The sequence below is a fragment of the Podarcis erhardii genome (genome assembly GCF_964252035.2).
Source record: "Podarcis erhardii genome assembly, chromosome: 2".
In the NCBI taxonomy this organism is placed as follows: domain Eukaryota; kingdom Metazoa; phylum Chordata; class Lepidosauria; order Squamata; family Lacertidae; genus Podarcis; species Podarcis erhardii.
Genome location: NC_138498.1, coordinates 113,948,891 through 114,019,847, shown reverse-complemented (window position 1 = coordinate 114,019,847; position 70,957 = coordinate 113,948,891). Strand labels below are relative to the sequence as shown.

The window sequence follows — 70,957 nt, the reverse complement described above, 5'->3', positions numbered from 1 at the left end:
TCCATGATGCCCAAGACCTGGTCGAGTTCGCCTTTGGTGGTCATCACATAGAAGCCTCCAGAATAAGCAGCTAGTTCTTCATAGATGTTAGCATAACTTCTCCCAGAAGCTTCTTCGGCAGCACCTGTGGAGAGAAAGGATGGGTTTTTGTCTCAAAACCTGGCCTCCTTCTCTTCTGTGTTCACAGGAGGAAAGGCAAACCACAGTGGGTATTTTGGCAGCAGTTGCTTATAAGGTTCGCCTGTCTAATGCCAGTGTACTGGAAGAAGCAAAGATCACCAGTGTAGAAGCAATGATTCTTCAACATCAACTTCGCTGGACTGGTCATGTTGTGCAGATGCTTGATGATCGTGTTCCAAAGCAACTAATCTATTCCGAACTTAAAAATGCAAATCGTAATGCTGGTGGTCAAGAAAAGAGGTTTAAAGATTCTCTTGAGGCAAATCTTAAAAATTGTAGTATAAACACCGAAAACTGGGAAACACTGGCCTGTGAGCGCTCCAATTGGAGAACAGTCTTTACCAAAGGTGTCATGGGCTTCGAAGACACTCAAACTCAGGACGAGAAATGCGCTAAGAGGAAAGCACGTTTGGCAAACCCTCACTGTGATCAACTCCCACCCAGAAACCAATGTCCCCACTGTGGAAGGACGTGTGGATCCAGAATTGGCCTCCACAGTCACTTATGGACTCCTTGTTAAAACTGTGTTTATGGAAGACCATCATACTTGGCTACGAATGATCACCAGAGAAGAATTATATTGGCATAAGTCGGGAGGTGGGCCTGCTGATTTCTCAAGGATCCCACCCTTCTATTTGTGGAACACTCTCCCACCAATGAAAATGCCCTCTTTCTCATTGCTTGCCAAGAGCTATACATACTTCTGCGTTTCCGGCTAGAGCAATACCCTGTGAGAAGATAATTCACTTCAGACCCGGATGAATCAATTAGGACCTGGACTTCATCTTTCAGGTGCTCATCTTTGGCTCCAGCATCAGTAAAGACGTAGATCTTGGACCTTTGTGCAAGGAAGAGAACAAATCAGGAAGCTAACTAGAGTTTTCCATTTTGACCGAACCGATGGTTAATGCCTTCTGAAGAAGTCAGGATATCAAACCCTAGTTCAAAGTAGGTGTAATACCAAGGCATGTTCCAAAGCGAATAGAGAGAGCGGTTTTTCTACCCGTCGGAGGGGTCCCACCCTGATACCAGAACAAGAGGCCATCAAACAAAGCTGAACGTTGGGGCATGAAGGACTTCTTCATGCTGTGCATAGCTAAACCATGGAATTCTCTACAACAAAGAGGTAGTGTTCAAAGGAGATTAGAGAAATTCCTGAGGCTATTGGAGGCTGATAGCCGTGATTCAGGATCAGAGGGAGGGTTAATGCGCCCATGTCTTGCGCTTGGACTTCCTATAGTCCAGCAGTGAGATGCTGGACTAGATCGGCCTCTGGTCTGATCCAGTAGACCTCTTCTTATGTTCTAGAGGTTAATGGGAAATTAACTGGTTCATTTTCTGGTTCACATAAAGGGGTTGTGCACATGTTCATGAGGCTCCTTCCTATCGCAGCTTATTTAACGGAGGTATGATTGTTGGAACATGGCCACTCAATACATACTTGGGCACCATTGATGTTGGGGGCAGGTGGGGGAGGACTGGAGTTTTGAAGGCTTAACTGGTGGTGGTGGGGATTTGAAAGAATAGAGGTGACCACAAGAAGATGACCTGGGAAGAAGTTCCAGGTCGCAAGGGAGAATGAGTGGAGTGACTTCTAGGTACTCAAGCAAAGGTACTAGGAATGGAGGAATGAAGGTAACGGGAATATTTATGTTAGGAATAAGCGGGAAAGGCCAGGTCTATTACCTTTGCAAGCTGTGTTCCAAAGCCAACTTCAGGCCACTCAAAGACATCTCTGGGCAGTCACCACCACCCGTAGGTCTGAGGTTAGAGATCAAGGTCTTAAGCTCATCCACATCCTGAGACACCTGGACTGGGCCAACACCTGCAGGGATAGATATGAGAGGGACTGAGGATCTGCAACGGAGAGCTGGCAGACAGAGACGTACCTTAAGCTGGGTCACGTAGGGTATGTTATTTTGGGGGGTGAAACTTACTTTCGGCAGTTTCTTCAGCGAGGGGTCTTAAAATACGGGTTTTTTGGGTGTGTGTGTGTGTGTGTGAGAAGAATTCAAACCTGATATTATTTTTGTGATTAGTCAATGTTTAGCTTGGTCAATTTACCGTATTTTTCGCTCTATAGGACGCACTTTCTGCCCTCCAAAAATTAAGGGTCCTATGGAGCAAATGCAGGCTCCTTGGCTTCAGCGATAGCAACGCGAAGCCTCCGAAGCGCAGAGGGAGCCTGAAGCCTGGAGAGCGCACCGACCCCTCTTGCTCTCCAGGCTTCAGGGATAGCTGCCTGAAGCCTCCGGAGTGCAGCGGAGACCCTCCTGGCTTCAGCAGAGAGGGAGAGCTGCGCAGCACCCCTTCAGCCAAACAGGAGGAGAAATGGAAGGGGCTCCGTTTCTCCTGCCGCTTCGCTGAAGGGGTGCTGAGCAGAGAGGGGGAGAATCTTTTTTTCTTGTTCTCCCCCTCTAAAACAAGGTGCGTCCTATAGAGCGAAAAATATGGTACGTCTAGTGAAGAAGGACATAAAATGCTTCGGAGAAACCACAGAATTCTAATGTTACCTTCTGAAAATGTCAGGTAATGCTACATAACAACAACAACAAACAACAAACAATATAAATACACAATATAACAGTTATATATAATATATATAACTGCAAGTACTTGGCAGTCATTTTTAACTATTCCTATGCAATTTTACACTTATTTTACATACCGGTAAGCGGAACGGAATTATGGGAATGACCATTTTGTGTGCAACCAAGGCATGCGCGACCATTTATGGTCCTGGAATGGGGCAGGGAGGGGGCAGAATGGGGTGGGCTGGGCTTACGCTGCACCGACATGCATGATGACCCAGAACATAACCCCCACACAAATGGGGGAGTTGCCTGTATATTAATTTAACCAAAATATCATTTGAAGTCACTTAACAAAAGAACAGGTGAGCAGCAATGTTATTTGGATTCTCCGAAAAAAAGCAGAGCGAAGGAAGGCAGGCAATTTCAGACTAAGCAGACTTAGCGTGGGAAGAACCAGCTCTGCCTTTTTGCCCTCTCACCTGGATCGTTGAAAGGCACAAGAATGTAGTTAAAGGGTTTATCCGGGGAGCTGGAAAAATTCCGGAGGAGGTTGATGCAGGTGGTTATGACATGGTGGATATCCTCCGACATGCTGCCAGTTGTGTCTATTACAAAGGTGAGCGAATAGCCTTCCAAGTTGAAAAACCTCTTAAAGGTATCACTGCCCACCTGGTCCAGCAGGCCGTACCCTGAAAAAAACAAAAACCCACAACGGAGGAAAAACAGGTTATGCCTATACACTTTTCCTTAAAAGATAAAGGTAAAGGGACCCCTGACCATTAGGTCCAGTCGTGGCCGACTCTGGGTTGCGGCACTCATCTTGCTTTATTGGCTGAGGGAGCCGGCGTACAGCTTCATGTCATGTGGCCAGCATGACTAAGCCGCTTCTGGCGAACCAGAGCAGCGCATGGATACGCTGTTTACCTTCCCTCCGGAATGGTACCTATTTATCTACTTGCACTTTGACATGCTTTCGAACTGCTAGGTTGGCAGGAGCAGGGACGGAGCAACGGGAGCTCACCCCGTCACGGGGATTGTGATTTAACCCATAGTGCCACCCACGTCCCTTGCACTTTTCCATAGGACCTCCCTATTTTCATTGGACAATACCTTGTCTCAGACTGGTATGGTGGATGGTGACAAGGCCTTTATGGGCAAAAGAACAAAAGCGATAGGTACAGGGTGAGGAATCGGTCCGTGGGCCTATTTGTTTGTTTATCTATTTCCCACCCTTCACCATAAGGTCTCAGGGCAAGTCACAACAGTTTAAAACGCTACACGAAGAAACAGTTTAAAACAATTACAGGAACAAGGTGGTGTCTAATGATCCATGTCTATATCATGTGTCACAGGTGTGCCTTCAGCGCACAACAAACACCATATGATGAAGGTGTGTGAGGTACCTCTGTCGGGAGGGAGTCCCATAATTTAGTGACAGCCACAGTCAAAACAAATCACAAGAGCTAAAACCACCACAAGGGTTACAACTATATCAAAGTCATAAAAGGCCTGGAAGAAGAAAAAGGTATTATTATGTGCTGAAAGGTCAATGAACCATACCATCGCCTACAAAGAAGTCCCTTGTGGCTTGTATGGCCAGTTCAGCTGCTTGTTGGTGCAACTGATAGTGCGGGGAAAGCCGGGGGTCAGTTGTCTCCTTGTTGATCCCCCCTGTGGTAGGGAACACTTCGGCCGGGTCATTTCTTCCGCCATGTCCACATTTGCCTACAGAGAGAATATAGGAAAGAGAATGGAGGAAGCATAAGTGAGAGCCAGTGTGGTGTAGTGGTTAAGAGCAGTAGATTCGTAATCTGGTGAACCGGGTTCGCTTCCCCGCTCCTCCACACGCAGCTGCTGGGTGACCTTGGGCCAGTCACACTTCTCTGAAGTCTCTCAGCCCCACTCGCCTCACAGAGTGTTTGTTGTGGGGGAGGAAGGGAAAGGAGAATGTTAGCCGCTTTGAGACTCCTTCGAGTAGTGATAAAGCGGAATATCAAATCCAAACTCTTCTTCTTCATAAGAGCCAGTGCAGCGTAATAGTTAGAGTGTTGGACTGGGACCTGGGAGAGCAGGGTTCAGATCCTTACTCAGTCATGAAGCTCACTGGGTGACCTTGGACCAGCCACTGTCTCTCAGCCTGGTCTACCTCACAGGGTTGCTGTGAGAAGGAAATGGGGAGGAGGAGAACCAGCTACACTGTCTTGAGATCCTTGGAAAATAAAGGTGATATATAAATGTGAAGGAGGAGGAGGAGGAGGAGGAGGAGGAGGAGGAGGAGAATAAGAATTCATAGAATCATAGAGTTGGAAGAGACCACAAGGGCCATCGAGTCCAACCCCCTGCCAAGCAGGAATTGCTAGGCTGGATCATTTAAATTAACAGATTGAGGTTGAATCCTGACAAGACAGAAGTACTGTTTTTGGGGGACAGGAGGCGGGCGGGTGTGGAGGACTCCCTGGTCCTGAATGTGGTAAATGTGACACTGAAGGACCAGGTGCGCAGCCTGGGAGTCATTCTGGACTCACAGCTGTCCATGGAGACGCAGGTCAATTCTGTGTCCAGGGCAGCTGTCTACCAGCTCCATCTGGTACGCAGGCTGAGATCCTACCTGCCCGTGGACTTTCTTGCCAGAGTGGTGCATGCTCTGGTTATCTCTTGCTTGGACTACTGCAATGTGCTCTATGTGGGGCTACCTTCGAAGGTGACCTGGAAACTACAACTAATCCAGAATGCGGCAGTCAGATTGGTGACTGGGAACGGCCCCCAAGACCATATAACACCGGTCTTGAAAGACCTACACTGGCTCCCAGTACATTTCAGAGCACAATTCAAAGTGTTGGTGCTGACCTAAACGGCCTGAGTCTGGTATACCTGAAGGAGCGTCTCCACCTCCATCGTTCTGCCCGGACACTGAGGTCCAGCGCCAAGGGCCTTCTGGCGGTTCCCTCACTGCGAGAAGCCAAGTTATAGGGAACCAGGCAGAGGGCCTTCTCGGTAGTGGCACCTGCACTGTGGAACGCCCTCCCATCAGACTTAAAAGAGAAAAATAACTACCAAACTTTTAGAAGACATCTGAAGGCAGCCCTGTTTAGGGAAGCTTTTGATGTTTAATAGGTTATTGTATTTTAGTGTCTTGTTGGAAGCCACCGAGGGTGGCTGGGGAAACCCAGCCAGATGGGCGGGGTATAAATAAATTATTATTATTATTATTATTATTATTATTATTATTATTAGTTAGGGAAACACAGTAGTGAGGGTCATCAGCTTCAGTTATGGGAACGAGGTGGACATTTTAGTCTTCACATCAGTGGTGGGGAATCCGTGGCTCTCCAGAAGTTCTTGCTGGACACAAGCCTTGACCACTGGCCATGCTGACTGGGCGGCAAGCAAACTCCTTTAGCCAGGGAGTCACCACCAAGAAGTCCTTGTCTCTTAGTCAGCATGTAGAAGGTAGGTACAGACATGCAATGAACTCAGAAGTCGCCTTTCTTGTGTCCACCTGTCCTCCATACATTTTTCAATGGCATGAAAAGAAAATCGCTGGTCTTACCTTTTGGTTTACGCCTGCATGATGCTGACAACTTGTACCCGCTTGTGAGCAGGTCGTTCACTAGGATGTTTCCATCGCACACAAACTGGTTGCTGTTAAACAGAGAACGTGGAAGTTGGTAAATGCACTGCTTAGAAATAAATTTACCATTTGAAGGTGCTCCCTACTTACACAGTTTTCACTTATGCGCCAAGGGCACTCTGAGGTGCTACGGAGCAAAACAAATCAGTGGCACTCCTCTGTTGTTTTCTGCCTGCACAGCCACAATAGAACAACAGCCGTTTCTCCCTCTCAACCATCACCTATGGGTGCCCATGGGTTCTTACCTTGCATCTTTGCTGCAGTCGCGACAGGTTTCTTTAGAAGCGGGAGCAACAGGGAAAGCAGGACTGGCAGGGTTTACTGTAGGGCAAACATAATGGGAGAAAAAAAAACCTATTTTAGTCTGTGTACATACCATATGGGGACGCGGGTGGCGCTGTGGGTTAAACCACAGAGCCTAGGACTTGCCGATCAGAAGGTCGGCGGTTCGAATCCCCGCGACGGGGTGAGCTCCCGTTGCTCGGTCCCTGCTCCTGCCAACCTAGCAGTTCGAAAGCACGTCAAAGTGCAAGTAGATAAATAGGTACAGCTCCGGCAGGAAGGTAAACGGCATTTCCATGCGCTGTTCTGGTTTGCCAGAAGCGGCTTAGTTCTGCTGGCCACATGACCCGGAAGCTGTACGCCGGCTCCCTCGGCCAATAAAGCGAGATGAGCGCCGCAACCCCAGAGTCAGTCACGACTGGACCTAATGGTCAGGGGTCCCTTTACCTTTACCTTTACCTTTACATACCATACATTCAAAGCACATGTGTGTCCCCCCCAAAAAAAAGAATACTGGGAACTGTAGTTTGCCAAGGGTGCTGGGAGTTGTAGCTCTGTGGTGAGTAAATTACAGTTCTCAGGATTCTTTGGAGAGGGGGAATGTGCTTTAAATATATGGCGGGTACACAGCTTTAGACTCAGTTGAATTCCATGTAAACCTGACAATCGGCAGCTAAGGCAGGTTTATGATGATTCTGTATGGTGATCTGAGAGCATGAGTGGAAAGAAGGGATGTCCATTTTAAAAACCAGGTAGATAAAAAAAATGCAAAAGGTGATTTGGATCAGTCTTGCAGATCCCCGCCGACTCTCTTGAATGTATTTGCCTAGTTTTGCATATGATCAAGCTCACTCATCCGGTCAGGGACAAATAAAGTCATGAAAGAATGCAAAAAATGAGGAATTCTACCATAATTGCAAGAAACTCTTTATTTTTAAACAAATGATCTATATAACAAAAAATATGCAATTGACGATATTTATATTAGGATGCAATGAAACCTTTCAAACAGGTTGCTATTGGATTTCTTATACTGATTATGCATAACATTGCTTGAGGACCTGGGATGCAAATGGATGAACCATGGCATGCTTCTATATTTCTTTGAAGTAATACAGTCGTACCTTGGTTGTCGAACGCCTTGGTATGCGTACATTTTGCCTCCCGAAAGATCAAAACCCGGAAGTGAGTGTTTTGGTTTTTGAACGCTTTGTTGGAAGCCAAATGTCTGACGGTGCTTCAGCAGCTTCTGATTGGCTGCAGGAGCTTCCTCCAGCCAATCGGAAGCTGTGCTTTGGTTTCCAAACATTATGGAAGTGGAACAGAGTTCCAAGGTACCGCTGTACTTCTTATGTTTAACTTTGAAAACAAGAGAGAGTTTTGCAGATCCATTTTGACTTACAGAGGTGATCGTAAGTTCCACCTTTCCCCAGCTCAGGCCAGTTGGTGTTACTGTAGAATTGTTGAAGGATGTGCAGAGCTTGTCCAGCACTTTGTCGAGCCGATTCCAAATCCGATGAACTCACAGGTTCCTTTAAGCTACTTAGCATGGAGTCCCTCAGGTTTCGCATCTGCGTTATACCTGGGAATAGATAACACAGGGGAACTTTTTATATCCCTGTTCCTCCTCTGAATTCCTCCTCCTCCTCCTCTGAACTTCTAAACTGGAGAAATGTCAAATCTCAAGCCTAACTGGAAGCCAGGGATTTTCCAGGTATGGTTAGATTCCAGCTCCCATGGCACTGTGGTCTAAACCACTGCGCCTCTTGGGCTTGCTGATGAGAAGGTCGGCGGTTCGAATCCCCGCAACGGGGTGAGCTCCCGTTGCTCTTTCCCGGCTCCTGCCAACCTAGCAGTTCGAAAGTGCACTAGTGCAAGTAGATAAATAGATACTGCTCCAGCGGGAAGGTAAACGGCGTTTCCGTGCGCTCTGGCTTCCATCACGGTGTCCCTTTGCACCAGAAGCGCTTTAGTCATACTGGCCACATGACCCAGAAAGCTGTCTGCGGACAAACCTTGGCTCCCTTGGCCTGAAAGTTAGATGAGCGCCGCAACCCCATAGTTGCATTTGACTGGATTTAAGTGTGCAAGGGTCACCCAGAGTGGCTGGTGAAACCCGGCAGATGGGCGGGGAATAATAATAATAATAATAATATACAGATAAATGAAGCATGAGCTCTAAAAATATGGACTGTTGTAGATAACGTGGCTAATTTAGAATGTTTTATCATTTTACTGTTGTTAGCCGCTCTGATCCCAGCTTCGGCTGGGGAGGGCGGGATATAAATAAAATTTATTATTATTATTATTATTATTATTATTATTATTATTATTAATTAATTAAGTACCTTTCACCTGTGCTAGCAAGTAGTTCAGTGTTTCTCTTAAAGCAACAACAATTCCCCACATCACCCCAAACGCAGCTCCACCCCCCTCTCCCCCAAGGCACTTACTTGGGGCAATATTTTCACAGTGGAAGAAGTAGTTACTGTTTTCAGCGTAGTTGACCTCCACTTGATTATTTGCAGAGATGAGTTCCTGTATGGCTTTGACTAATCGATTGGGAGAGATGTCAGCTGTGCGAGAAAAAAAGGGGACAGGTGTCAAAAAAGCTTATTTACGATATGTATGCTACTACTGCCCACCTAGCAGTTCGAAAGCACGTCAAAGTGCAAGTAGATCAATAGGTACCGCTCCGGCGGGAAGGTAAACGGCGTTTCCGTGCGCTGCTCTGGTTCGCCAGAAGTGGCTTAGTCCTGCTGGCCACATGACCCGGAAGCTGTACGCCGGCTCCTTCGGCCAATAAAGCAAGATGAGCGCCGCAACCCCAGAGTCGGCCACGACTGGACCTAATGATCAGGGGTCCCTTTACCCTTTTTATGCTACAACTGCAGCCCGTGTTTTGTTAGCCCCCAAATGGAAAACGAGCGAGGTCCCAACTGAAGAAGAATGGCTTCCTAAGTTGATGGAATATGCACAACTCGCAGACTTAACATAGAGAATAAGAGAACAAGAAGAACATATGTTTAATGAATATTGGAAAACGTTTACTGAATATATGGGAAATAGTTGTGTACACAGCTGAAAATGCTGGCAGCATGAAGATAAATTCAACAGTGTAAACACGTTTTGACGGATGCAATAACGGAATATCGAATGGTGTAGTTTTTGTAAAATATGCAGGGATTTATGATATGCAAAACGAACCATGGGACGAAAAGAAGGGAAGCCACTGATATCTTAAGGATGTAAAACGAGTATTTTAGATTGCAAAATGGAAAATTAATAAACAATTATATATAAAGAAAAAGAAAACGGGGACAGATGGCATGACTACTTTTTGAACCCTGAAATCCATACGTAAAAATGGAAGTTCTTTTAAAAAGTAGCCCCAGCACCGACTTATGCAAAAGTTGGGGTGGGCAAGCTGCGTGCCCTCCAGGCACTCGTGAACCTCAGCCTAATTTCATTTGGGTGGTAAGGAGCTGGGGGGGGGGGCAAGTGAAAAGAGGCAAGAAGAGTGACTGATGATTGAAGAATGGAGGATGAAGTTAATGGACTATGTAGAATTAGATAAACTAACAGGTAGGATTCGAAACCGGCGAGAGCAGAAATTAACGGAAGACTGGAGTACATTTGAAAAGTAATTGTGAAGAACAGACGACGTTTGTAGGGTTGCAAGAAGTTTTGTGAGGAGTATTATTAGACGTGTTGTAAAAATGGACACGGGGGAGGATGATTTGTTAAGAGATGTAAAGGCAATATAAAGTGAAGAAATGCCTAAGAAGTGGTTAAAACGGTGGATCATCAGAGGTGCTGATGGAAGTCTAAAAAGGTTGTATAAGTGGTAAGTTTTGTGGTACATTTTATACTTTATATGTTAAAATTAATTAAAAATATTCTAAAAAAAGAAAAGGAAAGAGGCAGTGGAGATATAGAAAAGGAATAGGCTTCGCAGAAGCAATCCTCTGTGAGGGCCATGAGATCTGGTCTTCACACTCCTGTTTTCCAAGCCTACCTTTGAAAAAGGCCCTGAACAGTTCGGTCGCCGTCAGCGATTTCATGTTTTCCAGCTCTCCCGGGGCCATGGGAGATCTTCCGGTCAGTGGGTTCGTCTCCATGTAATGGGCAACAGCCCGCAGGACCCCTTCTTCTGTGATGTCTGCATCTGTGAAGACTGTCGAATCGATGCCCCCCGATTCGTGGTTGGGGAGGAACCCGCTCACGGTGCCCAGGCAGAGGAGCACAGTGATGCCCACGGGAAGGAGCATGCTTTGCAGCAGGGGCAGAAAAGAGATGCTGTGCCTTCCTCTGCTCTGCCAGTTAAATAACTTGAGCCTGAAGAGGGGAAATCCCTCACCTGTTCAATCATTTCCTCCTACGCATACAGCAGCCAGGTAAAGGATTCCAGGAAAAACCTCTCTCCCAACCATTACTGCTTGGCCACAAAGCACCACAACCTCCCAGCTGAAAGGGGGATACTTTACAAATAGTGATGGGTGAGTCTGACGGTTTGGGTATCTCTCAGTTTTTCCTTTTCCCCCAGTCTTCAGTTCAGATCTCTGCCTTTCCACATCACTTTGCAAATACGTGTTGTTGTTGTTTAAAAAAAGTCCTAATAATAATACAGTCATACCTCGGGTTACAGACCCTTTAGGTTGCGTTTTTTTCGGGTTACAGACCCGCTGAAACCCGGAAGTACCAGAAGCATAGCTGTCAACGTTTCCCTTTTTAAAAGGGAAATTCCCTTATTCTGAATAGGATTCCTCGCAAGAAAAGGGAAACGTTGACAGCTATGACTGGAACAGGTTACTTCTGGGTTTCGGCGGTCACAAATGCTCAGAAACACTAAACTGCACTTTGTGCATGCGCAGACGCACCACTGCGGGTTGTGAACGCTGCGGAATGCGAACATGCATCCCGCACGGATCACATTCGCAACTCGAGCGTCCACTGTAATAATGATAATAATGATAATAATGATAATAATGATAATAATGATAATAATGATAATAATGATAATAATTAATTTATTATTTATACCCCGCCCATCTGGCTGGGTTTCCCCAGCAGCTCTCGAAGGCTCCCAACAGAATATTAAAAACACGATAAAACATCAAACATTAAAAACGTCCCTAAACAGGGCTGCTTTCAGATGTCTTCTAAAAGTCAGATAGTTGTTTATTTCCTTGACATCTGGTGGGAGGGCCTTCCACAGGGCAGGCAGCACTACCAAGAAGGCCCTCTGCCTGGTTCCCTGTAACTTCACTTCTTGCAGTGAGTGAACTGCCAGAAGGCCCTCGGCGCTGGACCTCAGTGTCCGGGCAGAACGATGGGGGTGGAGGCGCTCCTTCATGTATACTGGACCGAGGCCATTTAGGGCTTTAAAGGTCAGCACCAACACTTTGAATTGTGCTTGAAAACGTACTGGGAGCCAATGTACCGGAGGCCCTTTCAGGAAATTCATGAATATTCCCCTGCGTGTTAGGGAAGCCTGGCTAGATGGGCAGGGTATAAGTAATAAACTATTATTATACATTATTATTATTCTCTGTATTTCCCCGTATCCCACTGCTTTCCCCTGGAGGAAATTGCTCTTTCGGAGCAAAAGCAGTTTAGGTTTTCTTCAGATGAACATTTTCTTCAAGTTTGCCTTCAGGGACAGGTTTCCCCTTTGAAAGGGATGGGTCAAGTGGAAAACTGCTTGGACCCCTGCTTTCTAGGCACGGGGCAAGCAGAGGTGTGGATGGGCATAAGTGCACATTTTGAAGGAGGTGGAGGCATGAAGAGGGTGGAGCAATGGCAGTTGAGACAGCATAGTCTCCAATTGCTCGGGAAGGACCTGGGAGAGGAGGTGGCGGCTTAGGCAGCAGTAGGAAGGTGGGGGGGGGGGCGCCCGACTTTTAGTCTCCACAACTGCCTCCCAGGGGCAAGAACTACTGAAAAGAGTTTCTGTACTCACTAAACCTGCCACTCCTTGCTACTTCTAAGAAAGACTTATTTATTGCTGACCCGCTCCTGCCCCTTACATAATGCCCCCAAGGAGAAAACACGTCATCATGGTATAATAATTTTAAGGTCTCGTACATAGAATAAATATTCATAAATGCACACATATCTAAATATATCAACCATGTGTCTGAAATAGTATGGGAGAGCAATCCTGAAGCCATTTTGACTCTCCCAATGACTTGAGATATTCCTCTATAGTAAGGGAGGCATTTCTAATTTCTAAGGGAGGCTAATAGTGAGTATAGACCATAGCTGTCAACTTACAGATTTGAAAATAAGGGACCAGCAGCCAAAATAAGGGACCTGCAGCCTCACCTGTTCCAGGCACTCCAGTCTTCCTGTTCTCCTGCAGTCTGGTCAAACTCATGCTGCTAGCTTCGAGAACACTGTCCAACCAACTTTGTAGCCAGAGGTTCAACTGAATAGAATCTGAATCACATGCACCACAAGGCCTATGCAGCCTCAACTTAAGATGGCTCCCCGGCCTGGCTTTGCACTGCAAAGTTTGCAACAGCACATGCAACAAAATGGCGTCCAGCATTCAAAACCCCCCTCAGCTTGCATTAGCTAGCCACACACAAAGCATGCAAGCTCCCCCCCCCCAGTCATTCTTAGGCTTCTTATTGGGTGAGCAACACAGCCAAGCAACACAGTTGGAGCCTCCCTCCTCCCTGGCCGGCAGGGAGGGAGGGAGAGGAGCTGCTTCCTTTGAAATCTGAGGGACATCATTTAAGGGACATTTAAGGTACATCCATCAATAAGGGACAGCAGCGGGACATGGCGCTGGAATAAGGGACTGTCCCTTCAAATAAGGGACACTTGACAGCTATGGTATAGACATATCAACACCCAAGGGCAACACTGCGAGAATAAAGGAGCCCTGTTTGATAGTTCAGACTTCTGGTTCTTTGCCTACAAAGATTTACTGGTTCTCCCAGTTTGCCTGTGAAGCATTCCCAGGTGTGGGTTGTAAGGAATCAAAGGACCTTGCCAACTTTGTCTCAAACCCATTATTTTGCAAAATACTTCCTTTTCACTGAAGAGTTCCATTAATTGGCATTTTTGGCCAAAGTACCTTTTTTCGTACGTAGAAGCCAAGCTACGCATTATGCTTAACGCACGTTGGTGTGCAATTTGTGAGGAAGGGTTGAGCCAGCCTCACTGCTTTTGGCAGCTGGCATCAGGCCCAATCCAGACCTTTGCACAGGTGAACGTTGGTGCAAACATTACAACACCCCTTTTAAAATCTAGCTCAGTATTGTATACACACTGATTGGCATGGCATCCTATAAAATGACATTGGAGAGCTATTCTACTTTTTTTAAAAAACAACAACAACACAACAACCATAGAGCCTAGGACTTGCCAATCAGAAGGTCGGCGGTTCGAATCCCCCATGATGGGATAAGCTCCCGTTGCTCGGTCCCAGCTCTTGCCAACCTAGCAGTTCAAAAACACATCAAAGTGCAAGTAAAGAAATAGGTACCACTCTGGTGGGAAGGTAAACAGCGTTTCTGTGTGCTGCTCTGGTTCACCAGAAGCGGCTTAGTCATGCTGGCCACATGACCTGGAAAAACTGTCTGCGGACAAAGGTCGGCTTCCTCGGCCAGTAAAGCGAGATGAGCGCCATGACCCCAGAGTCATTCGCGACTGGACTTAACTGTCAGGGGTCCTTTACTTTTACCTTAGAGAGATTTGGCAAACTGCTTTAAGACTGTTTACTCCATTTGAGCAAACCAGAGTGGAGGTGCTGCCGTAAAGCCTCTGCAACAGTCTCTTTGAAGTAGCTCAGCAGATTTAATTCTGCTGCCTTGGCTGTGGGGGCCGGTCCTCTGCTGGGAACAGGAACCTGCAGCCAGTTCAGGATTCCTATCAGTAGGAGAAAATAATAATAATAATAATAATAATAATAATAATAATAATAATAATATATTATTTGTACCCCGCCCATCTGGCTGGGCTTCTCCAGCCACTCTGGGCGGCTTCCATAAAAACCAGAAATACACTAAAATATCACAGATTAAAAACTTCCCTGAACAGGGCTGCCTTAAGATGTCTTCTGAATGTCAGGTAGTTATTTATCGCTTTGACATCTGATGGGAGGGCATTCCACAGGGTGGGTGCCACTACCGAGAAGGCCCTCTGCCTGGTTCCCTGTAGCTTTGCTTCTCGTAATGAGGGAACCGCCAGAAGGCCCTCGGCGCTGGACCTCAGCGTCCGGGCAGAACGATGGGGGTGGAGATGCTCCTTCAGGTATACTGGGCCGAGGCCGTTTAGGGCTTTAAAGGTCAACACCAACACTTTGAATTGTGCTCGGAAACGTACTTGGAGCCAATGTAGGTCTTTCAAGACCGGTGTTATGTGGTCTCGGCGGCCGCCCCCATTCACCAGTCTAGCTGCCGCATTCTGGATTAGTTGTAGTTTCCGAGTCACCTTCAAAGATAGCCCCACGTAGAGCGCATTGCAGTAGTCCAAACGGGAGATAACTAGAGCACGCACCACTCTGGCGAGACAGTCCGCGGGCAGGTAGGGTCTCAGCCTGCGTACCAGGTGGAGTTGGTAGACAGCTGCCCTGGATACAGAATTGACCTGTGCCTCCATGGACAGCTGTGAGTCCAAAATGACTCCCAGGCTGCTCACCTGGTCCTTCAGGGGCACAGTTACCCTATTCAGGACCAGGGAGTCCTCCACACCAGCCCGCCCCCTGTCCCCCCAAAACAGTACTTCTGTCTTGTCAGGATTCAACCTCAATCCATTAGCCGCCATCCATCCTCCAACTGCCTCCAGGCACTCACACAGGACCTTCACCGCCTTCACTGGTTCTGATTTGAAAGAGAGGCAGAGCTGGGTATCATCTGCATATTGATGGACACCCAGTCCAAACCCCCTGATGATCTCTCCCAGCGGCTTCATATAGATGTTAAAAAGCATGGGGGAGAGGACGGAACCCTGAGGCACCCCACAAGTGAGGGCCCAGGGGTCTGAACACTCATCCCCCCCCCACTTTCTGAACACGGCCCAGGAGGAAGGAGCGGAACCACTGTATAACAGTGCCCCCAGCTCCCAGCCCCTCAAGACGGTCCAGAAGGATGTTATGGTCGATGGTATCAAAGGCCGCTGAGAGATCCAGCAGAACTAGGAAACAACTCTCACCTTTGTCCCTAGCTCGCCGGAGATCATCAACCAGCGCGACCAAGGCAGTTTCAGTCCCATGATGAAGCCTGAATCCCGATTGGAAGGGATCCAAATGGTCCGCATCCTCCAGGCGTGCCTGGAGTTGTTCAGCAACCACGCGCTCAATCACCCTGCCCAAGAATAGAAGATTTGAGACTGGGCGATAGTTGGCCATACTGGCCGGGTCTAAAGATGGTTTTTTAAGAAGCGGTTTAATGACCGCCTCTTTCAGCGGATCTGGGAATGTTCCCTCACAGAGGGAAGCATTCACCACCCCGCAGAGCCCATCGCCCAGCCCTTCCTGGCTTGCTTTTATTAGCCAGGATGGGCAAGGATCCAGGAGACAGGTGGTTGGTTTCACGCATCCAAGCAGCCTGTCCACATCCTCGGGGGTAAAATAACAGAGGCCAGCCAGAGTATATTGAGAAGCAAAGTGTCTAGTAAACTTGATCTTTATTAAAACAACTCACCCCACTCACCATACGCAGGAGGGAGGAGAACCCCAAACAATGGTGCACAAGTCATGTCAGACTAACCTGATCTCGTTTTTTGACAGAATTACAAGCCTGCTAGATGAAGGGAACGCAGTGGATGTAGCCTACCTTGATTTCAGCAAGGCATTTGACAAGGTGCCCCATGATATTCTTGTAAAGAAGCTGGTAAAATGCGGTCTTGACTATGCTACCACTCAGTGGATTTGTAACTGGCTGAGTGACCGAACCCAAAGGGTGCTCATTAATGGTTCCTCTTCATCCTGGAGAAGAGTGACTACTGGGGTGCCACAGGGTTCTCTCTTGGGCCCGGTCTTATTCAACATCTTTATCAACGACTTGGATGATGGACTCAAGGGCATCCTGATCAAATTTGCAGATGACACCAAACTGGGAGGGGTGGCTAACACCCCAGAGGACAGGATTGTAGCACCCTGCTTGTGGTTAACGCTTAGCTGGAATGAAATATTCAACGCAGCAATAGAGAAATTAAAATAGTAATTTATTTGTCAGACAAATAAATGAGAGGCACAGTGGTATATGGTTACCAAGCTCTGGCCTGGTCTCCTGCCATTATGGTCAGCACTTATATTTCCTTAATCCAGCCCCCTTGCTCCTCCTGTGGCTGCCTCTGTCCAATCAGCCTGGTTGAAATTCCTATTGGCTGTTTGCTAGAACCAATCACAAAAGATACACCCATTTCCTTTTGCCTTTTATGGAAAATAAAAAGCTATATATTCTTCTATTTATAAATGACAAATAAGTAGTCATACATCTTACATTTGTCTCAACAAGGAACCTTAATTACCAGCTCACCTCTTGCCCTCCTTGCCCTATTGCCCTCCAAAACAGATGGTTAATCTTAAATTTTTATCTTAAACAGATGTCAAGGATCTTGAGTTCACATCATCATTGAAAGATCTCCTTCTTTTGGAGGTCTTTAAACAAAGGCCTGACAACCATATGTGTGCTCTAATGATGTTTCCTGCTTGGCAGGGGGGCTGGGCTGATGGCCCCTGTGATCTCTTCCAACTATATGAAATAAGAATCTAGCATAAGGATTTAACATTTCTTAGTTTCTAAATCCTTTGCATAATTACATTTAAGCCAATATATTTAATACATAACATAAATAACCTTTTAAAAGGAAAAGAAATCTTAAAAGGATCTCAGTTTAAGAAAGAAACAACTTTAGAAAAGACTTCCCAAAATACTCCCTTCCTTTCTGCCAGCCAGATGTTTTTCCATTGCTCTTGACCTTTTAACCTTAGGAAAATATGGCTCAAGTTTAATGGGAGGCACATGGTTTTATTTTACTATTTATCAACTCTTAATTATGTTTTCTCAGCCTTTTTTATATTCTGTAATATGTAGGGTCAGTGTAACCTTGGCTCTCAGCCTGTAATTCCCTTTTTACGACTTTGAGAATTGTTTTCTGCTATAAATCAGGGGGCCCCCTTGTCCAGGAGGATAAACATCTTGCCAAGGTTCTTAGGCAGCTGGTCTTCTGCCTGGCATGAAACATTTGAAAATCTTTAAGCTCATTTAAAAATACAGGCCCTAATCAAAAATATAAGCTTTGATAAAAATGCAGGCTATGATTAGATGCCTCAGGATCACACTTCAAAACGACCTTGACAAATTAGAGAACTGGGCCCAAACAAACAAGATGAATTTTAACAGGGAGAAATGTAAAGTACTGCACTTGGGCAAAAAAAATGAGAGGCACAAATACAAGATGGGGGACACCTGGCTTGAGAGCAGTACATGTGAAAAGGATCTAGGAGTCTTGGTTGACCACAAACTTGACATGAGCCAACAGTGTGACGCGGCAGCTAAAAAAGCCAATGCAATTCTGGGCTGCATCAATAGGAGTATAGCATCTAGATCAAGGGAAGTAATAGTGCCACTGTATTCTGCTCTGGTCAGACCTCACCTGGAGTACTGTGTCCAGTTCTGGGCACCACAGTTCAAGAAGGACACTGACAAACTGGAACGTGACCAGAGGAGGGCAACCAAAATGGTCAAAGGCCTGGAAACGATGCCTTATGAGGAACGGCTAAGGGAGCTGGGCATGTTTAGCCTGGAGAAGAGGAGGTTAAGGGGTGATATGATAGCCATGCTCAAATACAGTATATAAAAGGATGTCACATAGAGGAGGGAGAAAGGTTGTTTTCTGCTGCTCCAGAGAAGCGGACACGGAGCAATGGTTCCAAACTACAAGAAAGAAGATTCCACCTAAACATTAGGAAGAACTTCCTGACAGTAAGAGCTGTTCGACAGTGGAATTTTCTGCCAAGGAGTGTGGTGGAGTCTCCTTCTTTGGAGGTCTTTAAGCAGAGGCTTGACAACCATATGTCAGGAGTGCTCTGATGGTGTTTCCTGCTTGGCAGGGGGTTGGACTCGATGGCCCTTGTTGTCTCTTCCAACTCTATGATTCTATGATTCTAAGCCCTTATATAGACTTCTGAAATTGCCCACGCCGTATCCCAAGTCTACCCCCCCCCAAAATCATACATATATCACAGAAGGATGCGGTCTCCAGCAGAAATCTTGCCTGCCAGGATACCTGATAATGGTCACTGGTTGCATTACCTGGGCAATCTGGCCATTCTTTTATGATGGTTAATACTTTAATTCCTGAGTCTAGGTCACAGGCTCACCCTATTCATACACAAATATGCCCTTAAGACAGGCTGTCCCCATTTTCTTCCCTTACTGCAGCAGAATATTCGAGGCCATTGGGAGAGTCAAAATGGCTTCAGGATTGCTCTCCCATACTGGTTCAGGCTCTCGTGTGGGTGACCTGGGCTCTGGCGCGATGGTGGAGGGGTGATTGCCCTAAAAAAGCTCAACAACTTTTTGTGTCCGGATTTTTCCCTCTTGGAATATGGCAGCCCTACTCCAAGGAAGCTGCAAGGACAATGGATTAGGGTGGATGTTATGTACTGAGTTGAATAGGATCCAAACTGCAGCAGTCTGATTGGTCCTAGAACAATAGGCTCCAAAAGGCAGCAGTCTGATTGGTCCTAGAACAATAGGATTCAGAATGCAGCAGTCTGATTGGTCCTAGAACAATGCAGCAGTATGATTGGTTAGCAGGAACCACCCAATCATGCTCCAGATAGAAGTGAATCCACAACCTGATTGGCCTACAGTAGAATCCTGGAATTAGCCAATCATGTGCAGCCCATTGTGTAAATAATGTATATAAAGCAGATACCTTGAGGGGACATTCATTCATTCCTCCTCACCACTATGAGCTGAATAAAGAGCATGAAATCACTTTGCGACTCTGAGTATATTTCACTGGCGACGAGGATGGGATCCCGCTGAGCTGACTGCCACACACAGCACCGCAGCACCGCCACCTGCCGCACCGCTGCCTCGCACCGTGTATCCAGGCTTCAGCTCCGGGACACAAGGAACTCAGAATGGCAACTGACAGCAGCTTCTCGCCATTCAACCCAGCATCTGGAGACTGGGAAGCGTACGCCTCCCGTTTCACCTTCCTCCTAGAAGCCAAAGGGGTCACCGATGAAGAAGACGCCAAGAAGAGGGCAATATTCTTCAGCGTCTGCGGAGAGGAGACATTTGAAATCGCCCGGGCTCTCCTTGCGCCTGAAGACGTCGCTACTGTTCCATACAAAACAATAATGGAACAGCTGAAGGGGCACTTTTCGCCACAGCCCTCAGTGGTGGCTCGTCGAAATGCCTTCTACGCAAAGCGGCAAGCCCCTGGGGAAACCATAACTGGGTTTGTGACCTCTCTCCGCCAAGCTGCCCGGTTCTGCAACTTCTCAGAGCTGGAGAACATGCTTCGTGACCGCCTCGTCGGTGGCCTGAAGGATGAGAAGCTGCAACGACGCCTCTACGCTAAGAAGAACCTAACGTTCCAGGTCGCTCTGGAGGAGGCCCTGGCAACGGAAGCTGCTGAGAGGTCGACGCAAGAGGCACGGCTGAGCCAGCCGTCCCAACCGAGGGTCCACCACGAAGACCTCACCAACGACTCGGGATCCGACAGGGAGGGGGTGCACCGAGTACAGCAGCGCACTCAAGCAGCCCACATACCACAGCTGCCTCGACGAGAAGGAGGGAACTGCGCAAGCTGTGGAGAAAGTCACGAGAGGAGGACCTGCCGTTTCCGCAACGCAGAGTGCAGGCAGTGCAGAAAATTGGGACACATCGCCCGGGTGTGTCGGGCTCGGCCCACCCGAAGCCAGGCATCAGATGACCAATCCAAGAGCCCCAGGTCCCGGGGCCCAACGCACCAAGGCAACTCGACGGAGCTCACAGACTTCCAGGTATACCAGTTGCCCCACCCCAACGTAGAGAAAATTTATGTAGAGGTACAGATAGAGGGGGCCCCATGCCGCATGGAGCTTGACACGGGTTCAACTCTATCCATAATCTCGGCAAGGACCTTAAGGAAACTGTGTCCTACTGGGGGTCCCAAACTCAGGCCGGCCCCATTCACCCTCCGGGACTTCCGGAAACGTAAGGTCCCCACAATGGGGGTGGGGACCTTCAGGGTGCAATACCGAGGGCGGACGCGGCAACTGGACTTGCTTGTGGTCAAGGGCCCCTACATTAGCTTACTGGGGTTGGCATGGTTTGGACCACTGGGACTAGCCATCACCGGGGTGAACCACATGAGCTTACAAGTGGACGTGGACGCCATATGCAAGGAGTTTCCGGGGGTTTTCGATGGGAAATTGGGACAGTATACGGGCCCCCCCATTGCTCTACAGCTTGACCCCGCAGTACGACCAGTCAGGCTCAAGGCCCGCCGGGTCCCATTCGCCCTGAAACCCCGTATAGACGAGGAATTGGACCGACTCGTGGAGCAAGGAGTGCTGGAGCCGGTGCCTAATGCCCCCTGGGAAACCCCAATCGTCACACCCGTCAAGCCTAATGGTTCGGTCCGCATCTGCGCAGACTACAAATGTACCATAAACAAGGCCCTCATGGCCCATGCATACCCAGTGCCAGTGGTCAGCCATGTCCTTGCCACCCTGGCTGGGTCGAAAATTTTTGGCAAGCTGGACTTGGCCCAAGCATATCAACAGCTGCCAGTAGATGAGGCCACAGCAGAGGCACAGACGATTGTGACGCACAGAGGAGCGTTCAGGGTAAAGCGGCTGCAATTCGGGGTCAGCGTGGCACCAGGCATATTCCAGAATCTAATGGACTCTCTCCTTAAAGGGATTCCTGGTGTCACCCCCTTCTTTGATGATGTGTTGATTGCCGGGCCCACACCAGAGGAGTTTGAGGACCGCCTCCGCACTGTTCTGCACCGTTTCCAGATGGCGGGTCTCAAGGTGAAGCGGGAAAAATGTCTACTAGGAGTGCCTCAAGTGGACTTTCTGGGATTTATGGTGGATGCAGAAGGGGTTCACCCGACTGGGGACAAGGTACGGGCCATTTGTGATGCCCCAGCGCCCAAGAACAAGACTGAACTTCAGGCCTTCTTGGGATTATTGAACTTTTACCATTCCTTCCTTCCCCACAAGGCGGCGGTAGCGGAGCCCCTACACAGACTCCTGGACAAGCGGGCCCCTTGGGTGTGGGGCCAGCGCCAGGAGGCCGCATTCCAGGCAGTCAAGGACTTGCTTGTCTCAAACTCGGTCTTGGCACACTTCGACGAGAGGCTGCCGGTGGTGCTAGCATGCGACGCCTCGCCCTATGGCATCGGCGCTGTCCTGGGACACCAACTCCCGGATGGAAGAGAGGTACCGGTAGCATACTTTTCCCAGACACTCAACGAAACCGAGCGGAACTACTCGCAAATCGACAAGGAGGGTCTGGCAATCGTGAAGGGAGTAAAAAAATTCCATGATTTCTTGTACGGGCGGCCCTTCACCGTGGTGACTGACCACAAGCCGTTGCTTGGCTTGTTTGCCCCCGAAAAGCAGACCCCCCAAGTGCTGTCTCCTCGCGTCCTCAGGTGGTCAATTTTCCTTGCCAGCTACCAGTATGCACTGATTCACCGCCCTGGAAAGGCGATGGGCCATGCAGACGCCCTCAGCAGGCTACCACTACCGGAAACAGGCCCCGACCCAGCACCTGCACAAGAGGTTATGAGCCTGGAGCTGCTTCCTGACCGCCCCATTCAGGCACAAGAAGTTGCACACCATTCCAAGAAAGATAGGGTCATCTCCCGGGTCCTGGACTGGGTGTGGAGGGGATGGCCCAGCCGCAGCCCCGGGCCAGAATTCGCCGGCTACACAACCCGCAAACATGAACTGTCAGCCCACAAGGGGTGCCTGTTATGGGGAAGCAGGGTCGTTGTTCCCCAGCCCCTCCGCAAAAGGGTCCTCACAGCCCTACACGAGACACACCCAGGGGTAGTAAGAATGAAGGCCCTTGCCAGGAGTTATGTGTGGTGGCCGGGGATCGACGGAGAGATAGAGGCCTGGGTCAAACACTGCCAGGCCTGCCAGGAATCCCGCCCAGATCCCCCAAGGGCCCCAGTCCAGTCCTGGGAGTCCGCCCGAGCACCATGGTCACGCCTGCATGTGGACTTCGCTGGCCCCTTTCAGGGGAAAACATTCTTCATAGTGGTGGACTCCTACACCAAATGGCTGGAAGTCGCACTGGTACCGTCCACTTCTACGTCCGCAGCCATCCGGGTACTACGCAGGCTGTTTGCAACCCACGGGCTCCCTGACACTCTCGTCTCAGACAACGGGACTGCATTTACATCAGGAGAATTTCAAACCTTCACAGTGCAGAACGCCATCCGCCACATCCGTTCGGCGCCATTCCACCCTGCCACCAATGGCCAAGCAGAACGCATGGTGCGGACCACCAAGGACACCCTTCGCCGCATGACGCAAGGGGATTGGGAGTACCGCCTTGCCACATTCCTTCTAGCACAGCACAGCACCCCCAGCTCAACGACTGGCCGGAGCCCCGCTGAACTACTAATGGGTCGGCGCCTTGCAATCAGATTGGACCGCCTTCACCCCGATAGAGCTCAGGATGAGGTAGTGGTGGGGGAAGGCAGGAACCCCCGGACCTTCGAGGCCCAGGACCCAGTGTACGCAAAGAATTTTGGGGCAGGCCCTGCATGGGTACCTGCCACAGTCACCAGGGTCACGGGCCCCGTGTCGTACGAGGTGCTAACAGATGGGGGGCAATGCTGGCGCCGCCACTGCGACCAGATACGGCGACGATTCCCGGGAGAAAACCAGGAGGAGGAGGACAGGTCAGAGGAGTCCCAAGGGAACAGTGGGGCAGTGAGGCCCATAGAGCAGCAGGGGCAAGCAGGAGAGGCAGAATCAGTAAATACAGAGAGGACCCGCGAGGCCGAAAGGACACCGGAACCAGAACCACGACTGAGCGAGCCGGTTGCGCCAGACCAAACAGCCCCATCCTTGGAACACGAGCCAGAACCTGAACCCCGGACTAGGGAACACCCCAGGCCGCAACGCACACGTAGGCCACCGGCGTACCTTGAGGACTATGAATGCGACCTTCCGGGCAGGACTGGAACTTAGAGGGGAGGGGTGTTATGTACTGAGTTGAATAGGATCCAAACTGCAGCAGTCTGATTGGTCCTAGAACAATAGGCTCCAAAAGGCAGCAGTCTGATTGGTCCTAGAACAATAGGATTCAGAATGCAGCAGTCTGATTGGTCCTAGAACAATGCAGCAGTATGATTGGTTAGCAGGAACCACCCAATCATGCTCCAGATAGAAGTGAATCCACAACCTGATTGGCCTACAGTAGAATCCTGGAATTAGCCAATCATGTGCAGCCCATTGTGTAAATAATGTATATAAAGCAGATACCTTGAGGGGACATTCATTCATTCCTCCTCACCACTATGAGCTGAATAAAGAGCATGAAATCACTTTGCGACTCTGAGTATATTTCAGTGGATTAGGTTTCTGAAATCACCTTATTTCTTCACCAGAGGAAGTTTGGTTGGAATGTTGCGCCATCCCACCAAAAAGTGCCCTGGGGCAAGGTAAATAAAAAGCACTGGTGTTCAAAAACCGGGTTTGCGTTAGCTGAGCGATGGGCCTAAGTGACAGCTTAAGACTCTTGTTGTTTTAGCTTAAATGAGGTGGCCTGATGAGCCGTTTTGTCACCTCTCTCCTCTCCCCAGAGCAAGAAGGTTCTCCAGCAGCTTTTGTGCTGGCAGCTAGGCTTAAGTGCCACCTCAGCTAGAAACATTTAACCAAGTCTCATGGTCCCCCCCCCCAACAAGAGGACTTTGTGCATGCATAAACCCTCACTGGGAGGCTTTTGGGATTTGTTTATTTTAGAACCAAGTAACATTTGGTTCTAAATGCGGGTGGCGCTGTGGGTAAAACCTCAGCACCTAGGACTTGCCGATCGCATGGTCGGCAGTTCAAATCCCCGCGGTGGGGTGCGCTCCCATCGTTCGGTCCCAGCGTCTGCCAACCTAGCAGTTCGAAAGCACCCCCGGGTGCAAGTAGATAAATAGGGACCGCTTACCAGCAGGAAGGTAAACGGCGTTCCGGGTGCTGCGCTGGCTCGCCAGATGCAGCTTTGTCACGCTGGGCACGTGACCCGGAAGTGTCTGCGGACAGCGCTGGCTCCCGGCCTAGAGAGTGAGATGAGCGCACAACCCTAGAGTCTGGCAAGACTGGCCCGTACGGGCAGGGGTACCTTTACCTTTACCTTTAACATTTTTCTACATATACCCAGGGTGTCTGGCAAATATGAAGAAACCCTTATTTGCTTTTAAAATACAGAACTGTGGTATCATTATGACAAGTGGGCACTCATGAAAAACCCAACGGTTTGCTTATTTTGCATTTGCCTATTTGTCTGGTTGCATCAGTGCGTCTCAGACTTGGGGCCCCAGCTGTTGTTGGACTACAACTCCCATCACCCCTAGCTAGCAGGGCAAGTGCTAATTTATAGATGTCCAGATAGGCTTGCCTAAACAAAAATATTTTAAGCAGGTGCCAAAAAGATACAGCAAAAATGCCTACCAGATGTCAATACACGGGAAGTTCCAAACAGAATCAGTGGTCAGGGATGATGGGAATTGTAGTCCAGCTGGGGACCCAAGTTTGAGAAACCCTGTGCTAAATCCTATCCATCCATCCACTGCTACATATCAGTGCTTGGAATGAACTAGTTGGAATGAACTAGTTCGCTTTAATGAAGTTCACTGAATTCGTTCAAAAATCTCTGAACAACACTTGAAAATTGTCCCCATAATTTCAAAGTGGACTGAGCATGAATAAAGATAATTTGGGGGGTAGAACATTAAACAGTTTTTAGTTTATCTTCAAGTTCATTCTCTTACGTGTGTGTGCCCTTTGCGTGGACACGTGCAGCCCCTAGATATGGAGTGGCTCCAACAGCATAGGCTTGGCTTTGCCTTCCCTCAGGTGGGATACCTGGAGGTCTCCGCCTACCTCAGTCAGTTGTCCAATCCCACCTGGGGGAAGCGTTGCCAAGGAGACCAGGCCAGGTAGGGGAGGGATTACCTGCCCATTTAATGTGGGGAGCGGTCATTCTAGTCTTAAGATTGGTTCTAAACATTCCCACATCAGCCTGCAATTTAAAACAACAACAACAACAAATCATTGTGAAAATTCATCCGTGCATCTTTGAAACTCAGTTTTACTTAATATACAGATTTTTGAGGAGCAGTTCTCCCTAATGTAATATACTTTTGCCATTTATTTTCACTGGTATGCACAAATTTAAACAAACTGCGGCATTTGGGCACCCATTACTAGGCTGGAGGACTGCATTTCAAACTTCAGAGAAGCGTGAATTTTGATAGACAGCTGTGTTTCAGTTCTTGTATTGTTTCGAAAAGTATAACTGAGGTACTTTAAATGCTAACTTTTGATCATGGCAGCAAATTATGCAACCCATTACCACAGAAATGTCAATTTAGCTAAGCAAGATTGAGACAGACAGGTGAAATGGCCCAGAACAAAATTGCTGATGGGACTGACACTCTGAAAGATCTCTGCCACACACACACGTTCGAAGGCATATTATGTCCTTCGGCAAAACTCTCAATAAACTGTGACGCTGCTGTGTTCGTAATTTTTTGTTTCCTTTTTCTGCTTGACGAGCACGTATCTGTTCAGTGTTTTCTCTTCGTTTTTCTGTATTATTTAATAAATGTGATTTATTTAACAAGGCTCCTCCCTTTCCTAGCCTTTCATTGTGTGCATGGATGTCCTCTCACTTCTTTGTATTTGGTATTTAACTGTCATTTTTTTGTTCTGCTTCCTGGATATAAGCAGCTTTAATCCCCTAAATTGCCCTCAGATTGCTGTGCAAAGCTTCAGTAAGATTATCTCTTCGAACCTCTTTTCCCCTTAGATAATCCCACTGACTGTTCCATTTCTTTGACACACTAGATAGAGTCGCATTCCCCAACCTGCCGCTCTCCAGGTATTTTGGACTGGAACTCCCACCAGCCACTGTTAGCAAAGTCACTTGAGCAACACAGTCAGAGTCCAGGCAGAAAAGTCTCGATAACATTTTACTGAGGAAAGTGAATAAAACAGTGCATAACTTGAGACTCTTGGGGTTGTGGGTTTGAGTCCCACTTAGGGCAAAAGATTCCTGGGGGTTGGACTAGATGACCCTCAGGTCCCTTCCAACTCCACAATTCTGATATTATGTCAGGCCTTGTACAAAGCGGTGAGCATTCAACTAATACCATGTTTCCCAAACTTGAGTCTCCAGCTGCTTTTTTGGACTACAACTCCCATCACCCCTAGCTAACAAGACCAGTGGTCATGGATGATGGGAATTGTAGTTCTCAAACAGGCACAAGCTTGGGAAACACTGAACTAAAACATAGAAGGAAAAATCCACCAGAATTATGCATTCAATTAGAGCATGTGGTACCTTAACAAATGATCGTGAGCATGGAACACTCAGGATGAAACGGTTAAATCTGCTATGATAAAATGGGCACAAGATGTTGGACATAATATTATGTTTGCAGACTGGGAACAGTTGTGGAACACCGGTATGAAATTCACGGCATGTAATGCCCTAAGAGAGAATATTATGAAAATGATTTACAGGTGGTACATGACCCCAGTCAAGCTTGCAAAAATCTATCATTTGCCCGATAATAAATGTTGGAAATGTAAGGAAAATGAAGGCACATTCTTTCACCTTTGGTGGACGTGCCCAAGGATTAAGGCTTTCTGGGAGATGATATATAATGAACTGAAGAAGGTACTTAAATATACCCTTTTGAAGAAACCAGAGGCCTTCCTCCTGGGCATAGTTGACCAATCGGTGTTAAAGAAGGATAGAACTTTCTTTATGTATGCCACAACAGCAGCAAGAATACTTATTGCAAAATATTGGAAGACACAAGATCTACCCACTTTGGAAGAATGGTAGATGAAAGTGATGGACTATATGGAATTGGCGGAAATGACCGGCAGGATTCGAGACCAGGGAGAAGAGTCAGTGGAGGAAGATTGGAAGAAATTCAAAGATTATTTACAGAGACATTGTAAAATTAAGGAATTTTAGAATAATGTTGGATTGGAACTAAGAGGTTTCTAGCTGTGATGGGTTAAAAGAATACGAAAAAAATGGGTTTATATAAGTAAAAATCTAAGATTGTAACAATTTAAGAATAAGATTTGGGTATCAAAAAGAGGGAAAGAAATTGTTGAATTAATAATTTGATTTGGATTACAAAAAAGGGTGGTATGAGGAGGTCCGAGAAACAAGTAAATGAAAATTAAGGAGATGGAAAGAAGGATTGTTTTTAACAATTTTTGTTGGATATTTTTTCTTTTTTCTGTTTTTTTATTTTTTGTAATGTAAAATCTTTAATAAAAATTATTATATAAAAAAACAAAACAAACGATCGTGAGCAGAATTAACACTTCAGCTGCACGCTGTATGATCTCTGTTGTTGCATTTCCAACAATTGTAGCTCTGTGAAGGGTCTCTTAACGACTCTCAGCACCCTAAACAAATTATAGTCCCCCGGGTTCTTGGGTGGGGTGGGGGAAAGCCATGACTGCCAAAGTCATAAAAGAGTGCTTTAAAAGCACAGTGCGAATGTGACCTAAAATTCATCTGAAAATACCGTATTTTTTGCTCTATAAGACTCACTTTTTCCCTCCTAAAAGTAAGGGGAAATGTGTGTGCGTCTTATGGAGCGAATGCAGGCTGCGCAGCTATCCCAGAAGCCAGAACAGCAAGAGGGATTGCTGGTTTCACTGCGCAGCGATCCCTCTTGCTGTTCCGGCTTCTGAGATTCAGATTTTTTTTTTCTTGTTTTCCTCCTCCAAAAACTAGGTGCGTCTTGTGGTCTGGTGTGTCTTATAGAGCAAAAAATACAGTACTGCCCTTTTGTTGTTTTTGTTCCAGACATTTTGGCAAGCTTGCTAGCTTCACATGAGCATCTTGAGAAACCCCAGCTTCTCATTATGAACAATGACGATGCTCACTTCTGAACAATGCACCTGTTTCATTGCGGCAATAAAAAGGGTTATCTCCAATGAGGTGCGGCCTATTTTCCCCATTAATTTCAACGGGTGTGCCCTATTTTTAAAAAAATAAAAAATGAAGGAGTCTATCAGCTCCCTCAATCAATCAAGCCCATAACTGTAGGTTTGTAATGTACACGGAAGCAGGAAGACAAGCTGTCGACGTTTTAAGAGCGGGTCTTTAGTTAAGCAATAAATAAATAAGGAAGTGAATATTTGGTCAGGAATCCACTCGAGGTACTTTTAGAACAAAGGAAAGTGGCTGATAAAGTCGGGCCCGCAATCCAATTTCACACAATTGATGGGGCCTCATGAGTTGAAAAGCGGGGGCAGGAAAAGAAGTACGAGCGTTGCGGTTTGGAAGGAAACAGAAGCGGCAGTCGCTTGCCAGCGGAGAGTTTAGTCTCGATGGCGCTGCTAGAGAGAGACGTGACCGTCCGTGCAAGAGGCCTATTGCCTCTTAGCATCAAAGCGGCCACCGCAAAACTCCTCCTTAGAGTTGCTCGGGTGGACGTGAAGAGCCATTGTTTGTGGTCTGGAAGGTGGCAGAGCCCTTTCCTGTCTCTCTCAGCCCTGTGGTTTGCTCTGTTGCAACTTCACGGACCCTGCACTTAAGAGTCTCTCTCAAACACACAAGCAAACACACACACACTTCTGGGAAGATGGGGTTGTGGAATTGAAAAAGCCCTTGCGAATCCAAAAGGCAGGCTTTGTGGGGGACACAGGAGGGACTCATATCTTGCAATTGGGAAGGAAGTAGATCTGAACCAGAAAGCCACTGGAGATAAGAAACGCCTTGCTGAACCCAGGGGTGAAGTTGTGGAATCTCCCAGCTCCAGATGTGGATGCAGCATGCTGTATGTTATTACAAAACCAGCATCTCCGGCAAAGAACAAGACCCTGGAAGAGGGATTGAAATATACTCAGAGTCGCAAAGTGATTTCATGCTCTTTATTCAGCTCATAGTGGTGAGGAGGAAATGAATGAATGTCCCCTCAAAGTATCTGCTTTATATACATTATTTACACAATGGGCTGCACATGATTGGCTAATTCCAGGATTCTACTGTAGGCCAATCAGGTTGTGGATTCACTTCTATCTGGAGCATGATTGGGTGGTTCCTGCTAACCAATCATACTGCTGCATTGTTCTAGGACCAATCAGACTGCTGCATTCTGAATCCTATTGTTCTAGGACCAATCAGACTGCTGCCTTTTGGAGCCTATTGTTCTAGGACCAATCAGACTGCTGCAGTTTGGATCCTATTCAACTCAGTACATAACACCCCTCCCCTCTAAGTTCCAGTCCTGCCCGGAAGGTCGCATTCATAGTCCTCAAGGTACGCCGGTGGCCTACGTGTGCGTTGCGGCCTGGGGTGTTCCCTGGTCCGGGGTTCAGGTTCTGGCTCGTGTTCCAAGGATGGGGCTGTTTGGTCTGGCGCAACCGGCTCGCTCAGTCGTGGTTCTGGTTCCGGTGTCCTTTCGGCCTCGCGGGTCCTCTCTGTATTTACTGATTCTGCCTCTCCTGCTTGCCCCTGCTGCTCTATGGGCCTCACTGCCCCACTGTTCCCTTGGGACTCCTCTGACCTGTCCTCCTCCTCCTGGTTTTCTCCCGGGAATCGTCGCCGTATCTGGTCGCAGTGGCGGCGCCAGCATTGCCCCCCATCTGTTAGCACCTCGTACGACACGGGGCCCGTGACCCTGGTGACTGTGGCAGGTACCCATGCAGGGCCTGCCCCAAAATTCTTTGCGTACACTGGGTCCTGGGCCTCGAAGGTCCGGGGGTTCCTGCCTTCCCCCACCACTACCTCATCCTGAGCTCTATCGGGGTGAAGGCGGTCCAATCTGATTGCAAGGCGCCGACCCATTAGTAGTTCAGCGGGGCTCCGGCCAGTCGTTGAGCTGGGGGTGCTGTGCTGTGCTAGAAGGAATGTGGCAAGGCGGTACTCCCAATCCCCTTGCGTCATGCGGCGAAGGGTGTCCTTGGTGGTCCGCACCATGCGTTCTGCTTGGCCATTGGTGGCAGGGTGGAATGGCGCCGAACGGATGTGGCGGATGGCGTTCTGCACTGTGAAGGTTTGAAATTCTCCTGATGTAAATGCAGTCCCGTTGTCTGAGACGAGAGTGTCAGGGAGCCCGTGGGTTGCAAACAGCCTGCGTAGTACCCGGATGGCTGCGGACGTAGAAGTGGACGGTACCAGTGCGACTTCCAGCCATTTGGTGTAGGAGTCCACCACTATGAAGAATGTTTTCCCCTGAAAGGGGCCAGCGAAGTCCACATGCAGGCGTGACCATGGTGCTCGGGCGGACTCCCAGGACTGGACTGGGGCCCTTGGGGGATCTGGGCGGGATTCCTGGCAGGCCTGGCAGTGTTTGACCCAGGCCTCTATCTCTCCGTCGATCCCCGGCCACCACACATAACTCCTGGCAAGGGCCTTCATTCTTACTACCCCTGGGTGTGTCTCGTGTAGGGCTGTGAGGACCCTTTTGCGGAGGGGCTGGGGAACAACGACCCTGCTTCCCCATAACAGGCACCCCTTGTGGGCTGACAGTTCATGTTTGCGGGTTGTGTAGCCGGCGAATTCTGGCCCGGGGCTGCGGCTGGGCCATCCCCTCCACACCCAGTCCAGGACCCGGGAGATGACCCTATCTTTCTTGGAATGGTGTGCAACTTCTTGTGCCTGAATGGGGCGGTCAGGAAGCAGCTCCAGGCTCATAACCTCTTGTGCAGGTGCTGGGTCAGGGCCTGTTTCCGGTAGTGGTAGCCTGCTGAGGGCGTCTGCATGGCCCATCGCCTTTCCAGGGCGGTGAATCAGTGCATACTGGTAGCTGGCAAGGAAAATTGACCACCTGAGGACGCGAGGAGACAGCACTTGGGGGGTCTGCTTTTCGGGGGCAAACAAGCCAAGCAACGGCTTGTGGTCAGTCACCACGGTGAAGGGCCGCCCGTACAAGAAATCATGGAATTTTTTTACTCCCTTCACGATTGCCAGACCCTCCTTGTCGATTTGCGAGTAGTTCCGCTCGGTTTCGTTGAGTGTCTGGGAAAAGTATGCTACCGGTACCTCTCTTCCATCCGGGAGTTGGTGTCCCAGGACAGCGCCGATGCCATAGGGCGAGGCGTCGCATGCTAGCACCACCGGCAGCCTCTCGTCGAAGTGTGCCAAGACCGAGTTTGAGACAAGCAAGTCCTTGACTGCCTGGAATGCGGCCTCCTGGCGCTGGCCCCACACCCAAGGGGCCCGCTTGTCCAGGAGTCTGTGTAGGGGCTCCGCTACCGCCGCCTTGTGGGGAAGGAAGGAATGGTAAAAGTTCAATAATCCCAAGAAGGCCTGAAGTTCAGTCTTGTTCTTGGGCGCTGGGGCATCACAAATGGCCCGTACCTTGTCCCCAGTCGGGTGAACCCCTTCTGCATCCACCATAAATCCCAGAAAGTCCACTTGAGGCACTCCTAGTAGACATTTTTCCCGCTTCACCTTGAGACCCGCCATCTGGAAACGGTGCAGAACAGTGCGGAGGCGGTCCTCAAACTCCTCTGGTGTGGGCCCGGCAATCAACACATCATCAAAGAAGGGGGTGACACCAGGAATCCCTTTAAGGAGAGAGTCCATTAGATTCTGGAATATGCCTGGTGCCACGCTGACCCCGAATTGCAGCCGCTTTACCCTGAACGCTCCTCTGTGCGTCACAATCGTCTGTGCCTCTGCTGTGGCCTCATCTACTGGCAGCTGTTGATATGCTTGGGCCAAGTCCAGCTTGCCAAAAATTTTCGACCCAGCCAGGGTGGCAAGGACATGGCTGACCACTGGCACTGGGTATGCATGGGCCATGAGGGCCTTGTTTATGGTGCATTTGTAGTCTGCGCAGATGCGGACCGAACCATTAGGCTTGACGGGTGTGACGATTGGGGTTTCCCAGGGGGCATTAGGCACCGGCTCCAGCACTCCTTGCTCCACGAGTCGGTCCAATTCCTCGTCTATACGGGGTTTCAGGGCGAATGGGACCCGGCGGGCCTTGAGCCTGACTGGTCGTACTGCGGGGTCAAGCTGTAGAGCAATGGGGGGGCCCGTATACTGTCCCAATTTCCCATCGAAAACCCCCGGAAACTCCTTGCATATGGCGTCCACGTCCACTTGTAAGCTCATGTGGTTCACCCCGGTGATGGCTAGTCCCAGTGGTCCAAACCATGCCAACCCCAGTAAGCTAATGTAGGGGCCCTTGACCACAAGCAAGTCCAGTTGCCGCGTCCGCCCTCGGTATTGCACCCTGAAGGTCCCCACCCCCATTGTGGGGACCTTACGTTTCTGGAAGTCCCGGAGGGTGAATGGGGCCGGCCTGAGTTTGGGACCCCCAGTAGGACACAGTTTCCTTAAGGTCCTTGCCGAGATTATGGATAGAGTTGAACCCGTGTCAAGCTCCATGCGGCATGGGGCCCCCTCTATCTGTACCTCTACATAAATTTTCTCTACGTTGGGGTGGGGCAACTGGTATACCTGGAAGTCTGTGAGCTCCGTCGAGTTGCCTTGGTGCGTTGGGCCCCGGGACCTGGGGCTCTTGGATTGGTCATCTGATGCCTGGCTTCGGGTGGGCCGAGCCCGACACACCCGGGCGATGTGTCCCAATTTTCTGCACTGCCTGCACTCTGCGTTGCGGAAACGGCAGGTCCTCCTCTCGTGACTTTCTCCACAGCTTGCGCAGTTCCCTCCTTCTCGTCGAGGCAGCTGTGGTATGTGGGCTGCTTGAGTGCGCTGCTGTACTCGGTGCACCTCCTCCCTGTCGGATCCCGAGTCGTTGGTGAGGTCTTCGTGGTGGGCCCTCGGTTGGGACGGCTGGCTCAGCCGTGCCTCTTGCGTCGACCTCTCAGCAGCTTCCGTTGCCAGGGCCTCCTCCAGAGCGACCTGGAACGTTAGGTTCTTCTTAGCGTAGAGGCGTCGTTGCAGCTTCTCATCCTTCAGGCCACCGACGAGGCGGTCACGAAGCATGTTCTCCAGCTCTGAGAAGTTGCAGAACCGGGCAGCTTGGCGGAGAGAGGTCACAAACCCAGTTATGGTTTCCCCAGGGGCTTGCCGCTTTGCGTAGAAGGCATTTCGACGAGCCACCACTGAGGGCTGTGGCGAAAAGTGCCCCTTCAGCTGTTCCATTATTGTTTTGTATGGAACAGTAGCGACGTCTTCAGGCGCAAGGAGAGCCCGGGCGATTTCAAATGTCTCCTCTCCACAGACGCTGAAGAATATTGCCCTCTTCTTGGCGTCTTCTTCATCGGTGACCCCTTTGGCTTCTAGGAGGAAGGTGAAACGGGAGGCGTACGCTTCCCAGTCTCCAGATGCTGGGTTGAATGGCGAGAAGCTGCTGTCAGTTGCCATTCTGAGTTCCTTGTGTCCCGGAGCTGAAGCCTGGATACACGGTGCGAGGCAGCGGTGCGGCAGGTGGCGGTGCTGCGGTGCTGTGTGTGGCAGTCAGCTCAGCGGGATCCCACCTTCGTCGCCAGTGAAATATACTCAGAGTCGCAAAGTGATTTCATGCTCTTTATTCAGCTCATAGTGGTGAGGAGGAAATGAATGAATGTCCCCTCAAAGTATCTGCTTTATATACATTATTTACACAATGGGCTGCACATGATTGGCTAATTCCAGGATTCTACTGTAGGCCAATCAGGTTGTGGATTCACTTCTATCTGGAGCATGATTGGGTGGTTCCTGCTAACCAATCATACTGCTGCATTGTTCTAGGACCAATCAGACTGCTGCATTCTGAATCCTATTGTTCTAGGACCAATCAGACTGCTGCCTTTTGGAGCCTATTGTTCTAGGACCAATCAGACTGCTGCAGTTTGGATCCTATTCAACTCAGTACATAACAGGGATGCTGAGGAAACACATCGGTCCTTGCTCACAAATCCAACCTCTGCTAAGGAGGGCTGGACTTTCTGAAGTTCCAGAGCTACAGCTGTGGAGCAGAGAGAGAATCTGAGGAGATGAGGTGATTTTCCCCCCAGCTGGGAGCTTGCGCAATGCCAGCAAACTGTTCCCTCCCCAAGGAAAATTGCAAAAAGAAGAAGGGGGAGGAAATCTGTGCCTGTTTATAGAGGGATTTTAGTCAGTTTGCCACAGAGGAGTTCCTGAGAGAATTGTACTGTACTTGAATAACACCTGAAACTGTGCTTAGCGGACTCATAAGGTCACAGGAAAAAAAATTCCTTTTTTCCAAAAGGAAAAAAAAAATATTATGGTTGCTGATTATCCAAAAATACTGGCAAGGACATGTGTGAAGGACTCAGGATAAAAAAAATAAAATAGCATGGTTTATTTATTTAATTCATTCAATTATTTTTCTTTAAGAAGATTTTTACGTCTCTTGATCAGTGCTTTTTTCCTGGGGGTACGCAGGGGTTCGCATACCCCTAAACATTTTGTGAATGTAAGTTTGGCCTCATTGAGGGGCAGTATTTCAGTATGAGTAGGAAAATGAGAGTACCCCTAAACATTTTTTTAAAGAAAAAAAGCACTACTCTTGATTATTAAAAACCTCTTAGAGGTTTATAAAAGTATAAAACAAAATATTCAAATTGTTGATACAAACATTGATCTCTTTTTATTATCACAACAACGCTGTGAAGGAATGGCAGGCGACTGAAAGATGTTGACAGGCTCCAGGAAACCCCACCCACAGCTGACTGGAGATTTGAGCCAAAGTCTCCCTGGTTCTAGTGGGACACTCTAACGTTATAGCTCAGTGACTGTAATCTGACTTGCAAATCGTACCCCAAAGTCTTGGGCAGAGCACCTTTCCCAGGGCTGGAGAAGAAAATTTCAATTCACTTTGCATTTAAAGGCCAACTTTTCACGAGGGCTTCAGACATGAGGGTTTCGAAATAAAAGCCGATGTAGAGATGCGGAAAACCGAATTGAAGACTGGAGAAAGGATCAACGGAGAGAAACTCGAAATGGACTTATTTGCCCACCCCCTACTATTAAGGTAAAGGGAACCCTGACTATTAGGTCCAGTCGTGGCCGACTCTGGGGTTGCGACGCTCATCTCACTTTACTGGCCAAGGGAGCCGGCGTACAGCTTCCGGGTCAAGTGGCCAGCATGACTAAACCACTTCTGGCGAACCAGAGCAGCGCATGGAAACGCCGTTTACCTTCCCACTGGAATGGTACCTATTTATCTACTCATACTTTGACGTGCTTTTGAACTGCTAGGTTAGCAGGAGCAGGGACCGAGCAACAGGAGCTCACCCCATCGCGGGGATTCGAACCGCCGACCTTCTGATTGGCAAGCCCAAGCGGCTCTGTGGTTTAGACCACAGTGCCACCCACATCCCTACTATTAGAGACCTTTTAACTCAAGAGCTAGTGAACCCGTGGCTTTTCCAGATGTTGTTTGAGTGTCAATTCCAACCAGCCCCAGCCAGCGTGGCTCAGTGTTCAGGGAGGATTGGAGTTATACAACAACAACTTCTGGAGGGGAGCACCTTCCCCGCCTCTAGTTTAACTGGAGAGGCCAGGGATCAGACGTGGGACATTATACATACAGAGCATGTGCGGTGAGCTATGGTTGCAAGCTACAGAAAGAGCTGGAAAGCTTTGGGGGACAATGGAGGGGCTGGAAAGGTTTGGGGGGGCTGGATTGATCACCTGCTCCAGTGGCTCCCGGAATGGAAAATGTGAGCTGTGTTTTCCTGTGGATGGGCAGCACCTCTTTCCGGCCACCAGACCACATTTTCCACCATGCGCTCGCCTTCTCCGGAAGCCACTGGTGGAAGCGTGCTATGCGCACTCGGTTTTGTGCTGGCCCTTGTTGCTGTTCAAACAGATTCCTAACTGCTTCGTGTTGATGATGCCTCTGGAGGTCTTCTGCTTCATCCTCTGGGCAGGTAAGGAGTGACTATTTCATGTTCCTTCTTCTTGGACATGTGCATTTTCCTGGTTTCTGCTGACTGCTCCAAGGCTCCCCCAGTGTTAGGGTGCCCAAGAGAGAGGGAGGACAGAGCTCTTGTTCTGTTAATAGCCGTATAGAAGAGGGCAGTTTCTTGTAAAAACGCAACCACAATTAATAATAATAATAATAATAATAATAATAATAATAATAATAATAATAATATTTATTTATTTATACCTCGCCCATGTGGCTGGGTTTCCCCAGCCACTCTAGGCAGCTCCCGACAAAATATTAAAAATACAAGAAAACATCAGACATTAAAAACTTCCCTGAACAGATTTGCCTTCAGATTATCACTTACATGATTCCAATAACATATTTCAAATCCAAACCAGACTTTTTTTGGTTTAGCCACATTAAACACTTGTAGCAGGGCTTATGAAGTTGTGTCCTGTGGCAGTTTAAAGACCCATAAATTTATTGTGGTACGTACTTCCACAGGTAATACTTTGTCAGATTCAACCACCAGGCTTCAACGGTTCACCAGACTTCAATGATACACAAAATGTTTGAAACAATACATTACAGTGGTACCTTGGGCTACATACGCTTCAGGTTAAAGAGGCTTCAGGTTACAGACTCTGCTAACCCAGAAATAGTGCTTCAGGTTAAGAACTTTGCTTCAGGATGAGAACAGAAATCGTGCTCCGGCGGTGTGGCGGCAGCAGGAGGCCCCATTAGCAAAAGTGGTGCTTCAGGTTAAGAACAGTTTCAGGTTAAGTACGGACCTCCGGAACGAATTAAGTACTTAACCTGAGGTACTACTGTAATTGATATTGCGATGAATTGTGACAATTGTGTGTCCCAACACAAACAAGTGCAACTGTATAGCTGTTTCTGCAGGTGCAGAATCTGCTGGACCATGCTGGACAGATGAGCAGTAGCGTTAACTCTGAGAGCACCAAATATGGTTTCCAAGAACTGAGGAGGATGCACCTCCAGAACGCAGATGAGGAGTTGAATTGAATTTATCCCTCATTCCTGCTGTGGTCTAATGCAACTAGATTTATAGCCACATGAGGTTTTTTTCCTCCTCTTGACCGTGTTGGAAATAAGTTGTGTGTGAACACAGGTGCCTCATTCAGGGATCATTAAGACTATACAGTTTAGCTATGCTAGGAGAATAGGCTGGGCGAACTGGTCAAGACCATGAACAACTGGGACTCCTGCCTTTCCTTCTCTCTCACCCCCATCCCATGTCCACTCTCCTAGCTTCCCAGGCTCAAGAACCCCTCATGGTCTCCCAGCCCAGCTCAGCAGAAGGCACGGAAGGCGGTTCCGTCACCTTGACCTGTTCCTACAACTCCACCTCAGAGCCCAAGGTTGGGAGCTTCCGGTGGGTGAAGGAGCCAGGGGTGGAGGTCAGAAAGACCACCCAAGAATTCATGGGAAGGGTGAGTCCCACCTCGGAGCAGGCCTTCCTCTTGGAGAGAAAAGCCGACATAGAGATACGGGATCTGAGACATTACGACTCGGGGGTGTATCGATGCGTGGTGAAGATCCCTGGGTTCCAGGAGACGTCGGGCAACGGGACTGAGCTTCGCGTGCTTAAAGCTGCAAAAGGTAAAGAGGTTGGGTTTTGTGGAAGGAATGTACAGTGGTACCTCAGGTTACAGACGCTTCAGGTTACAGACTCTGCTAGCCCAGAAATAGTACCTCGGGTTAAGAACTTTACCTCAGGATGAGAACAAAAACCGCGCGACGGCAGCGGGAGGCCCCATTAGCTAAAGTGGTACCTCAGGTTAAGAACAGTTTCAGGTTAAGAACGGACCTCCAGAACGAATTAAGTTCTTAACCCGAGGTACCACTGTAGTTGGTCAGAAGGAAGGAAGGAACTGGGGTGGGTTCATTGGGAAACCAGTGGGCTAGACTCAGATGTTGCTGGTTTTATCATAGGAAGTTGCCTTCTACTGAGATTGTCCATCTAGCTCATTATCAGTTTACAGTGGTACCTCGGGTTACAGACGCTTCAGGTTACAGACTCCGCTAACCCAGAAATAGTGCTTCAGGTTAAGAACTTTGCTTCAGGATAAGAACAGAAATCGGGCTCCGGGAGCGCGGCAGCAGCAAGAGGCCCTACTATCTAAAGTGGTGCTTCAGGTTAAGAACAGTTTCAGGTTAAGAACGGACCTCCGGAACAAATTAAGTACTTAACCTGAGGTACCACTGTACTGTAATCTACAGTGACAGGCCTTCCCTCTCACTTGAAGCTGCTTGTGTAGAAAGTGCTGGGGTGTAGTACTTCTGGATTTTCTGTGTGGACAGTAAGTTGGGGGTGAAGAATTGATATATTTGAGGAATGGGTGAGGGAGCTGGGCATGTTTAGCCTGTGTAAGAGGAGACTAGGAGGAGATATGAGAGCCATCTCCAAATATGGTGCATGCTCTAGTTATCTCTCGCTTGGACTACTGCAATGCGCTCTACGTGGGGCTACCTTTGAAGGTGACCCGGAAACTGCAATTAATCCAGAATGCGGCAGCTAGACTGGTGACTGGGAGTGGCCGCCGGGACCACATAACACCGGTTCTGAGAGATCTGCATTGGCTGCCAGTACGTTTCCGAGCACAATTCAAAGTGTTGGTGCTGACTTTCAAAGCCCTAAACGGCCTCGGTCCAGTATACCTGAAGGAGCATCTCCACCCCCATTGTTCTTCCCGGACACTGAGGTCCAGCGCCGAGGGCCTTCTGGCGGTTCCCTCACTGCGAGAAGCCAAGCTACAGGGAACTAGGCAGAGGGCCTTCTCGGTGGTGGCGCCCGCCCTGTGGAACACCCTCCCACCAGATGTCAAAGAGAAAAACAACTACCAGACTTTTAGAAGACATCTGAAGGCAGCCCTCAGTGTCTGGGATGAACGATGGGGGTGGAGACGCTCCTTCAGGTATACTGGACCGATGCCGTTTAGGGCTTTAAAGGTCAGCAACAACACTTTGAATTGTGTTCGGAAATGTACTGGGTGCCAATGCAGATCTCTCAGGACCAGAGTTATGTGGTCCCGGTGGCCGCTCCCAGTCACCAGTCTGGTGGCTGCATTCTGGGTTAGTTGTAGTTTCTAAGGACCGGCTGCTGCTTTTAGGTTCTCCCCTAGACTGGATGGACAGCAGTGATGTCGCTGAATGTTCCCAAACATTCTAACTGCTAAGGGGAAAGACCATTCCCAGGGTGTGATAACATATGCTACCTGAGAAATACCGTATTTTTCGCTCTATAACACGCACCAGACCATAACACGCACGTAGTTTTTAGAGGAGGAAAAGAAAAAATATATATATTCTAAACGAAATAGTGGATATATGATTTTTGTGGTTCATGTTGTGGCCACAGACATGTGATCTGACAGTGAGTTTGGAGTAGCCCAATGCAAAAATCCTGAGCATCCATGTGGATCCATGCTTTGTAACCACGGAGGAGGGAAGGAAGGGGAACCATGGATCCTCTGCTCACGACTGCAGCAGATCCCCCCCCCCCCCGCCACCCGCAGGCATTCGCTCCATAACACGCACAGACATTTCCCCTTACTTTCTAGAAGGAAAAAAGTGAGTGTTATGGTGCAAAAAATACGGTAGTTGGTTGTTCTGTCTGAGAAGGAAAAACCCCATGCAAGGCCAAAGGACAAAACTGTGTTTTCTTGTTGGCAGCAATGAGGCAAGAGATTCTCTGTGCTAGTTTATAAAAAGGCATGGAGGAAAATCTAAAGTTAAAAAGAAAGAAAGGAAAGAAACCGCAACAACAATCCAGCAGGCTCTGTTGAATTTAATTTGAAAGTTTCTCACAATGTCTTCCTGTATTGCGGCACTGTGTACATAGGTGGGTGAGTGTGTCGTAAAATATTTTGTTACCTTGATTCTGAAGTTTGATGATGTAATACCTCATTTATTCTCTCTCCTAGGAGATCCTAAGAAACCTGTTGAAAATAGCACACATTCCATAGCGCTTTGGGCAGGCCTCACCTCAGCCCTGGCGGTTTTTGTAGTTTCTCCTCTGATAGTGCTCTACTGTAGGAACAGACAAGGTGAGCATGGTGACTGGAGCTTGTCTCTAAACCAGAGATGGGCATTTCACCGACCTGGGGGTTGAAGGCAGGGTGGATAAAAATCTTAAAAAAAAATAAAAAATTGATTTTTAAAAAATTTAAATTGAATTTTTTTTATTTAAATCAGATTTTTTTTATTCAAAATGGATTTTTAAAATAAAATGCTTTTGGAGGAAAAATCTTTCTAAAAATAGTTTTCTGTTTAAGTTACATTGTAGTCCAAAGGCTATTCATCAGGAAATAAGGATTTGTTTTAAGTTTTTCATGTGTGCTAAAACTCTAAGTTTTTTTTTTTTAATAAAAAAAACCATTTAACCACATCAAGTTAACAAACATGGATACATATGCTATAATGTTATTGTTTTAGTTAAATAAATTGTTATTAAGGAAATGATATTATGTTGACGTCCAAAACACCTGGAGGGCACCAGCTAGCAAAGAGATGGGAACCAAGGATAGAGCTCCTATGGGTTATATTTAGAGGAAAATTTGTTCGGATTGCATCTCGCTCGCTACATTTTACTAAACTGAATTTGCAGGTCGCCGCCAAGCAAGAGGATCCGGGATGAAACGCCTGAGTCAGGTAAGCCCTGAGCTTAAAAACAGAGTCAGGCTTGCAAGTGTAGCGCTCAGAAACCTGGCTCCAAGCTGGATATGGTTGGGAGGCGATGCAGAAGGGCTGCGACTCAGTTGCAGATACTTCATGGCATGGCAAAGGTCTCAGGTCTGATATCCGATATCTGCAGCATAGCTGTCAACCTGCCCCCTTTTTTGCGGGAAATTCCCTTATTCCAGTGCCGTTTCCCGCTGCTTTCTGCTGCTACCCCGAATTGTTGGATATCCCGTAGACTACCCCCGGGACAGGTGAGGCTGCTGATCCCTTATTTTCAAATCTGAAACTTGACAGCTATGATCTGCAGACTGGCTTCTGCTTGAAACACTGTTAGCTAGAAATGATCTATAATGAAATTAAGAAAATCCTTAAGTGGACATTTATAAAGAAACCAGAGGCTTTTCTCTTGGGCATGGTGGGCCAAATGGTTCCAAAGAAAGATAGAACATTCTTTATGTACGCAACAACAGCAGCAAGAATTCTTTTGGCGAAGTATTGGAAGACTAAAGAAGTACCTACTCTGGAAGAATGGCAGACCAAGGTGACTGAATTTATGGGATTGGCAGAGATGACCGGCAGAATCCGTGACCAGAAGAGAGAGACAGTGGAAGAAGACTGGAAAAAATTCAAAATCTATCTTAAAAATTGTTGTAAAATTTCGGAATGTTAAGATGTCGAGGGATTGGATATAAAGAATTACAGCTGTAAAAATTGAAATTAAAAAAAAAGCCGTAAAGAGAATTAAATATAAAAAGGGATGAAGGATTGCTAAAAAAATTTAAAATAAGGATGCAGTGAAGGGGAGGTTTGGGGAAGTCGTGTTATGTTTTGTCTGTTTTTTTTGTTTATGTTGTAAAATTAATAAAAATTATTTAAAAAAAAAAAAAGAAACACTGTTAGCTAGCATAGATGGGCAAGTTTGGAAACTGGGAGGAGGTTGGAGAGGTGAGGCAGAACTGATGTAGTCTCTAGCCCAGAGGTTTTCAACCTTTTTGAGTCTATGGCTCCTTTGAGCAACTACAGTGGTACCTCGGGTTGCAGACCCTTCAGGTTACAGACTCCGCTAACCCAGAAATAGTACCTAGGGTTAAGAACTTTACCTCAGGATGAGAACAGAAATCGTGCCCCAGCAGTGTGGCGGCAGCGGGAGGCCCCATTAGCGAAAGTGGTACCTCAGGTTAAGAACAGTTTTGGGTTAAGAACAAACCTTCGGAACGAATTAAGTACTTAACCCGAGGTACCACTGTAAGGGACGTGGGTGGCGCTGTGGGTTAAACCACAGAGCCTAGGACTTGCCGATCAGAAGGTTCAAATCCCCGCGATGGGGTGAGCTCCCGTTGCTCAGTCCCTGCTCCTGCTGACCTAGCAGTTCGAAAGCACGTCAAAGTGCAAGTAGATAAATAGGTACCGCTCCGGCAGGAAGGTAAACAGCATTTCTGTGCGCTGCTCTGGTTCGCCGGAAGCGGCTTAGTCATGCTGGCCACATGACCCGGAAGCTGTACACCGGCTCCCTCGGCCAATAAAGCGAGATGAGTGCCGCAACCCCAGAGTCAGTCACGACTGGACCTAAATGGTCAGGGGTGCCTTTAGGAAGAAGAAGAAGAGTTTGGATTTGATATCCCGCCTTTCACTCCCTTTTAAGGAGTCTCAAAGCGGCTAACATTCTCCTTTCCCTTCCTCCCCCACAACAAACACTCTGTGAGGTGAGTGGGGCTGAGAGACTTCAGAGAAGTGTGACTGGCCCAAGGTCACCCAGCAGCTGCATGTGGAGGAGCGGGGAAGCGAACCCGGTTCCCCAGATTAGGAGTCTACCGCTCTTAACCACTACACCACACTGGCTCGCTTTACTTTTACCTTAACACTGTATATCCATTTTTTTTGCAAGCGGTCTCCCCCGCTTGCATTTTTGTACGCCACTTCCCCTAAGTGTAGTGCATTTTTGTACGTCACTTCCCCTAAGGCACTTGGCTTAAGACACACTTCGCCCAGATGTGCTCATTGTTCAACATATAGAATCATAGAGTTGGAAGGGACCCCATAGGATCATCTAGTCCAACCCAAATATGCAGCTGTCTCATATGGGGTTCAGGCCTGCAACCTTGGCCTAACCAACAGTACCTAACCAACAGCTATTTTGGGGATGGAGACCTGCAAAATTCAGAGAAAAGCGAATTTAGAAGGACAGCTATCTTTTGGTTTTGCATATTGTTTTAGGAAGTGGGAATTAGGTATGTTGGCAATGAAAGGAGAACCAAATTTCTCTGCCACCCCTAGACGGGTGCATTATTACTCCCACATCCCTGGAAAAAACAATACAGTGGTACCTTGGGTTAAATACACTTCAGGTTACATACGCTTTAGATTACAGACTCTGTTAACCCAGAAATAGTGCTTCAGGTTAAGAACTTTGCTTCGGGATGAGAACAGAAATTGTTCTTTGGCGGCGCGGCAACAGCAGGAGGCCCCATTAGCTAAAGTGGTGCTTCAGGTTAAGAACAGTTTCAGGTTAAGTACAGACCGCCGGAACGAATTAAGTACTTAACCTGAGGTACCACTGTACAGTGAAACCTCAGCTGCCAAATTCCTCCCTTTGGAACGTTTTGGCTCCCGAATGCCAAAAACCCAGAAGTAGCTGCTCTGGTTTTCAAACAATTTTCAGAAGCTGAACGGCTTCCAGGGAGATTTTTCTTCTTTTTTCTCCATTGATTTTGCCATCCGCCCTTTGATCCTCGGTTGTCGAACGTTTCGGAAGTCGAACAGTCTCACGGAACGGATTGCGTTTGCCAACCGAAGTTTGACTGTAATTGCAGTGATTGTAGTAAGGCTGATCTGAAGGAGCGGTAACTTGCTAGAGGCCTAATGGCTGATGTTGTGGCTGTACCAGTGTTCAGGAAACATCTGGGCAAGCTCACAAATGATGACACTGATTCCTTGACCTCTTTCCATAGGATAAGAAGGCAGAGTCATCGGCAGATCTGAATTATTCAGAGCTCGTCGTGAAGAAGGCGGGGAAATCCAAGTGTCAAAGTGAAAAGGTCACATATGCTTCCATACGTGTATAGTCTTTTTTAAAAAACATTTTTTTTGCATTTTTGAAAGTAACAGAGGAAAGAAAAAAAAGAGAAAAAGAATAAAATAAAAAATAAAAAAGAGAGGTGTTTTTTTAAAAGATATGTGTACAGTGGTACCTTGGGTTACAAACACTTCGGGTTACAAACACTTTGGGTTAGAAACTTTGCTAACCCGGAAGTAGTACCTCGGGTTGCGAACTTTGCCCCAGGATGAGAATGGAAATCGTGTGGCAGCAGCAGGAGGCCCCATTAGCGAAAGCACGCCTCAGGTTAAGAACGGTTTCAGGCTAAGAATGGACCTCTGGAATGAATAAAGTTCGTAATCCAAGGTACCACCGTATAGTCTTGGAGTAAGTGCCGTCATCCTCTAACCTATAGTAATTCCTCAACTTCCTGCCCCCTCCACGGACCGCTTGAGAATGGTTAATTCTCTTGGTGGACCACCTAATGATTTGTCTGTCTCTTGTAGCAATTGTAATGTGTTGGGCTAGATTTGCATCCCACAGAATTCAAAGCGTAATGCAGGAAAATACAAGAAATAAAAGAAGTAATAAAAAAAACCCCGATTAAGAATCAATATGAATATTTAACATGGGCATGCTGTAGACCACCTGAATGAAATTTGTTTGCCACAGTTTCGGAATCCCTGCTCTATGTACATTCCTGCTAGCAGCTAGCAGTGATTTGTGGCAGCTTGAAAGCCAGGAGAGGAATAAGGATGGGAAAACTGCCATTCCCCCTCCCCCCACTTGGGGGACTTCAAGCAAAAACAAATGGGAAGGATGTAGAAATGTTTAGCACAACTTCAAGAAAGGTTTACCTTGGAATGAACTGTTTAAAAATGTAATGTTTAAATACTGTTTTTCCAGTTTTTGCTTCAGTGCTGTAAATAATTGGCTAAGAATAACAAGTCATATTCAACCATAGTTTTGGTAATAATGATGATGATAATGTATATTTTTCTGTATCAGCAAAAATAACCAATTGAGATGTATAGAATTCAAGACCCAATAATATAAAATCATTCACTTCCTGCCTTATACAGATATCTATATACAAATGCTTATTAAAGCTTTTATTTTGCTTGCTACTCCTTTGACATTCTGGATTGGTATTTCAATTCATATTATGTTCTCCTGGATTCTATACAGTTGTACCTCAGAAGTCAAACAGATCCGTTCTGGAAGTACGTTCGACTTCCAAAAAGTTCAGAAACCAAAGCACGGCTTCTGATTGGCTGCAGGAGCGTCCTGTAACCAACCGGAAGCCACGGAAGCTGCTCCGGATGTTTGGCCTCTGAAAATCGTTCAGAAACTGGAACACTCACTTTCGGGTTTGCGGTGTTCGGGAGCCAATTTGTTTGGGAGCCAAGGCGTTTAAGAGCCAAGGTAGGACTGTATTTGCCTTTGTTCCAGAAACATGCACTTTTCCATAACTATTTCAGTCATATAGTTGTATATTCTTTCTCCCCCGTATTTAAAATATTTTAATGCCGGTCTAGCCCTACCATTGGACAAAGTGAAGTGGCCCCCTCAGGCAGCTGATTCTTTGTGTCATGAAAAGGCAGCAGAATGTTAGCTATTTAATGTCTCATTATTCTGGCCTGCCCCATCCTTCCCCCCCCCCCCTGCTGCCACAGAGAGAGAGAGATGTGCTTGTGAAATATATTTCCTCGGGTATCAAAATTATTTCGGACTTGGCTACTTGATGGAGCTCGGCTTGGATAGGCAGTGGCGTTGTCTTCCCCACCTCAGGCATCAAAATTCTTGTTGTTTAGTCGTTTAGTCGTGTCCAGCTCTTCGTGACCCCCTGGACCAGAGCACGCCAGGCACTCCTGTCTTCCACTGCCTCCCGCAGTTTGGTCAAACTCATGCTGATAGCTTCAAGAACACTGTCCAACCATCTCGTCCTCTGTCGTCCCCTTCTCCTTGTGCCCTCCATCTTTCCCAACATCAGGGTCTTTTCCAGGGAGTCTTCTCTTCTCATGAGGTGGCCAAAGTGCTGGAGCCTCAGCTTCAGGATCTGTCCTTCCAGTGAGCACTCAGGGATGATTTCCTTCAGAATGGAGAGGTTTGATCTTCTTGCAGTCCATGGGACTCTCAAGAGTCTCCTCCAGCACCAGAATTCAAAAGCATCAATTCATTGGCGATCAGCCTTCTTTATGGTCCAGCTCTCACTTCCATACATCAAAATTATTTGAGCAAAAAATTGCTTTTTTAGACAGTTGGAGACTAAGGAGAGAGACTTATGAGGGAAGAGGGAGGATGAGGGGGAAAGATGGTGGCACAGATATGGCAGCAATTCTAACATTTTACCGGCAGGTGTCAGCGTATCCTGGCTGTCATCAAGCTACATTTTGGCTGAGCCCGAAAGCAGATGCAGCTATGGCTGAATCTCGAGACAGCATTGAGTGTTTTTGAGGTTGTACAAGATGTTAGAGATGTTGTTGCCCTGTGGGTGGGGGGTTGGATAAACTTCTCTTGTTCACTGATCTTGCAGGGTTTTGTAATAATAATAATAACAAATTTTTATTTATACCCCGCCCTTCCCTGTTCAAAAACTGGGCTCAGGGCGGCTAACAACAAATTTTAAACACTTAATTATAATAGCAGCATAAAATACAGTATAAAAACACGAAAAACAATAAAATCCAAAATTCAAAAATCAATTAGATAACCCCCAGGGCTAGCTGGCTGAATTGGTCCTACTTGGGCCAGTAAAGAGGCCAGGGGAGAATTAGCTGTGGGGTCTCAGAGTGGGTGATCTTCATAAAAGGGGAGGGGGAGGGAAGAGAAGAGAAGGGAAACAGGCTGAATTCAAATTAAAGGCCAGGCGGAATAGCTCTGTCTTACAGGCCTGACGGAAGGAGGTTAAATCCCGCAGGGCCCTAGTCTCATGGGACAGAGCATTCCACCAGGTTGGAACCATAACTGAAAAGGCCCCGGTGGAGGATAGTCTGATTTCCTTAGGGCCCAGGACCTCTAAACTATGGTTATTCATGGACCTCAAAAGCCTGCAAAAGCTGATGGACCAGAGATAACACTGGGGCAAACTAAATCGCAGAATCATAGAGTTGGAAGGGATCCCAAGGGTCCTCTAGTCCAACCCCCTGCAATGTAGGAATCTCAGCTAGAGCATCCATGACAGATGGCCCTCCAACCTCTGTTTAGAAACCTCCAAAGAAGGAGAGGCCACAACCTCCCGTGGGAGTCCGTTCCACTGTTGAACAGCTCTTGCTGCCAGAAAGTTTTTCTAAATGCTTAGTTGGAATCCCCTTTCCTGCATCTTGAAGCCATGGGTTCGAGTCCTACCCTCCAGAGAATGAGGAAATAAGCATGCTCCCTCCTCCATGGGACAGCCCTTCAGATATTTGAAGATGGCTGCCATATCTCCTCTCAGTCTCCTCTTTTCCAGGCTAAACACACCCATCTCCTTCAACTGTTCCTCATAAGGCTCAGTTTCCAGACCCTCGATCATCTTTGTTGCCCTCCTCTGCACATGTTCCAGCTTAACATCCTTCTTTAATTGTGGTGCTCAGAAGTGGACGCAGTATTCCAGGTGTGGTCTGACCAAGGCAAAATAGAGTGGGACTATTACTTTCCTAGGGACGCGGGTGGCGCTGTGGGCTAAACCACAGAGCCTCTTGGGCTTGCCAATCAGAAGGTCAGTGGTTCGAATCCCCGTGACAGGGTGAGCTCCCGTTGCTCGGTCCCTGCTCCTGCCAACCTAGCAGTTTGAAAACACATCAAAGTGCAAGTAGATAAATAGGTACCACTCTGGCGGGAAGGTAGACGGCATTTCCGTGCGCTGCTCTGGCTCGCCAGAAGCGGCTTAGTCATGCTGGCCACATGACCCAGAAGCTGTACGCTGGCTCCCTCGGCCAATAAAGCAAGATGAGCGCTGCAACCCCAGAGTCGTCTGCTACTGGACCTTATGGTCAGGGGTCCCTTTACCTTTACCTATTATTTCCCTTGATCTGGACACTACACTTCTCTTGATGCAGCCTAGAATAGCATTAGCTTTTTTTGCTACTGCATCACACTGTTGACGCCTGTTAAGCTTGTTGTCCACCAAGACCCCTAGATCCTTTTCAGATATACCACTAGTAAGCCAGGTGTCCCACATCTTATATTTGTGCACCTGCTTCTTCCTGCCTAAGGGCAGAACCTTACATTTGTTCCTATTGAACTTCATTTTGTTAGCTTGGACCCAGTTCTCCAATCTGTTAAGGTCATTTGGAATTCGGATTCTGTCTTCTAAGGAATTAGCTACCCCTCCCAGTTTGGTGCCATCTGCGAATGAGTGTGTTGTTCAGTGAGGAAGTTATTGATGCGTCTTGTCAACTCCCTCTTAAACTAATTTATGAGTGTGTCTGTGTGGCAGATTCAAAGCAGTTTAAATGTCATCCTGAGAACTTCTGTCCTGTGAGGGTGGCTAAGGACCTTTAACAGAGAACGACCAGAGTCATCAGCAAACTGCAAATCCCAGAATGCCTCGGGGCAACCATGGCGGTGGAAGGAAAAGAATTGGACCCACTGATTCCATAATAAAGCTCCACCTGGAAGAATCCTGTGTCCCACATAATTCATACTTTCAGAACTTCCTAAGCCTTAGTGACTCATCCCCAGGCAGTGGGTCTTCCTTCAGATCACATCAAGATGATTGGATAATGCCTACTTTGATTCACCAGGTGTTATCCCAGAATGCCCTGAGTCAGAGGCTTCAGTTGGGGCAGAAAACTGTACTCAAAGAAACCACTCCAGTAACAATAATGAAAATGAAAAACTCTACTAGATGGGTGACACCTGGCTTGAGAGCAGTACATGTGAAAAGGATCTAGGACTCTTGGTTGACCACAAACTTGACATGAGCCAACAGTGTGACACGGCAGCTAAAAAAGCCAATGCAATTCTGGGCTGCATCAATAGGAGTATAGCATCTAGATCAAGGGAAGTAATAGTGCCACTGTATTCTGCTCTGGTCAGACCTCACCTGGAGTACTGTGTCCAGTTCTGGGCACCACAGTTCAAGAAGGACACTGACAAACTGGAACGTGTCCAGAGGAGGGCAACCAAAATGGTCAAAGGCCTGGAAACGATGCCTTATGAGGAATGGCTAAGGGAGTTGGGCATGTTTAGCCTGGAGAAGAGGAGGTTAAGGGGTGATATGATAGCCATGTTCAAATATATAAAAGGATGTCACATAGAGGAGGGAGAAAGGTTGTTTTCTGCTGCTCCAGAGAAGCGGACACGGAGCAATGGTTCCAAACTACAAGAAAGAAGATTCCACCTAAACATTAGGAAGAACTTCCTGACAGTAAGAGCTGTTCGACAGTGGAATTTGCTGCCAAGGAGTGTGGTGGAGTCTCCTTCTTTGGAGGTCTTTAAGCAGAGGCTTGACAACCATATGTCAGGAGTGCTCTGATGGTGTTTCCTGCTTGGCAGGGGGTTGGACTCGATGGCCCTTGTGGTCTCTTCCAACTCTATGATTCTATGATTCTATGATTCTACTGCTCTGGAGGACCAAGACAGTGGTGGATGCCTGGATTAACCTGAGGAAAGGGCCATGGATCTTAACAACCACAAGCAAGCAACCAAACCTGGATTTAGAAAGTGCTGCATATGAAAAAAATGATTTCTCCTCACAACACACACAAATGGATTTACAAAGTACCCCACTGGGAGTATAAGGACATGGCAAGGAGGCATTTTGGCACTGAATTCAGCGCAGACCATTTCCATTTTACTCCGTTGTGGTTTACTGGTGAATTTGACACACACACACACACACACACACACACACCCTTGTAAAGGGAGCCACTTGGCCTCTAGTTTTTAATTTCCAGGGCTTCCTTCCTTCTGTAAACTGAACCTCACAAGACTATGTCCTTGTTTCTTTTAAAGTTATTGATTATATCCTGCCTGAGACACCAAAGAGGAAGGAAAAGCAGTGCCTTTTTTAAACATTATTCTAGACTCTAGAGGAAGGAAGCCAGGGCAAAAAAGATGTGGTTTTGAGAATTCATTGTCATGGTGGATTTGCTTTACAGGGGCCCCAGACTTCATCCTTTGTCGCTGTTGTGCTTAATTTAAGGATCCTCCTCTCTGTTATTGGCTGCTTGTGTGGCGTTGAGAAAATTATGCTGGTGTCCTTTCAATCAAGGGGGCCGCCAACTATCCATGACTTATAGCAGAAATGAAACTATAGTCAAGTGACGCTTCAGAGGCTATGTAGCAAATGTATTCCATATGCTTTCGTGGATTGCGAAGAATGATTTATTTGATGGACTTTAGCCCCCCCAAAGCTTACACCAGAATAAACTTGTTAGTCTTGAATGTGCTCATGCCGTTCCTTTTGTTGCTTTGCTCGGATTTCACTACGGTCTGCTTCACAGGGTCGTTGTGAGGATAAAAGACCACGAAACAAATAAAAATGCAGAATTCATTCCATTTCAGGGAAATTAATTGCAAAAATATTGGCCAGGAGGAAATCAGTGCTAAAACGCTGGTGGATTTTCATGAGGATTAAAGTAAAATAATAATAAAAATGCTGCAGAAATGTGGAGAACTGAAAGCATGATTGAATGAAGACAAACTGAGGGAACGAAAATGGACAGATTCGTCCATCCCTAGTGGTAGAGCCTATGAAGATTCCAGGTTCAGTTCACAGCATCTTCAAGTAGGGATGGGAGACATCCTGTCGTAAATCTACCGTATTTTTCGCTCTATAAGACGCACCAGACCACAAGACGCACCTAGTTTTTGGAGGAGGAAAACAAGAAAAAAATATATTCTGAATCTCAGAAGCCAGAACAGCAAGAGAGATCGCTGTGCAGTGAAAGCAGCAATCCCTCTTGCTGTTCTGGCTTCTGGGATAGCTGTGCAGCCTGCATTCGCTCCATAAGACGCACACACATTTCCCCTTACTTTTTAGGAGGGAAAAAGTGAGTCTTATAGAGCAAAAATTATGGTAAGTGTTTTAAAGTGTTTTAAATTTGTTGTTAGCCGCCCTGACCCCAGTTTTTTAACTGGGAAGGGCAGGGTATAAATAATTATTATTATTATTATTATTATTATTATTATTATTATTATTATTATCCCTGGTAGCAGAGCATTTGATTTGCTTTCAGAAGATCTCTGATTCCAGCCCTAGCATCTCTAGGCAGCCTTTGCCTAGCTGGTGCCCTCCAGATGTTTTTGACTACAACTCCCATCAGCCCCAGGGACCTGTAGTCTAAAACATCTGGAGGGTGCTAGGTTGGCTGTAAGAAGTAACAGCATTCGCAGTGGCAACTTTACAGGACTTGATGGGTCGTCGGTCTTGCCCAGAGTGGAAATTATCGTGCTGTTGCCATTGCATGCTATCAACCTCCCACTTCTTTTTCATGCTCAAACTGTGCAAAACCAGCAACATGTCCCCCCCCCCCCGACTTTTCTGGTATAGCGCTCAGGATTATGGACGTTGCACACCATTTACTCTCTCTCTTTCCCACACGTGTGAAAATTGACAGCCCAAGAGTCCCCTCCCCTCTGCTGTGATGCAATGTGGTCTCAGAGTCTTCTTGTGGCCTTGCATGTTGCAGAACAATCAGAGATCAGATCAAGATAAAACTGTTCCACTGAAGAGTGTTCAGGTGCGATTTCTGATTCTTACAAAATGCCGCCTGCCTCTCCTGAACCAATTAAGACTCTTGCTTTGGTGGAATATAAGGTGGAGAAAACAGCTGCAAAGAATGAAGGACTTTTTTAAATATACATTTTTATTAGGTTTTTTGAACATATCATTTCCAACAGTCCTTTAACATAACTTCTTATCTTATACAATCTTTTAGACTTCTGTCAACAACCTCTGAAGATTTTCCGTTCTTTATCACTTGATCTGCATTTCTTAATTTCTCTATTACTTTTAATCATCATTAACTAATAATTCTCTTCATAATCTTCCTTGCAATATGTCACATATTCCTCCTTACAGAACTTCTTGCAGTTCTACTAGGGTAATCTGTTTATTACAATTGCTTCTCAGATAGTTCAAATATTTACTCCAGTCTTCTAAGAATCTCTGGTCCCGCAGGTTTGGAATCCTTCCTGTTAATTTATCTAATTCTCCATAGTTCGTTAATTTCATTTGCCATTCTTCTTTCGTCAGTAATTCTTCTTGTTTATTGTGCCAATAATATTCTTGCTAAGAATAAAGGAATTAATCTGTTCTTATGTCCGGGGAGAATATTAATGCAGAATGTGGCAGTTTGTGATTTTAAGGCATTAAAAAACCCCTGAATTAATATAAAATAAATAAAAAAGAGAGAAAAGAAGTACAGTGGTGCCCCGCAAGACGAATGCCTCGCAAGACGAAAAACCCGCTAGACGAAAGGGTTTTCCGTTTTGGAGGTGCTTCGCAAGACGAATTTCCCTATGGGCTTGCTTTGCAAGACGAGAATGTCTTGCGAGTTTTTCCGACTCCCCCCCTTCCCCCCTTTTCCTAAGCTGCTTATCCGCTAAGCCGCTAAGACGCTAATAGCGCTAATCCGCTAATGGGCTTGCTTTGCAAGACGAAAAAACCGCTAGACGAAGAGACTCGCGGAATGGATTCTTTTCGTCTTTCGAGGCACCACTGTACCAAAAAGCCCCCACCGGGGCTCAGAACCATTACCTCACAAAATAAAGTACATCATCATCATTATATTTGTATCCCACCTATCTGACTGGGTTGCGCCAGCCACTCTGGGTGGTGTTCTTAAGGGACTAGACAATGAATTAGATGTTACAACAAAAAACAACCTGATACAGAAAGAATTCAACACAAATGTTATGAATACCAAATAAAGCTATACTTCACTGAGCTTGCCATCCCTGTGTTTGACCTAACATGGAAGTAACAAATGAAGTTTAGAAACAGAATTAAAAAGGTAAAGGGACCCCTGACCATTAGGTCCAGTAGTGACTGACTCTGGGGTTGCGGCGCTCATCTCGCTTTATTGGCCTAGGGAGCCGGCGTACAGCTTCCGGGTCATGTGGCCAGCATAATTAAAACACAACAAATCTTTTTTTAAAAAATGGACTTTTGTAGTTAGTATATGGGTGATGGGAGGATGTTTATGAAGAAAGCTGCTGTGTGATTCAAGGGCTAGTCATTAGAGGTGACTAGTAAGATTGGTACCTCTTTTGGGACATCCTCATTAGAAGCCATGATTGTTTAGTCATATTTGCCAATATGTGATTGAAGCACCCCAAATCACTGCCTCAGTGCGAGAGATGGGAACGAGGCTCATTCCATCAGTTTTGCTGAAAGACCATCTCCGTCACCCATCTCCTGCCCCTGAACTGTTTCTGTGTCAGCTGGTTGTGATAAGAATTACTATTTTAAGAATTGGTGCCTGTTTGTTTCCCCCCCCCTCTTCCCTCCCTGTCTCTTTTCCCAACAGGTGAGGGTCTCCTGCAGATACAATTTTATCCATTCCGAACAATATAGGAATTGGGCCGTTGAGTGTTGTGATAACTGAAACACAGTCAAATATCGCAATTCCCACACATCCGAATTTTGCAATGCAGTTGTCCAGTATTTACAAAAATGCACATATTAAATAAAGGAAGATTTGAGAGCAAAATAATATGCATATATTAAGTTAAAGGTCACCTAAAAGTGAACACATTGTGGAAATAACATATAAAAACACACCGTATTAGGAGAAATTGCTGGCAAAAATGTGTATATTAGTCAAAACCGCATACAAAATGTGCTTACTAGGGGAAATTCGCACCAAAATGCTGAAGGTTTTGTAATGGGTTTTTTTGCAGGTGGGTGAGGGATTGCGAATTGCTGCCAAAATGTGAATTAAATTTAAAACTGGACCGAGGAGAAACTGAGAGAATGGACAGATCCTTATCCCCAGGAAGCGCCCAAAGGCTCTTGAAGCATAGGCTCTGATCCAGAACTTAAGAATTGCACACTTTCACAACACAGGTTGTATGACAGGATGGCTGAAGACTATGGAAAGATAACAAGTGTGTGTGTCTGCGCTACCCCACCAGACCCCTTTCCTCTCCTATCTTCACCCCATCGCAACAACCTACAAGCTGTTTCTCCGCATCTGCCCCACAAACAGGAAGCCTTGTTTTCAACCGGGCCTGAGTGACTAGCAACGAGCATCTTTCAGAGACAAGAGAAACTGCCCTACTTCCCCATCTCTTATCGCCTTCCCCAAAAGGAATTTCATTTCTCTCCACAACTACCACCAACCCACCGGCTTTGCTCAGATGGGCCTCATGGACCTGAAAGCAATTCACTTGATGTTGACTCTGATCACAGGTAACCAAGGCAGGTGTGTTCGATGTTTCACCTTCACAAGGAAAAGCTTTAGGCAAGGGGGCCGGAGAGTCAAGGAAGGGCAGTTCTGATACAGATTTCTAGGGTTGCCAATTCTTTTTAAAAAAATAGTAATTGTGCGCACTGTCTTTTGCTGGCTCTGTTCCTGTGTCTTTAACAGCAGGCATAACAAATGGAAATTAGGTAAGCATTTTTTTTCTCCCCTGACATAATATAATATGACGAGGAAAGCATCACTTACTTACCTTCCTTATGTCTGGCAGCTGTTGGACACAAGAGTAGAGGGTTGTGTGTGTGTGTTTTAACAAAGCCTGCAACTCTAGAATTTGCACTGTGGAATAGATCTGGTGGATGGAATTTGCTTGTACTCAGGCTCTGACTGATCGCTGCTTATTTGGCAACAGGGAAGGAATAATTCATCTGTTCACTGGTTGGGAATTTTTTTTATCTTTTCTTTTATAGTTTGAGTTGATTTCTCAAGTTTTTGTTCTGCTGGAGCTTGCAGGCTACCTGAGGCCGGCGGAGGTCTGGATTGTGTGGGCCGATCGGTGAGGAGCTGGGGCTGGGGGCAGACCCTGGTTTTGGCAGGGCGGAGTGGGACTTGATAAGGCTTTGGAATCTACAGAATTTTAGGGAAGAGGGTTGTTATTTAGAGCATTTATACCTTGCTCTTTGGCTTAAAAGGCCCCCAGAGTGGCTTACGTACAGTCAGTTGAATGAATTTTATTATTTCGGTCACAGACCAGTTCTAGCCCACATACAATATCAAGGAAGTCATAAAACACGATAGGGATACATTTGAATTTGCAGTTAGGTATAACAGGGACAATACAGATATAGCAACAGTTAAAAAAATATATAAATTAAAACTTAGTCTACAGTCAGTTAAACAAGGCAGTCCCTGCCCTTGGGTTTACAATCTAAAAAATGCAAGGTAAAAAGGTAAAGGCCCCCTGGACGGTTAAGTCCAGTTGAAGGCGACTATGGGGTTGCGGCGCTCATCTCGTTTTCAGGTCGAGAGAGCCGACGTTTGTCCCCAAAAATGCAACACACAAGGGAAAAGAGATGGTGAGGGAAGAGGGGGAGAATAGTAATTCTTATCACAACCAGCTAACACAGAAACAGTTCAGGGGCAGGTGATGTCTGGCGGAGATGATGGAGTTACAGATAGGTAGCCGTGTTGGTCTGCCATAGTCAAAACAAAATAAAAAAATTCCTTCCAGTAGCACCTTAAAGACCAACTAAGTTAGTTCTAGGTATGAGCTTTCGTGTGCATGCACACTTCTTCAGATACACATAGATGATGGAATGAGCCTCGTTCCCATCTCTCGCACTGAGGCAGCCCATACAGGTGATTTGGGGTGCTTCAATCACATATTGGCAAATTTTGAGGGTGCACAACAGACCCACTCCCCTCCCACCCACAAAAACTGGACCTTTGGGAAGGTGATGGGGAAAATGTGGGATTATTATCTAACTTCCCTGCGAATAAATCAGGACTTAATGCTCAATAAGCAGGTAATCTAGATGCACCCTCAATAAAGGCACATTGGACAGCAAGGGCTAGAGATAAACATGTACACTGAGCATCCCAGATTACTATTATTTATGTGTGTGTGTATATAATTTTTATTAAGTTTTCTGTTTCACAATTTAAAATATTCATTAAACAACCTTAAAATGTCAGTGATTTCCCTTCCTCTCTTTCCATGGTTCAATCGCATATCGCAAACCCCTGCATATTTTACATTAACTAAACCATTCAGTATTCCATTAATACATCCATCAAAACTTGCTTACACTGTTGAATTTATCTTAATAATGCCAACGTTTTCAAGTATACACAGTTCCCCCCCCATTTATTCAATAAACGTTTTCCGTTCTTCTCTGAGCGTATGTTCTTCTTGTTCTCTTATTCTTTATGTCAGGTTCACAAGCTGCACATATTCCATCAGTTTAAGTTGCTGTTCTTCTTTAGTCGGGACCTCACTCGTTTTCCGTTTTTGGGCTAACGAACCACAGGCCGCAGTACATAAATAGCCTGTTTTGACACCTGGGAATTTCCATCTGAATTATCCCCAACAAAATATTCTGGTTCTTTGTTTTGGAAAAGTACTTTTAAACATTTTTTTCAATTCATTATAAATTATTTCCCAATACTCCCAGATTAAATCCCTGGCATCTCCAGACTGAGTTGGGAAAGATCCCTCTCTCAGATCCTTCTGCTAGTCAGACCTGTTGGTGTGGTGTTAATGGACTACAGTTCCCCTCAAACCTGAATATCGGGCATGTCGGCAGGCGATGAGGAGGATGGAAATTGTGGCCATACAACATTTAGAGGGCTACATGCTCCCTATCCCCGTTTGGGGCAATATTTACCAGGAAGATAGCTGTTGCGTTTCCTCTATGTCTTTTGTTTATTTCTGCAAAAAGCTTTGTCGATTTCACTTCCTTACTTCTGACGGTACCAGTGAAACTGTAAAAAGCCTCCACAGGAGTGAGGAGGAGGGGGAACCAGCAACCCATAATATAGTAGCACAGCTTTCCACCCTGCCAGAGCAAGCCCACCCACGTTCCACCTTTCCTCTCAAAGGAACCCAGGGTGGCAAACGCATCTATAACATTCTTGAAATGTTCTTAAAACAGGTCTAAAAGCATCTTTAAAACAGTCGCATTCTCTCAGCTGACCATTAAATGCAAGAATGTTTCTCAACTCCTGAAAGTCAATAATGAGCGAAAACAAATGCATGTTGTTTTTTTTATTGAGATGTTTTAACCTATGCTGTAAGCTGCTTAGGTATTTGTTGTAAAAATAATTGGTAAATGGTCTATGCAAAACTTACTTATCTCCCTGTGCCGTAAGACCCCATTGGCAGGTTACAGCAGGAAAAACCAACCTGTTACAATGAAACAAGAAAAGTGTAAAAATTGTCAAAAATAGCTTCATATATAAAACGTTTTAAAACAATTCCATATATGAAAACAGAGGCAGACTGGGATAAAGATCTCCACTTAAAAAGGTCTTGTTGGGAGATGAAAGGATTCTGTGGTTGACGACGCTGGCACCTAAATAAAAAACTAAAATAAAAACTATACCAAAATAAAATTGCAACAACAACAAAAAAGCAATATCATAGAATAAGTTTCACCAGATTCAATGGAGTGTGCACCCAAACACCACAAACAGTTGCGTTAATTTCTGTTTTTCTTTTAAATGATATTTTATTAAGTTTTTAACAAGAAAAAGGTTACAAGACAATAAACAAAAAACACAAGAAAAATACAAAAACACAAAAATACAAAAATACAAAAATTTAAATTTAACATAGAAAGAAAAAGAAAGAATAAAAAATAAAAGTCCCTCTTTTTAATTTCTCACCGTTCATTAACTTATTTTCCTGACTTCCTCACATCTCCCTTTTTTGTATTCCATTTAAAAATGAGTTCAGCAAATTCATATCCTCTTAATTTATCCTTAATTATTTTTCCTCACATATTATAGCTTCAAATTTTCATCTAGTATCAATCCATTCTTGCATATTCTTATTCTACCTTATTACTAGAACCACTTCATTTCATTTCAACGTCATCAACATTCAAAAATTTTACAATGTTTCTGTAAATAAATTTTAAATTTCTTCCAATCTTCTTCCACCAACTCTTCTCCCTGGTCTCGGATTCTGCCAGTCATTTCCGCCATTTCCATATAGTCCATTACTTGCATCTGCCATTCTTCCAAGGTGGGTAGGTCTTGTGTCTTCCAATGCTTTGCGATGAGTATTCTTGCTGCTGCTGTAGTGTACATAAAGAAAGTTCTATCCTTCTTTGGCACCAATTGGCCGACCATGCCCAGGAGAAAGGCCTCTGGTTTCTTCAGGAAAGTATATTTAAATACCTTTTTCATTTCATTATAGATCATCTCCCAGAAAGCCTTAATCCTTGGGCACGTCCACCAAAGGTGAAAGAATGTACCTTCAGTTTCTTTACATTTCCAACATTTATTATCGGGCAAATGATAAATTTTTGCAAGCTTGACTGGGGTCATGTACCACCTGTACATCATTTTCATAATATTCTCTCTTAGGGGATTACATGCCGTAAATTTCATACCTGTGGTCCACAACTGCTCCCAGTCAGCAAACATAATGTTATGTCCAATATCTTGTGCCCATTTTATCATAGCAGATTTTACCGTTTCATCCTCAGTATTCCATTTCAACAGCAAGTTATACATTCTGTCTTAGGCTTTGGGTTCTAACAATTCTGTTTCTAATTTTGATTTTTCCACCTGGAAGTCAATTTTTTTATCCAAATTATAGGCCTCCCTTATTTGAAAATAATGAAGCCAGTCTCGCACCTTATCCTTAAGCTTCTCATAACTCTGCAATTTCAGTTTGTCACCCTTCTGTTCCAGAATTTCCCAATATTTTGGCCAATTGGCCTCCATATTAAGTTTTTTTCAGAGCCTTCGCTTCCATAGGTGATAGCCACCTAGGGGTTTTATTTTCAAGTAAGTCTTTGTATTTTATCCAGACATTAAACAGTGCTTTTCTGACAATATGGTTTTTAAATGCCTTATGTGCATTTAAAAGTTTTTTGTACCTTATGTGCATTTAAAAGTTTTTTGTACCTTGCCATACCATAGATATGCATGCCACCCAAAAACATTATCAAAACCTTCTATGTCTAAAATGTCTGTGTTCTCAAGAAGCAGCCATTCTTTCAGCCAGCAAAAAGCTGCTGATTCATAATACAACTTTTTCTTCATGAAGTTCCAAGAAATGTTGTTGAAGGCTTTCTCCGCGTCAACAAATATCAAAACTGCTTTGGTATTAATATTCAATTGAAGCTTTTCTAGAATGTTAATTATATTCCTCGTATTATCAGACAAATGTCTACCCGGGAGAAAGCCAGCTTGGTCTTTATGTATCTCCTCTGTTAATACTTTTTTCAATCTTTTAGCCAAAATATCTGCAAAAAAATTATAATCCACATCAAGCAGTTGCTGTCCAATGTGCCTTTATTGAGGGTGCTTCTATTTATTGAGGTGCTTCTATCGAGGGTGCTTCTAGTTGCGTTAATTTTTGATAGATACATGCAGCTTTGAAATTTGGTGTCACCAAATGCCTGCTTGCCTTTGTATGAAGTTAATGTGGTCCTGATGTTGAGTGAATACAGTGGTACCTCGGTGTGTGTGTTTGTGAGATGGTGTGTTTTTAACCTAGTGTACAGTGGTACCTCGGGTTACAGACGCTTCAAGTTACAGACACCGCTAACCCAGAAATAGTACCTCGGGTGAAGAACTTTGCTTCAGGATGAGAACAGAAATCACGCGGTGGCGGCAGCGGGAGGCCCCATTAGCTAAAGTGGTGCTTCAGGTTAAGAACAGTTTCAGGTTAAGAATGGACCTCCGGAACGAATTAAGTACTTAACCCGAGGTACCACTGTATCTGACATCCCTAGTACATTTAAACCTGAATCCTGACAAGATAGAAATGTTTGGGGGGAACAGGGGGAGCAGCCTGGGCATCATTTTGGACTCCCAGCTGTCCATGGAGGCACAGGTCAATTCTGTGTCCAGGGCGGCTGTCTGCCTGCTCCACCTGCCTGGATTGCCCAGAGAACCATGTTTCAGACATTTTCCAAAAAAAGGAAAAGAAAAAAAAAGATTGCCCAGGATTTTAACTGATTTTATATCTACTGCTTTTTTGTATTATTTTTTTGCTGTTGCTACGATAATTGCTTTGGTTTCTGATGTTTTTGATCTGTTTTATATTTGTTTTATGGTTCTCTTTTTTGTAGGCTATCTTGGAAATCTAGATTAGTAAAATCATGTTAAGGAAACATAGGATGCTGAGAATTGTCGCTCTGTGTGGGGTAAACGACATTTCCCGGTATTCTTTGGTGGTGGAAACGGTGTGTTTTAAATGTATGGTGTATAGGCAGCTGTAAAGATCAGAATGAAATGGCAAGATGGAGTTGGAGTTCTGTATTTGCAGAACTACCATTGAAAAGTGGTTCCGAATCATGATGCATTTCCCCCCCCTTTTTTTGAAAATAGATTTTATTTGATTTTAAAAAATATAAATTAATAACAAAATCAATTACAAATCCATATAAAGAGTGTTATGTACTGAAGTTCTCACCCTGGGCCAGCAGGGGGATACTGTAGATAGTTATGCAAATGAAGGATCGAAAGCGATGTTCAGTGATTGGATAGTTTGTATGCAAATGAAGGATCAAAAGTGACGTTCAGTGATTGGCTAGTTACAGAATATGGTTACTGTTGCATTCTAGTGGAGCTCTATATAAGCAGGCTGACTGAGCTCCTCAGTTCAGTTCTGTTCCAGCTTACAAATAAAGAGCTGCTTTGAAAGAATCGCTGTGTCGTCTGATATGTTCGCCCACAACTTAACAAAGAGATTGCTCTGAATCTCAAGACACAACTTAACAAAGAGATTGCTCTGAATCTCCCCTCCATGGGTCCAAATGTCAACATTTACAACTGCTTATCAATCTCTTATCCACATTTTTTTTTAAAAAAAATCCACCTGAGTTATCCATAGTCTTTGTTACCTTACAAGTGAGATTAAAGTCCTGCTATTGTTTTCATCTGCTCGCAATGGTCTCCTAAATAAATTATAAAATTTCCCATTCTTTTTAAAAGTTCGTGTCCTCTTGGTTCCTGAACTTTCCACTTAATTTTGCCATTTCTGCATGGTCCATCAACTTGGTTTGCCATTCTTAGCTGGTCGGGACTGTTTCTTCTTCCCATCTCTGGGCTAAGAACATCCATGCAGCAGTTGTCGCATACATAAAAAGTATTTTCTGAACCTATGGAATCTTGGTAGAACTTCCTGACAGTAAGAGCTGTTCGACAGTGGAATTTGCTGCCAAGGAGTGTGGTGGAGTCTCCTTCTTTGGAGGTCTTTAAGCAGAGGCTTGACAACCATATGTCAGGAGTGCTCTGATGGTGTTTCCTGCTTGGCAGGGGGTTGGACTCCATGGCCCTTGTGGTCTCTTCCAACTCTATGATTCTATGATTCTATGGTACCTATAATTCCTAATAAAAACGAATAACGTTGCATTTTAAAAGTCTGGAGCAAAATCAAAATCTGTTTTTTAAATTTTTTTTAAAGGGGATTTAGAGCCCCATGGGATCTTGCAGAGAGAGGCACCTGACTTTTGTAAGAATAACTATACAACCTTTAGAAGACACCAGAAGGCAGCCTTGTATGGGAAAGCTTTTTTAAAAAAATGTTTAATATTTTATTGTGTTTTTATATATCTTGGAAGCCTCCCAGAGTGGCTGGGGCAACCCAGTCAGATGAGTGGGATATAACAACAACAACAACAACAACAACAACAACAACAACAACAACAACAATAGTTGTTGTTAAACAACAACAACAACAACAATAATAATAGTTGTTGTTAAATAGGAAGTCCCTATCTGGATTCTACCAAATGAATAAACAAATGAGGTCAGAGTAAAAGCAGCTCTTGAGGCAGCATCCTGTGTTCCTAACAGTTCCTCAAACTCATATATATATATTTAGTGCTGCAGGGGAACTTCCATTACGTACGGAACAGAGAAGTCCACGACAACACACGGCCAGGCTTGTAAAACTGCGAAGCAAGGGATAGTTTCAGAACAAAAATAAAAGTGAGCCCGTGATGTGTGGCCATTTGAAATAGGTGGCTTAAATTACGGTGAGGGATTTAAGCCACAGATAACCGTGAGGGAGGGGAGAACAGGAAGGTGTCTAAGATGAAAGCTGCTGTGTGGCCCAATAGACTAGTCGTTTGTGGTGACTAGCGAGGCTCTGATGGGAGGAAGTATTCCTCTGAGTGACATTTGCTGGGAAACTCAAGGGGGCAGTGCGCTCTTGTGCTCAGGTCTTGCTTTCACGCTTCCCAGGGGATTTGGGTGGCCGTTGTGAGAACAAAATGGTGGACTGAAGGACCACTGGCCTGATCCCTCCTCTTCCACCACACCAAAAACAGGTTGGTGGTAGCTAGGAGCTGGTATCGCCTCCCCAATCAGTCAAACATCTTTATATTTGAAATACTTTATTGTCACTTGTACAACTTGTAAAGGTAAAGGCAAAGGGACCCCTGACCATTAGGTCCAGTCATGGCTGACTCTGGGGTTGCGGCGCTCATCTCACTTTACTGGTCGAGGGAGCCGGCATACAGCTTCCGGGTCATGTGGCCAGCATGACTAAGCCGCTTCTGGCAAACCAGAGCAGCGCACGGAAACACTGTTTACCTTCCCGCCAGAGCGGTACCTATTTATCTACTTGCACTACTGCTAGGTTGGCAGGAGCAGGGACCGAATAACGGGAGCTCGCCCCGTTGTGGGGATTCGAACCACTGACCTTCTGATCAGCAAGTCCTAGGCTCTATGGTTTACAGTGAGATTACATGAGCATCCCCCACTCAGCTCTCTTAATTCCCCTCGTTTACTGACGCTCACCCACCAAACCCTGTTGTTATATTTTCATTCAGCAGCCTAACAGCCCATGGATAGAAGCTGTTCTTTACCCTGTTGGTGGGACTAATCATGTTTTTATATCTTCTGCCTGAGGGCACGAGATCAAGAAAGTGCCGGCCAGGGTGTGAATCATCCCTGAGAATTTTCCTCGCTCTCCTGAGGCAATGTTCTTCCGCTGTTTCATCTAGCGGATTCACGGGACAGCCCATAATATATTGTGCTGTATTCACCACCCTCTGCAGGCACTTCCTATCAGTTGATGTCAAACCAGCTTACCACACCGTGATGCAGTATGAAAGGACACTTTCTATTGTTGACCGGTAGAAGGAGATCATCAAACGTTGATTGGCATCGTTCTTCCGCAATACTCTGAGGAGATGGAGTCTCTGTTGGGCTTTCTTAACCACCTGGGTTGTATTTATTTTCCAAGTAAGGTCTTCACTGAGATAAACTCAGCTGTTAGATAACAAAATACAGAGCTGGTTATCACTTCAATCGATACCCACACAATACATTCCCAAGGCTTCCTTTTATTGAGACAAGCTGCTGCATGGGATTCAGTTCTGCTTCCGGCCTTCCAAATTTCCTGCACCCCCTTTCAAGGCTAAAATGATCCAAATGAGCCAAAGACAGACCTACAGAGAGGGAAAGAAAAGCAGGGATAGATTGCACATGGTTGCTTTCTTTACGCACGTTTGCCTTTTTACCGTCAAACAGGAAGTTGGTTGACTACTTCCCCTCACATAACATTGTCCAACAGCCTGCCCACATGCGCCATCCTCATGTCATGATTGCAAACTACTTCCACAAACCCAAATTCGGCAACAGCTACATGGAACGGAATGGGATGTGTTTTGAGTGTGTGTGTGTGTGTGTGTGTGTGTGGCCTTGCTAATATCCCCCTTCACAAAAAAATGAATCCCACACAAACCCAGTCTGGATGTGTGATCCTGCACGAAACAGTAAAAGCGCGCAGATTCCTAATAATAGGACATTCCATCAGCGAAAGGATTTCTGCATGGGCAACAGGACATTCTCCCCCTTTCCTCCCCTCATGCATCCCTCAATCTGTTTCAGGGGTACTGTTCTGGTCTGTCCAACACTCTGAAGATTTTAGCAGGGCATGGGGTGCATGCGCTGGGAGGTGGGGAGTCCCATTGTAGAAGAGGAGTTATTATCATTATACAGTCGTACCTTAGAAGTCAAACGGAATCCGTTCCGGAAGTCCATTCGACTTCCAAAATGTTCAGAAACCAAAGTGTGGCTTCTGATTGGCTGCAGAAGCCCCATAAGCCCCATTGGACGCTCACCTTCTAAAAACAGTTCGCAAACCGGAGCAAGCACTCACTTCTAGGTTTGCGGCATTCAGGAGCCAAAACGTTTGAGAACTAAGCTGTTTGAAAACAAAGGTACGACTGCAGTTGTTTTTAAATTTATGAGTTGCTTCCTATGAGGCATCTTTAAGTGATTTCACAATACAATTAAAACATATATAAAACGATTGCATATATAAAAACGAACGCCATTATGAAATGCAAAAAAAAAAAAAAAAAAGGGTGAAAGAATTGCATGCAGAAAAGCAACAGTTCAAATTTCAATCCAGATTCCTACTTGGATTTTTTTTAGAAAAAAAATAATTCTCCATAATAATAATTCTCAATGTTTGTATGCCACATTCAACCTGTTGAAAGAGCATTGTGTAAATAATCTCAGAAAGGCTGAACGAAACCTGAGTGCCCGGCAATCCAGCCTTGTAAACAAGCCCACAAACCTTTCTAGCATGCAGAAATATTTACTACCCTGCTAAGAGACTCATTTTCTACCTCCATAAGAAGATAAGCCTTCCTCTGAAGCCAGAATAGGGAAGAAAGGCCAACAGCCTCTTAGGATTGTGTATGGTTGTTTTTGTTTTTGTTGTTGTTGTTGTTGTTGTTGTTGTGTGTGTATGCATGCTTTGCAGGCAGATTGGCCGGGGTGCAATGCTCAGCAACTTCAGAGAGGTCTGGTAGAGACCCCAATCTGAAAGCCTGGACAGTTGTTGAAATATACTCGGAGTCGAGAGTGGATTTCATGCTCTTTATTCAGCTCATAGCGGTGAGGAGGAATGAAAGTTACCCCAAAGTATCTGCTTTATATACATTATTTATACAATGGGTCGCACGTGATTGGCTAATTCCGGAATTCTACTGTAAGCCAATCAGGTTGTGGATTCACTTCCACCTGGAGCTGGATTGGGTGGCTCCTGCGGACCACTCATACTGCTGCATTTTTCTAGGACCAATCAGGCTGCTGCATTCTGAATCCTATTGTTCTAGGACCAATCAGACTGCTGCATTTTGGATCCTATTCAACTCAGTACATAACAGCTGTAAATACTGCTGAGCCAGATGAACCAACACCCTCCCTCGGTAAAAGGGAGATTTCTGTGTCCCTTTAGTAACCAGGTGAGTGATTAAATACAAGGCTGTTTTGACCTAAAATTTGGCAGAAGGGAGACGACTGAGGAGAAGCACAAAGACGATTGCACAGAGAGACTGTAAGCCAAGACCAGCATGGCGTACGATTGGGGACGATGAGAATTGCCGTCCAGCCATTGGAGCTGTGTGGGGTGGGACACCTGCCTTACCCCCTGACTCTTCCATCTTTGTTCTTCTAGCTTCCCAGGCTCAACAACTCCTCATGGTCTCCCAGCCCAGCTCAGCAGAAGGCACGGAAGGCGGTTCCGTCACCTTGCACTGTTCCTACAACTCCACCTCAGAGCCCAAGGTTGGGAGCTTCCGGTGGGTGAAGGAGCCAGGGGTGGAGGTCAGAAAGACCACCTGGGAATTCATGGGAAGGGTGAGTCCCACCTCGGAGCAGGCCTTCCTCTTGGGGAGAAGAGCCGACATAGAGATACGGGATCTGAGACATTATGACTCAGGGGTGTATCGATGCGTGGTGAAGATCCCTGGATTCCAGGAGACTTCGGGGGACGGGACTGAGCTTCACGTGCTTAGAGAAGACCTGAAAGGTAAGCTGATGGGAAATCTAGGAGGCCTGACTTTTGTATGGGTGGATTGTATTGTCCAATTCAGGCTCCCAGTCTGGTGCCTCAGATCAAGCTGACCTGAATAGCTTTTGGTAGTCTGTAATTCTGAGAACCGGCAGTGAAAGTGAATAATAATAAAAATATTTATACGCCACCCATCTGGCTGGGTTTCCCCACCATTCCGGATGACTCCCAACAGAATATTAAAAACACAACAAAACAGAGATGGAGTTGTTAGATACTGAAGGTAAAAACTTATCTAAAATGTACAAGCTTTTGCTGGAGTGGCACACGAAAGATGAGTAAGTTAAATCGGTGATGATAGATTGGGCAAGAGATTTAGGACATAATATAATGTTTGAGGATTGGGAAAGAGTGTGGAAGAAAGGGGTGAAGTTCACCGCATGTACTTTGTTAAAGGAAAATATTATGAAGATGATGTATAGATGGTATTTGACTCCTGTAAAATTAGCAAAGATGTATCATAATTGTGATAATACATGTTGGAAATGTAAAGAAAAGGAAGGAACATTCTTTCATATGTGGTGGACCTGCCCCAAGGTGAAAGACTTCTGGGAAAAGATTTATAATGAATTGAAAAAAATGTTGAAATATATATTTATAAAGAAACCAGAGGCCTTTCTTCTTGGAATAACAGGTTCAGAATTGCCCAAGAAAGATGTTAATCTATTTTTGTATGCCACAACTGCGGCTCATATTTTGTTAGCCAGAAAGTAGAAAACTCAAGAATTACCAACAGTAGAAGATTGGCAGATGAAGATGATGGACTTTATGGAGCTAACCGATCTAACCGGAAGAGTCAGCGACCAGAAGGAGGAGGAACACCACGAAGAATGGAAGAAATTTAATGATTATTTAGCTAAATTTGTTAAGCTAAAATAACTGGAAATAGCGTCCAGATACTTAATGGGCTTAGGATTGTATTTATGTTAATTTTCAATAAGGTTATGATTTATGTTTGTTATGTTTTGTTTGTTTTATGTTTTTGTTTGTCGCTGATATTGTAAAAACTAATAAAATTTTTGCAAAAATAAATAAATAAAAACACAACAAAACAGTCACTCTGGGCGGCTTCTACAAAGACCAAAAATACATTAAGATGTCACACATTAAAAACTTCCCTAAACAGTGTTGCCTTCAAATGTCTTCTAAAAGTCAGATAGTTGCTTATTTCCTTGACATCTGGTGGGAGGGCGTTCCACAGGGCGGGCGCCACTACCGAGAAGGCCCTCTGTCTGGTTCCCTGTAACCTCATTTCTCGCAATGAGGGAACCACCAGAAGGCCCTCAGAGCTAGACCACAGTGTCCAGGCTGAACGATGGGGGTGGAGATGCTCCTTCAGGTATACTCGGCAGAGGCTGTTTAGGGCTTTAAAGGTCAGCACCAACACCTTGAATAGTGCTCAGAAACGTACTGGGTGTCAATGTAGGTCTTTCAGGACCAGTGTTATATGGTCTTGATTATATGTCTTTGTGTTCCCCTGTCTTAACCCATTCTCCTGTGTTTGGAATCTTCCAGGGTCTAATTCTGCACCACAACAGGATACCATGGTCCTCATATGGCTTCTCCTGCGTGCTGTCCTCTGTACCTTTGGAATTACAACCACTGCTTTGTTGACACGTCTTTATTATGGGAAGAGATGTGAGTAACCCTCAGACCCCCCCCCCCTGCAGAAGCTGGCATTTTCTGGACCATAGAGAGAGTCAGAAGGGGAAAGGGGCAACCGATACCAGTACACTTAGGGATCCGCAGAGTTTGCACATCATGCGCGTGACAGACCTCAGCAACTCAGCATTTTGGCTAATCTACTTTATTTACATATAAACACACACGGAGCACTGCAACATGGCTCCCTCTCTCTCTAGCATCAGACAGCAAAGAGAAAAAGAACCAAGGACAATAGTCCCACTTCACGGAACACAGTAACACAAACATCCTTCTTCAGATACACTGAAACAGAAGTTTCCAGACCCTTCTATAGGTACTACTGGAAGGAATTTGTTTTGTTTTGACTATGGCAGACCAACACGGCTACCTATCTGTAACAAACATCCTGTCTCCGTCACTTCCCACTCTGTGGAATGAAAACATACACCGTCATGTGATAGACAACAATCCCATGACTGCAATCATAGAGCAGGAATTCTAACACTAGCCAGCCTACTCAGTCTCAGTTCTGAATCCATTCAGGGGAAGGCTAATGCTTAATTAGGGTTTTAAAAAATTGCAAAACTGCATGCCCCTCCTGGTCAGGAAAGAAGGGTTGACTGAAGACCTTCATTAGGAACAAGAGGGCAATAAATATCTACATTGGGATCTTCTGCCCCTGTGGATCTTGCTGCCTGAGGCAGTCCCCTCGCCTTGTCTCATGGGTGGGATGGCACTGGTGAGTGGTGCTGCTTCATAACCAGATGGGCAAGAAAAGGCTATTCATACTAACTCAGGCCAGGCCAGACAACTAAGCCAGGTGGTGGCAGGGCAGCTCTGAGAGAGAGAGGACTGCTCTGCAGGCCTCGGTGGGGAGTTGTAGGTGGCAGCAACAAATCTGTGGGATCTCTGGTGCGCTGGAACATCCATTTCCACCCCCCTGGATTTCAGCTGTGTGGGGCAGATGGGTGTGGCTTGGCCAAAATGGCCCATAGGCCAAATGGGAAGTTCTCATGCACCTCAATTTGATACTTCCTTCTTGCGCATGTGTCAGGTGTTGTTGTTTTGGTTGTGTCAGGCTGCGCACTTAGAAAACCAGTCTGCTAATAGTTACCTCTTTTCTTCCTTATTCTAGCTCCACAAAACAGGCCATTGCACCGCAGACAGAACAAATATAAAGCAACAAGCAGGAATTGACAACAGCAGCAGAGGCAGCTACAAAACCCATGACCCATTCTCTATTCCTTTCCCCCTTCAATCCAGTAGAACTCGTCCTCCCCTTTATAATCTGAGGACCTTCATCAACAGAGCAGAATTAACCCTTCTGTAGACTCCTCTGCTACTGAGCAAACCTAATACAGGCTGAATTTGATGTTATAGTTTCAGTAATTGTATTGCTAGACTATCCTTGGATGTCCCAACCTAATAGACAATACTGACAATTCCTGCTAAGGATCCGACATTCTTCTTCTTTGGCGATCACTCGTAACTGAGTAAAATTGTCTTCCATGAACAATGAGTTTTAACAATGAGTCCGTAAGTGACTGTGGTGGCCAATTCTGGATCCACACGTCCTTCCACAGTGGGGACATTGGTTTCTGGGCGGGAGATGATCACAGTGTGGATTTGCCAAGCATGTCTTCCTCTTAGCACGTTTCTCCCTTTTATCCTGAGTTCGAGTGTCTTCAAAGCCCATGACACCTTTGGTAAAGGCTGTGCTCTTTAGGGGTACAGAGAACACCTATCTGAGTCTTCCAACTGGACCAGATTTTTCCTGAGTTTCTCCCCCTCCCCCCCCAACCCATGCCCTGGAAAAATCCTGAGCAAATCTGAGGAGATCTTCAGAACACTCAGCCATCTCTACTGATAGCACAAATTTGTCATGTGCGTGCATGTGATTGTTGAAGGGTGGGATGTAAACACCATGAATAAACAAACAAACACGACATAATTGTTCTAAGAAATTATGTTAGCAATAGAGATGACAAGCCCTGCAAGGTTCTCCATAGAGTGGATTGAGATTTTATTTGATTCCACTGTCCTCAACAAAATTTTGGGAAACCTCGGGGGGGGGGGGGAATACAGTTGAATCTGAGGGCTCAGAAAGGTAAGGCCCTGCCCCTTAATGGAGCCTGTCATTGACGTTTCCCAATGTCACAATGCCCCGAGTGATGACAAAGCACTGTGGGAAGTTTAAAATGGTGGCTTTTAGCTGCCTGGAGTTGCCACTGGGGGGAGGTGATGGAAGAAAGGGGCACTTTGCTGACGGCCCCTCACAACTGCAGTTGCTTCCTGCTCAGTAGCTATGGTTGTTTTTTCTTAAAGGCAGGCCATTCACTGCAAGGTTCCTTAGGGCCCCTCCAGATGACATGCTTATTCCACTTTCATCCTGAGTTATTTGAGTTCAGCCTACACTTGGGTAGGACCCTGGCAGAGACACATGCCCGACTAGCATGTTCCCTCCCTCCTGGTGGATCATTCGGCAGCTTCAAAAGCTTTCTTCAGCCCGACCATCACAGCGACCGGCACCGGCACACTTAGGGATCCGCAGAGTTTGCGCACCTTGCGTGACAGACCTCAGCAACTCAGCATTTTGGCTAATCTACTTTATTTACATATAAACACACACGGAGCACTGCAACATGGCTCCCTCTCTCTCTAGCATCAGACAGCAAAGAGAAAAAGAACAAAGGACAATAGTCCCACTTCACGGAACACAGCAACACAAACATCCCATCTCCATCACTTCCCACTCTGTGGCGTCAAAACACACACCGTCATGTGATAGGCAAAAATCCCATGACTGCAATCAGGGAGCAGGAATTCTAACAGGTTAGACTCCTACTGAATGTTCATGGGGAGGTTATATGTTGAGCATCTGTCCTGATTTGCTTGCGGGATATGTGTTTATATATCTTCCCATTGACTCAGCCATTCATCCTGCACTTTTTGTGCATTTCCTACATCTTTCCTAACTGCAAAAGATCTGCTTAAAAA

The 70,957-nt window shown here is 46.2% G+C and overlaps 3 protein-coding genes across 3 annotated transcripts in view; 2 read left to right on the top strand and 1 right to left on the bottom strand.

The window, feature by feature from the left end:
* Positions 1–10,924, bottom strand: part of LOC309336548 (von Willebrand factor A domain-containing protein 7-like) — a 24,790-nt gene extending 13,866 nt beyond the window's left edge. The window contains exons 1-10 of the mRNA XM_081852485.1: positions 10,646–10,924; positions 9,081–9,203; positions 8,030–8,209; positions 6,591–6,666; positions 6,265–6,356; positions 4,275–4,439; positions 3,194–3,403; positions 1,867–2,005; positions 882–1,018; positions 1–124 (exon numbers count right to left, since the gene is read on the bottom strand). The exon at positions 1–124 is cut by the window's left edge and continues 155 nt beyond it. Of these exons, the coding sequence (XP_081708611.1) occupies positions 1–124; positions 882–1,018; positions 1,867–2,005; positions 3,194–3,403; positions 4,275–4,439; positions 6,265–6,356; positions 6,591–6,666; positions 8,030–8,209; positions 9,081–9,203; positions 10,646–10,898 (1,499 nt within the window). The 5' untranslated portion in view covers positions 10,899–10,924. The remainder of the gene's footprint in view (positions 125–881; positions 1,019–1,866; positions 2,006–3,193; positions 3,404–4,274; positions 4,440–6,264; positions 6,357–6,590; positions 6,667–8,029; positions 8,210–9,080; positions 9,204–10,645) is intronic.
* Positions 10,925–37,942: 27,018 nt separating this feature from the next.
* Positions 37,943–44,435, top strand: LOC309337241 (natural cytotoxicity triggering receptor 3-like). Its single transcript, XM_081854002.1, has 4 exons — positions 37,943–38,289; positions 40,614–40,736; positions 41,297–41,340; positions 44,319–44,435. Exons 1-4 carry the CDS (start codon positions 37,962–37,964, stop codon positions 44,430–44,432), a joined length of 609 nt encoding a protein of 202 aa, XP_081710128.1. The 5' UTR covers positions 37,943–37,961; the 3' UTR covers positions 44,433–44,435.
* Positions 44,436–54,583: 10,148 nt separating this feature from the next.
* Positions 54,584–70,477, top strand: LOC309337245 (natural cytotoxicity triggering receptor 3-like). The gene is made up of 4 exons (XM_081854006.1): positions 54,584–54,749; positions 65,921–66,274; positions 67,832–67,954; positions 69,096–70,477. Exons 1-4 carry the CDS (start codon positions 54,698–54,700, stop codon positions 69,155–69,157), a joined length of 591 nt encoding a protein of 196 aa, XP_081710132.1. The 5' UTR covers positions 54,584–54,697; the 3' UTR covers positions 69,158–70,477.
* The last annotated feature ends 480 nt before the right edge of the window (positions 70,478–70,957 follow it).

Coding starts and splice junctions, on each gene's coding strand:
- LOC309337241 (XM_081854002.1), top strand. CDS start 37,962: ATGGTCTCCCAGCCCAGCTCAGCAGAAGGCACGGAAGGCGGTTCCGTC. Junction 38,290..40,613: donor CGTGCTTAAAGCTGCAAAAG/GTAAAGAGGTTG, acceptor TCTCTCTCCTAG/GAGATCCTAAGAAACCTGTT. Junction 41,341..44,318: donor GGATGAAACGCCTGAGTCAG/GTAAGCCCTGAG, acceptor CTCTTTCCATAG/GATAAGAAGGCAGAGTCATC.
- LOC309337245 (XM_081854006.1), top strand. CDS start 54,698: ATGGGCCTCATGGACCTGAAAGCAATTCACTTGATGTTGACTCTGATC. Junction 54,750..65,920: donor GATGTTGACTCTGATCACAG/GTAACCAAGGCA, acceptor TTGTTCTTCTAG/CTTCCCAGGCTCAACAACTC. Junction 67,955..69,095: donor TCTTTATTATGGGAAGAGAT/GTGAGTAACCCT, acceptor TCCTTATTCTAG/CTCCACAAAACAGGCCATTG.